The 57,067-nt window shown below is 42.8% G+C and overlaps 5 protein-coding genes, 1 non-coding gene and 1 pseudogene across 11 annotated transcripts in view; 2 read left to right on the forward strand and 5 right to left on the reverse strand.

The window, feature by feature from the left end:
- Window positions 1-8,787, reverse strand: part of LOC114792450 (nuclear cap-binding protein subunit 3-like) — a 9,313-nt gene extending 526 nt beyond the window's left edge. Inside the window, exons 1-12 of the mRNA XM_028983575.1 lie at window positions 8,614-8,787; window positions 8,196-8,261; window positions 8,001-8,106; window positions 5,245-5,370; window positions 4,613-4,735; window positions 3,556-3,656; window positions 2,949-3,039; window positions 2,685-2,784; window positions 2,480-2,589; window positions 1,624-1,909; window positions 1,380-1,534; window positions 160-339 (exon numbers count right to left, since the gene is read on the reverse strand). Of these exons, the coding sequence (XP_028839408.1) occupies window positions 160-339; window positions 1,380-1,534; window positions 1,624-1,909; window positions 2,480-2,589; window positions 2,685-2,784; window positions 2,949-3,039; window positions 3,556-3,656; window positions 4,613-4,735; window positions 5,245-5,370; window positions 8,001-8,106; window positions 8,196-8,261; window positions 8,614-8,787 (1,618 nt within the window). The remainder of the gene's footprint in view (window positions 1-159; window positions 340-1,379; window positions 1,535-1,623; window positions 1,910-2,479; window positions 2,590-2,684; window positions 2,785-2,948; window positions 3,040-3,555; window positions 3,657-4,612; window positions 4,736-5,244; window positions 5,371-8,000; window positions 8,107-8,195; window positions 8,262-8,613) is intronic.
- Window positions 8,788-12,700: 3,913 nt separating this feature from the next.
- LOC114792700 (hydroperoxide isomerase ALOXE3-like) lies at window positions 12,701-21,549 on the reverse strand (annotated as a pseudogene).
- Window positions 21,550-21,574: 25 nt separating this feature from the next.
- trnaw-cca (transfer RNA tryptophan (anticodon CCA)) lies at window positions 21,575-21,648 on the forward strand. The gene has a single exon. It is a non-coding gene; the product is annotated as a tRNA-Trp (tRNA).
- Window positions 21,602-27,400, forward strand: LOC114792698 (argininosuccinate lyase-like). Of its 6 annotated transcripts, none has more exons than XR_003750147.1 (16): window positions 21,602-22,567; window positions 22,656-22,850; window positions 22,956-23,039; window positions 23,562-23,618; window positions 23,705-23,802; window positions 23,893-23,970; window positions 24,050-24,127; window positions 24,216-24,268; window positions 24,376-24,438; window positions 24,720-24,834; window positions 25,657-25,741; window positions 25,853-25,912; window positions 26,090-26,173; window positions 26,426-26,537; window positions 26,741-26,847; window positions 26,941-27,081. XR_003750147.1 is itself a non-coding variant. In XM_028984054.1 (16 exons), exons 1-16 carry the CDS (start codon window positions 22,550-22,552, stop codon window positions 27,083-27,085), a joined length of 1,401 nt encoding a protein of 466 aa, XP_028839887.1. In that variant the 5' UTR covers window positions 21,602-22,549; the 3' UTR covers window positions 27,086-27,400. The 6 variants fall into 6 exon arrangements, 5 of the variants coding, with proteins under 5 accessions (XP_028839887.1, XP_028839886.1, XP_028839884.1 ...); XM_028984054.1 differs by having other exon boundaries at window positions 26,426-26,506; window positions 26,941-27,400; XM_028984053.1 differs by having other exon boundaries at window positions 21,602-22,400; window positions 22,495-22,567; window positions 26,426-26,847; window positions 26,941-27,400.
- A 1,380-nt stretch (window positions 27,401-28,780) lies between these two features.
- LOC114792121 (carbonic anhydrase 4-like) lies at window positions 28,781-33,611 on the reverse strand. The gene is made up of 8 exons (XM_028983004.1): window positions 33,515-33,611; window positions 31,914-31,958; window positions 31,669-31,833; window positions 31,412-31,557; window positions 30,862-30,942; window positions 29,276-29,342; window positions 29,031-29,191; window positions 28,781-28,951 (listed from the first exon to the last, which is right to left on the reverse strand). The coding sequence occupies exons 1-8, from the start codon at window positions 33,567-33,569 to the stop codon at window positions 28,781-28,783; spliced, it is 891 nt and encodes a 296-aa protein (XP_028838837.1). The 5' UTR covers window positions 33,570-33,611.
- A 3,159-nt stretch (window positions 33,612-36,770) lies between these two features.
- LOC114793012 (fatty aldehyde dehydrogenase-like) lies at window positions 36,771-45,033 on the reverse strand. The gene is made up of 11 exons (XM_028984597.1): window positions 44,873-45,033; window positions 44,348-44,510; window positions 44,029-44,260; window positions 42,896-42,981; window positions 39,885-40,093; window positions 39,631-39,748; window positions 39,128-39,269; window positions 38,347-38,513; window positions 38,119-38,218; window positions 37,803-38,041; window positions 36,771-37,202 (listed from the first exon to the last, which is right to left on the reverse strand). The coding sequence occupies exons 2-11, from the start codon at window positions 44,507-44,509 to the stop codon at window positions 37,188-37,190; spliced, it is 1,470 nt and encodes a 489-aa protein (XP_028840430.1). The 5' UTR covers window position 44,510; window positions 44,873-45,033; the 3' UTR covers window positions 36,771-37,187.
- A 2,702-nt stretch (window positions 45,034-47,735) lies between these two features.
- LOC114792834 (vitronectin-like) lies at window positions 47,736-50,453 on the reverse strand. The gene is made up of 9 exons (XM_028984306.1): window positions 50,305-50,453; window positions 50,114-50,233; window positions 49,804-50,022; window positions 49,461-49,600; window positions 49,189-49,345; window positions 48,967-49,122; window positions 48,261-48,495; window positions 48,009-48,112; window positions 47,736-47,885 (listed from the first exon to the last, which is right to left on the reverse strand). Exons 1-9 carry the CDS (start codon window positions 50,354-50,356, stop codon window positions 47,773-47,775), a joined length of 1,296 nt encoding a protein of 431 aa, XP_028840139.1. The 5' UTR covers window positions 50,357-50,453; the 3' UTR covers window positions 47,736-47,772.
- Between the last annotated feature and the right edge of the window lie 6,614 nt (window positions 50,454-57,067).

Genomic DNA, 57,067 nt, shown 5'->3' on the forward strand with positions numbered 1-57,067 from the left:
ATCGCTATGTTTGGAAATCACACTTTGATTTTAAGGGTCAAGGTAAGTCATTAGTAAAAGTGACATGAGCAACTGGTGTGTGTGTGTGTGTGTGTGTGTGTGTGTGTGAGAAGGGGGGGGGGGCGGCAGAGAAGGGGATTAGCTGTGAGAGAATCTTACTTTTTTTATCCTTGTCAGTATCTGAGTAAAGAGCACAGGCATCGGGTTTGGACATGCCCAGCCTGCTGTGGACTCCAGTGACTGGCTCATGGCGATGGGCGGGGCTTCTACGAGTATGGGGAGAGGAAGAGCGGCGGGACTCTGGGGAGTGAGGCCTTTTTCCCAGCCTCTGCCTCACACCTACACAATAAGAAAATGTATACATCCAGAATTTCAGTTATGCTCATTTCTCTGATCATAAACCAAGATATTTCAGTTTCTGAGATTATCTTGCTACAAGGTCAACTGAAGAACTCTCAGGATGAAACTGGGGTGATCATAACTAAAAACCAAATCTGCTCTGTGTCAGACTTAAGTTCTACATGAGCCTTTTTAGATTTTATGAAAAGTGTGTGATCATGGTTCTAAGGGATAAATAACATTTTATGCATGTTATATAAACCCAAAGTAAAATGTGTACAACTATACAGAAAAAAAAATTACATTAATTTTCTGTCTGTTGTGCACACCATGGGAAAGAAACATTACAACCCAGAATTTCTTTTGCTTCGTAGGGTGAATTTCGGATCATTAAAGGTCCCCTATCATGAAAATGTCACTTCACCTAGCCTGTCTATGGTCCTGCAGTGTAATGACTGTTTTGGCCATTCTGCTTCACCATTCGGAGAGTGGCAGCTAAGACAGTCAGATCTGGAATTTGTCCCCTTATGTTGTCATAAAGTTACCTCCCCTTTCTCATGCTATGTCCGCCCAGAGAATTTCCCACTCCTCCCCTAAAACATTATCTGCACCAACCGCCACGGCTTCCAAAAGTGAGAAGCACTGCAGTTGCTCACTGATTGGATGTAAAAATGAGCAGAAACATAATGTATTTTAACGTTAAGTTCAGTCACGCGAGACTCTGAAGAACCAGTAGGTTCATTATATTTTTTTCTTGATAACGTCAATTAGACTTCTATAGGCCGCTCTCCTAGTCGTCCATCCTCCTCAATACCATTTAAAGCTACAGACACTGAAATGGTGTGTCCTGCGGAAATCTCATTGTGGGACTGGATAAAAGTGGCTGTAATTCCGTATTAGGGGACCACTAAGACCTATAACAATGCAACCTCTGTGGCACCATGGCGGTTTGGGATTCGAACCCACAACCCAGCAGTTATGAGTCTACTTCCTTACCCGCTAGGCCACCACTGCGCTATAATCAGACAGTAACAGGCTACCTGTCTTTCCACTTGTAGAAGTCAAAGGACTTGTACTCTGAGACGGTCCATGTCTCTTCTCCTCCAGCAGCTGCCTGACATCTACCATTTTTTCTGGTTTGGTCCCATCTCCGATCCTGTTCCATACTGAAGCATCTTCACTTCTGCTGGCATTACTATAGAGAGACAACATTTCACAGGTCACGAGTGTCCGATTTACATGTGCATTTTCCAGTAAAATGCTATTTATGCATTGTACTCTCACCGTAGGTTTCGGAGCTGAGTCTCCACCTCATCAGCATACATGCTCATTTTCATGCTCTTCTTGGGTGAAGGCGCAGAGATCATCTTCAGTTCTAGGTCATAGTCCATTTCATCAGAGTCAGAAGAAGCAGAGGACGACCTGGTGGGGTGACTGCGCAGACTTCCCACCCCTCCATGACCACGGTCCCCCTCTGACTGGTACTCCACCACACGCTCATCAGCATCCATCTCTTCACCCTCCTCCTCCTCTTCCTCAATGGGCTCCTCTGGCAGATTCACTAGGTCAGCTACAACAGAAAGCAACTTCAAAGCCGTGTGCTGACAACACAGCCATACTCGGCCTGACCAACAAAGATGAAGATGAGGGTGGTACTGCCAGTCTCTGAAACACAACTGATTGTGGACTAGAATGGCAAAGTGCAGAAAACCTTTACCAAGCTGGAAGAGGAAATTCAAGGTCTAACCAATGATACTAAAAAGATAAAAGCAATGGTCCAGAAAGCTCTTTTTTCCGGACACTTAAGTTACAGGACAGGGCAACAAGCTAAAATAAAATAATAAACAGACTCCAGGTCAAGACCCAGAAGAAGAGCTTTAACCAACAAGCCTTTAAGATCCGGAACTGTAAGGTATTCTACACTCTCTCGTTCCTTGCTTACACTTTATACTCACAAGGAAGCTTGGCCTATATATTTCTGCACAGCTCTTTTTTGGTCTGTGTTCTCACGTGCACAAGCACGGGAACAAAAGGCAGATTTCTGGCAGAAGTGACTGTGCTCAATGTCTGACCAGAGACACCAGAAATTAATAAGGCTGATGATCTTCTGGCACGTGGCAGCAGATGAAAATAATCTTACCCGAGTGCCTGTGTGAGTATGGTGGCGTGAGACCCATACTGTCTCCTATTAGAGACTTTTTGGTCTTCAGAACATCTCGCTGGATTCTGCGTGTGTGATACCGACGCTTCCTGCAGCAACACAACAGAACTCAGGCCTGAACCCCGGTACAACTTAGTCACACAAGAACATTTGGATAAAAATAGCATCTCTTCTCTGTATTTACCAGGAGTTAGAGAGGATTCCCTTCATGCCCCCATAATTCGGGTTGCCATATTTCATATAGTAGCGACTCCTCCTGGCAGCACCCAGCTCCTTCTTATCATCTGAACAAATGCCACATACAAACCATATTATTCCACTGATGAAATAAGCAATTCATACCTACACTGCATAAGAGCGTGCACACACACACACACACACACACACACACACACACACACACACACACACACACACACAGACCCACACACCACAGGTCAACGCCCACCTTGAGTGGAAAAACGCAGAAACAGCTTGTTGCCCTTGAATGATTTGGCAGCAGGTCGAAAGTCATTCCTCAGAAGAGACTCCCTCTCCACCTAAGACCCAAAAAATAAATTCACAAAAACATAATACATTTTTTTTAGAAGAGCACACAGGATGATACATTTTTAATGAAACTATTGTTCTCATACACAAAATCAAAACCACAACATTAAAACCCACAGAAAGTGAATAACAAGTCGATAACAACCATAATCCAGTCACACACGTGTCGTTACAGGACATAAAAACTAACTAGGGTTGGATTACAAAAGGAGGAAACTTAACACTAATCTGACTACGTGATTGATTCAACATGGTTACAGCTTTCCATTTAAAACCTTATTTCACTGCAGTTCATACTTAAATAAACATTATAAAACTTCAATACATTATGGTGGGAGGAACCCGGAGAGCCCAGAGAAAACCCACAGCAACAAGGTGAGAACATGCAAACTCTTCACAAGGTCATGACCTTGGAGTTATGAGGCCATGCGGTGTACCGCTGTGCCAACATGCATCCGGAGTTTAATGTGGCTGGTGTGGATAAATATTTACACACAGACACACACCTCAGTCATCTCCGGTTTGTCCTCCTCGTTATTCTTCTTGTCCTTCTCATCCACCTCCCCCTCTTCTTCCTCGTAGTCAGACCTATGGCTTTCCTGGGCTTCTGTCAGGTGAAAAGCAGTTACCATGAGGAATTAATTGACTGTTGAGATTCTTTGTTGATCATTTGGAATTTGAATACCAACATTACCCAGAAGCAACGGACCATGTGACAGCAAAATGTACCTTCCGATAGCTCAAGTGGTATAACTCCCCCCTCCAGGGGGAGAAATGTTCATTAAAATAAATGAGCAGTAATTATATGATTACTTAATGGAACTGCAATAAAAATTATATTAATTCTAAAAATCGAATAAAAGATGAGGATCCTATTTATCCCAGGGTGTTTCTTTTCCCTCCACCCCAACCTTTCATCTGTCCATCTGTCCATCTGTCCAAACTGTGACCTTTTCTGGGATATGCTGCCATCCAATGCAACTCAATACCGCCACCTACCACATGCAATAAATGCTGTTTATATAAACCCCAGGGGCAGTGGTGGCCTAGTGCGTAAGAAAGCGGACCCGTAGTCGAAAGGTTGTGGGTTCAAGTTCCAAACCTCCAAGGTGCCACTGAGCTCTTCTGGATCAAGGTACAGTCCCCACACACTGCTCCCCACTGCTCACTAAAGGCAGAAATATACAGGCTGCGAGCTATGTATGCATAACCGTACACAGTGTACTTGCGGAAGGTTGTGGGTTCAACCTCCGAACCGGTTGTGGGTTCAAATTCCAAACCGCCAAGGTGCCACTGAGCAAAGTATCGTCCCCACACACTGCTCCCCAAATGCCTTTCATGGCTGCCCACTGCTCACTAAGGGTGATGGGTTAAATGAAAAGTGAACAATGCAGAGTTTCATCAATTTCTGTGTAAGTTTGCAAAAAATGATGCAAAGAATGCAGGACACAGACTGCGGTTGTACCTACGTACATAGTCAACCGTGGGTATATTTGTGCCTTAAGCAGCCTGGGTTAGGACACATTTTGTTCATTGTACATGTTGAAGTGCTACTCAACAAACCTTTTTCCTCTTGTACAAGTTGGGTGTCCTTGCTGCTGTCACCAGCGGCGGTCTCCTCTGGCATTGTGCTCATGTTGAGGAGGGCACGGGCAGAAGTGACATCGTCCAGCCACACAACGTTGCCTGAACGGAGAGGCGAGACAGTGGCTGTTTACAGGTCAAGCTTATCTACTGAACAGCTGTATAACACTGCATGGTCCTGATACCTGAGTTTGATTTTAATATCATTACATCAGATGTGGAAACTGCTATCCAACACTACAGCTGGTACTTTTCTGGGGAGTAGGGGTGACCTTGGCAGGGATGGTAACAACATGTTGATTAGGTTACAGTATTTGATTAAATTACAGTATAATTTGCGAAATGAGTAGTCACTTCTTCCTTATTTGCAACATTAATATTGTATTCAGGACAGACCTGTTGCAGTGCAGTTTAACATTTTTGAGAGCCAAATAAGAAAGTTTCTAAAAAGGGGGATTAACACCTACAAATGGGGGGTTCCTTCCTATCATCTCAAAGTCAGCCCCATCCTTAGATTGTTCAATCTCTACTCTAACATGTCAGAGTGGAGTAACCTGAAATAAATATTGCGATATAAAACTTTGCTTGCATCACTGCTTAACTGCACTCACAGGAAGCGTCGTCGATCCACTCAATGTGGGCAGGGGGGTAGTCCTTAAAATACCCAAATACCTCCTGGGTGCTCATGTCATCCACCCCGCTGAGATGTAGAGCCTCCAGACGCACCTTTGGAATGGCTACAAGGAACAGACACACAAAGGCAGAAATGAAGAATCGATTTCACAGCACCTCACACTGGGAGGGGAGAAGAGGAAAAAGAGACATGGCTGCCAGTGAGAGTGTCCAACACATGCATTTATTAAAATGGGGTGTGACAGATGAATACTCTGTAAATGTGCTATTATTTATTCAATACAGGATACTATGAAGGGAAGAGTCAAACCTATGGCGTACACATTCTCAGAAAAAAAACGTCTGGACATAATTATAGAGTTATGAACCATCACTTTTATCACGATTCGATTACGATTATCAGTGCCTTGGTATCAATGCATCCCATACATTTTCTACATTGCCACATGATGATTTCAAGCGCAAGAGGTCTCGTACACCTGTGTGGATTCTTTGGTTTGCTACAATAAGCAGAAAAACTGGCACCGTTCAGTTCCAGCTCACCTCGTAACAGTCATAAATACTGGTAGTTCTCCTTTAAATGCACTATGCTGTGGACGGAGTTAGTCGTCTGCCCTGGTCCTGCTGCAGATCTTGTCCAATCTCCTGTTGTCCCTTTTTATTAAATTTCATTTTGTAGTACATAATAGCTGTAACATTTGCTACATGTAATGTCCCTGTTTCATGTAAGATGATAATGTCGTGTTGTAGTTCTCTGGACACCCAGCTTTTCCTCCATTACCTTCATGTGTTTCAAAGTGGCAGAAAGAACACCAGCCCACTTTGAATCTACTGGTCCATTAATCGGAAGTTTGCCGAATCCTGAACCAGGATTTCCATTTATATGCTATAATGGAAATGTCTAACCAAACAACAGACAATCTCTGTGTGATTGCTGCTATATATATGTAATATTTTCTTATATTGCTCTGTGTGTGTGTGTGTGTGTGTATATATATATATATATATATCTCACCTTGTGTTTTGCTACTAGAACTACATTTCCCGTAGGGACCTTCCTGAGGGATTCATCAAGTTCTACCTACCTACACCTGTTAACTACATTAAAATGACCAGATTAATACTATATTGAAGCTTCTCTAATCTCTCCCTACATGACCTTCACAGGACCTTTGTCCCTCTGAACTGATGATATAATAGCATTTGAGATGATATAATGGCAGCTGTATGTTAACTGATTGATCTTAAAGGACACAGCGCCTTCTGACTTTTGTATAGACCATTTCTTACCAGCATGAGGTACTTGTTTGTGTGTGCAAACCAACTGGACGATCAACAACTTTTACAGCCGGGATCAGACTTTTAAGGATTAGCTGTAAACATGGGCACTTTCAGATAAGCAGATTTATTCTTATTACCATTCCGTGCATTGCAAATGCTCATAAATTTACACAACCACTCAAATATATGAAAATACATACACTGCTCAAGAAAATAAAGGGGACACACTTAAACAACACAACGCAAGTCCAAGTCAGTCATACTTGTGTGAAAGGCGTGGTCCTGCAGGTGGTGACCACAGACCATTTCTCACTTCCTATGCTTTCTGGCTGATGTTTTGGTCACTTTTGAATGCTGGTGGTTCTTTCACTCTACTTATCATGAGACAGAGTCTACAACGCACACAAGTGGCTCAGGTAATGCAGCTCATCCAGGATGGAACATCAACGCAAGCTGTAGTAAGAAGGTTTGCTGTGTCTGTCATCGTGGTGTCCACAGCATGGAGGCACTACCAGGAGACAGGCCAGTACATCAGGAGATGTGGAGGAGGAGGCCATAGGCTCCACTTTTGTGCAAGGAAGAACTGGAGGAGAACACCATGCAGCACTTATGTCACAGTACAACAAAGTTGGCAAATTCACCACTGGCACCCTGTACTCTTCACAGATGAAAGCAGGTTCACACTGAGCACATGTGACAGATGTGGCAGTCTGAAGATGCCGTGGAGAGTGTTCTCCAGCATGACCAGTTTGACAGTGGGTCAGTAATGGTGTGGGGTGGCATTTCTCCATGTGCTCGCCAGAGGTAGACTGACTGCCATTAGGTACCAAGATGAGATCCTCAAGACCCCTTGTGAGACCACATGCTGGTGCGGTTGGCTCTGGGTTCCTCCTAATGCAAGACAATGCTAGATGTGGCCGGCATGTGTCATCACTTCCTCTTAAGCGAAGGCATTGATGCTATGGACTGGCCGCCCGTTCCCCAAACCTGAATCCAACTGAGCCCATCATGTCATGCTCCATCCACCAACGCCACGTTGCACCACAGACTGTCTAGTCGTTGGTGGATTCTTTTGTCCAGGTCCCTCAGGAGACCATCTGCCACCTCATCAGGAGCATGTCCAGGCGTTGTAGGGAGGTCATACAAGCACGTGGAGGCCACACACACTACTGAGCTTCATTTTGACTTGTTTTAAGGACATTACATCAAAGTTGGATCGGACTGTAGTGTGCTTTTCCACTTTCATTTTGAATGTGACTCCAAATTCAGACCTCCATGGCCTGATTCATTTGATTTCCATCAATCATTTTTGTGATTTTGTGATTGTGCCATCAGTACATTCAACAACGCAAAAAAAATTAAATAAAAATACATTTATTCACTCAGATCTAGGATGTCTTTTTGTGCGCCCTTTATGTTTTCGAGCAGTGTGTGTGTCAAAACCCAGACCCACCTTTCCTTATCAGGTCCCTGTCCAGCACCACATTCCTCTTGACCAGGTCTGCTTCTGCACGAAAGTGGAAGCGCCTTGCTCGCTTCTCCTTTTTCTCCAGAGCCTCCTAAAAACAGCACAGAATTAACACTGTGATGTTACAGGTTTCGTGTAAAACACTCAGACTCTAGGCCTGCACTGGCAACAATGACCCACCTTGGAAGTAACATCAATTCCAGTGATGAACGTACCAGCCTTGTTTTCATATCTACGGCGCGTGTCCTGCATAAATAAGTCAAAAATACATTTTTTACATTTTTAAAACTCGAGATGCTAATCTGACGCAAACAGAAGTCCTTCCAGCTTTCAGCCAAACACAAGGAACCCCGGCCCACAAGAAAGCACCACAGCCGCCTTCACCACCCACAGCCCCCGGGTGTGTGTACGCGTTAGCCGAGCAAGCGAGTCCGAGATTAAAACCGTGCGTGTGAGTATCAGTTTGTTGAATTGAGGCGCCACAGCACCCAGCATCGGCCCGGGTGAAGCGGAAGCTCCCGCCGTGACGTCCCATCCGCGGAATCGGGGCTCCGACGAGGCCTGAGCTTCGTGCTATGCGTCTTTAGCAGTTACGCACCGGCAACAGTTCCTTCAGGGAGCGCCGCACTGTGATGTCCTCAAGCTCCAACTCCCCTTCCTCGACCTCCATAGGCTCCGAGCGGGGATCGACATCGGAATCAGCATCGGAATCCGAGCGGTCTGAGGCGCTATCAGATTTGACGGACACCCGTATGCTTCGGACCGCCGCCATGCTAATTCAGCGACCGCCGGAGCGCAGAGCGTGTGGAAAGACTAGCTGGGACACTTCCGGGTAGTCACGTGATGTACATGGCATCTCTGATTTGATGAGAGGGTAATCGCTGCAGAAAATGGGCGTTTCTTATCCAGTAACGGGAACGCCTACCATCCAAAATGGGCGTTTCTTAGCCACCAGCGGTCCAATCACGGTTACCGTAGCCGCCGTTGGTGGATTATAGGAAAAGCAACCTGGAAGACGCCACAAATATTTGTGCGAAAGCCTTTTGTTTCGTAATGCTTTCAGCCTGCGAGATGACAAGATGATAAGATGAAAAATGATAAGATGTGAAGAAATGACCGTAACAAGTGCAACAGCAATAAGCAAACTTCTTGATACACTACTCACAATAAATCAGGGATGTTGTTATTACATGAGTTCTTATCCTAATTGCTCTGAATTGTAATGAAGTAAGTAAAAATTCCCTTTGATATTACTAATAATGTATAAGAAGAAACACCATTTTCATTACTTTAATATTTATAACTCCAAAAATGTAGACAATAACATGGATAGCCCCAAATAGCAAAAATTGTCAATGTCAGTTGCGGGTGTTTTCACCATTTGCTGCAATGACAGCTTGACAGCGACGTCTCATGCTCCTCACTCGCCTCATGATGTTGTTCTGAGGCAATGCGTTCCATTCTTCCACAAGTGCTATGCGCTGTTCTGCCAGGTCACGTGGGGTACGATCATTCAGTCTCTGCTTCAACTAGTCCCAGACATGCTGTATGGGGTCTATGGGGTCTCTATGGGGTCAGGGGACATTCCAACTTCCTGAAGTCGAGCTGTGACAATTCTGCCATGATGTGGTGGAGCATTATCATCCATGAACAGAAAGTTGGGGGTGTGCTAGCGGAATGGGGGGATGATGATGATGATGATGGGTTCTATGATGTCTCTGAGGTAAGAATGTGCAGTGACTGAGCCATGTACAATAACCAAATATGTTTTGCGCTGACTGGTGATTCCTGCCCAGACTGTTGAACCTCCTCCACCAAAGCAAACCCTGGTGACCATGTTGACCTCAGAGTATCGCTCACCTCACCTTCTCCTGCAATGCTGACGTGACACTCATCAGTGAACAGGACGATCTTGGTGTCAGTGGAGTCACCTGCATGGGTCGTCTGGCATTCAAACCAAAGCAGTGGAGTTGCTTGCTAATGGTTTGTCTGGAAACCCTAGTACCCCTTGCATCTCGTAAAAATAATCATAAAATAATCAAATGACTCCACATCGCGTGACACAACAAATCGATTATGAAATCAGTCTGAAACAGATTTAAAAGTTAGTAGATTTCCCCATGATGCTGACACAAACACATACTCAACACCAGAAATTCAACTGCCTCAATCCTACACAGCAAAAAGGGCAGGAAGGCCATTTTTTCATAGTTGGTCCTTCTGCTGTACAGTGATGCTCTGTAGAAATGAAATGGCTCGCTACTGTTAATACCCACGGCGTCTGCAAAAAGCCTTGGAGTTTGGATTGTCTGGAGTCTGAACCATCATGTTGCTGCAATCTCCAGATCCTGCAGGTTCACTCTCTACAACATTCGCAAGATTAGGCCTTTTCTCTCGCAACAGGCTACGCAGCTCCTCGTCCAGGCAATGGTCATCTCCAAACTCGACTTGTGTAACTCTCTCCTGGCTGGAGCCTCTGCAGTCACCATAAAACCACTCCAGATGATCCAAAATATGGCAGCCCGTCTCATCTTAAATCAGCCGAAACACACCCGTGTTACACCGGAGTTCAATGGTTACACTAGATTTATAAGTAGTTTTAGTTTCTTTTTTTCTTTTAGTTTCTTATTTCCTAAAGACTTTTTTGTTTTTGAGACCCGGTTCAGGTCTCTTGGACACATGGCGTGAGCTGTGAGAGGTGCGTGGGGTTTGTGTGCAAAAAGTTATTTCTTTCATTTCAATTTATGTACATATTAGGAATATTTTGCATGTGTGTTATTTTGTGAATATTTTTTTATGTTCTTTTAATACTGTATATTGTAGAGAGAGGTTCAGAAAGACGCAATGTGTGACGCGATGTTCTGACGCCACCTTGCTTTTTGTACAGGAATGCAGTATTGTAAATTGTGAATGCTTTATGTTGATGTTCAGTTCTCTTGGACACATGGCGTGAGTTGTGAGAGTAGAGAGGTGCAGAAAGACGCGATGTGTGACGCGATGATGCTTTTTGTACAGAATACACTTTGCACAGAAAATCTCTTGGGTGTCAGCTCATCATTTGTGGTTCAAGAAACGAAATTAAAAAAATTACACAATGCATAAGAAGAACCGCTACACTATGATGACTTTCACCTTGATATTTTAGCACGGATGTATACCTAGCCGAATTGCACTGTAGTGGGCAAGAACGAGTCTTCGAACTGTGAAATTACCACATCACACGTGACGTGGTAACATGAATGCAGTTATTTAACTGAATAAACAGTTGGTAAACACAAGTACATCTTATTGAACAAAAACCCGTTCTCAAAGACTTACTTTTAGTCATTATTTGGGTAGCACACATATTCTGAATGCCTTCAGCAGAATTCAAATGAGCCATTTTAATCTAGATTAATGTAGATTCATGTAGATTAGTCTAGAATCTAGATTAATTTAGTTTAATCTAGATTAATTCCAAGATTACAGTGAGATTAATCTAGATTAAGAAAATTAATCTATGCCCACCGCTAATAAATATATATATAAATTTTTTCTTCGTCTAGCACTAAACAATCTCCGAGCATGCTCTTTGCTGACAAGATAGGCCTTATCAGGGCTCTTAGTTTAGTAAACTCAAAATTATATAGAAATCAAACGAGAATTGCTGGTGTCTTCCTCCTGTAAATCGCTTTGGATAAAAGCGTCTGCAAAATAAATTAAAGTAAATATCCACTAGTCATTATTAGCATAACAAATATACTATAAATATGTAGCATTACAAAAACAAGCATTGCACACAAAGTTGAAGTCTCTGGCTCAAACAACTAAGCCTTTAGGGGATAAAGTGAAAAGTGTGAAACACTGCAGCACAGAACACGGCACATAGTATGAACTTTGAATCTCACAGTAATAAGTAATATTACTGAAACGCAACCATTCCTTTCACAGGCAGACACTGAGAAGATGATTCAGGCCTTGATGACTAGCAGGCTTGATTACTGCACTGCTGTTACTGGTCTAACTAAGAAGTCACCCAAGTTAAGGATCAGTTAACCTGCTGCAGCACCAGATCTGACCAAGTACAGAAAAGGGTTCACATTTTACCTGTTCTGAAGTCACTTCACTTGTGATAAAACTCTTCACCTTATTATTTTCTTAACTTGTTTATTTTCTTACATTATTTAACTTATTTAAATACGCCTATTAGGTAACACACGAAATACATCCATTTTATCTGGTTAAAACATGCCCACTGTAATTGATGTCCAGTATTAACTCCGGATAAATAATGCCCACTGGCCCTTTGGTGTTCACTTGTCACTATACTTTATAGTGACAAGTGATTTAAAAATATCCGTGGCCCCCAATACTAATCAAACACATTCCCATAACATCACACCTGTAAATTGCTGTAAATAATATGTAGAGAGAAATTCCACAACAATCAGTCTTCAGTTCCAAAGCAATGTTCATCCACTCAAAAGTGTGCCACTTTAAAAGCTTAAGTGATCATAAGAAAATTATTGTCTGGTCACCAACTTCAGGGTCAGCAATTGCACTTGCTGTCTTTCTCTGATCTATCAAGATGTGTGTAGTACAGGTCACCAAACGCCACTGATTTCTGAAGGATGCGCCACATGCCTTGAATCTCAAAGGTATCAAGGTCAACGTTCCCTTAACATAATAAAGCAAAACAAGAATGGTATTTTTTTCCTGGTTTTATTGGACTTAAATTTTTAACCATAACATCACATAATGTTCTATTTATTTTGGCTTCTATTATATTCTTGTGTCTGAATGTGCTGATCAAGTAAAAGAGAATAAGAACAAAAGAAAAGCACAATAATCTTCGATACTGTTTCTATTTGATATTTTCACATACAGGTGCTTATGATAAGCAGTACTTTTGCAGCCATGAAAACTGTGCATTACTGTAGTCATATTGCAACACTGTTTTCAATGTGGTTGGGGGAGAGGTAGGGGTAGGGCAGGGCTATTATTCTGTTCCGCTCTTCTATCATTGCTGTCAGAGACTTCAGTTCTTTCTGTACTTTCTCCACCAGACCACGGTGAGCACCAGTATAGAAGAACGGCTCCTGGTACTGACACAGGGGCACCTATATGCAGAATGAAAAATCTATATATTAATTTATTGTAATTAGTATATATTAATTCATTGTGTGTCAAGTCTCATATAAATGACTGAATCCATAACTAACTCACATAGCTAGCCGTGGGCTGTGACAGCAGAGCCAGGATAGTCAGCACGCTGCAAGTCGCGTTGATATCTGGGAGGTAGACCAGAAGCTCCTTTTCCTCCCTCACAGAGCCCTTGGACTGAGGTGGCGGCTGACTCATGGATGCTGGGCAGTTGGGCATCCAGAGGTTAAAGTCCAGCTGCGTATATAATATTGCATATTGGTTTTTCTGTTATGGGATGATTTTTAACCAAAAGCCAACATAAAACGACTTACACACCTGAGTGAAGTTTACTGCAGAATGCTGAGCTGAACAGGAGAAAATCACCATGGTGATAAACTTGCTCAGCTCCGCCTTGGATTCAAATGACTGAGGCAGCTCTGCAGACAGAAACAGAATATTAAATCCCAAAAGACCCTTTTCTGAGAATTTAATCAAAATTATTCACTTTTCCCACATTTTGTTGTGTTACAGCCTTATTCAAAAATTGATTAAATTCATGTTTCCCCTCAGAATTCTACACACAACACACACAAGGTGCCGCAAAGTGATATCGGCAAAACTGGTCAAGGATCGGTGTGCCAAGCTTGTGGCATCATATTCAAACAGACTTGTGAAGTGAAGATTTTTTGAGAATGGACTTTCCTTTTTTTTCATCTTTTTTGATGATATATGCAAGTGTCATGATCCGGACCGGCAGGGGTTACTCCGGATCCGGAGTTCTGACTGGAGTTTCATGTTCGTCCTGTGTAATGTTCCCTGATCGTGTTCACCTGGTGTCTATTTATATAATTGTATAAAACTATCCTGTTCGTGTCTGTTCGTCGTCGGGTCATTGTGTGTGTAGATGTTCCTCTGTCTCGTGTATTTTGTATTAAAACCCTGTCCTGTGAAATCGTGCGAATGCATCCTCCTTCATGCCATGTCCAGCCCACCCGTGACAGCAAGGTTATTTGTCCACTCAACAGAATTCATAGAATTGCACATATTGTAAGTGTATGACGTATATAGCTCAAATCCAAGTGGATTTCACTAATGAAGGCGGTAGAAGGTTCATTTCAACTAGTGCTCATTTAGGATCAAGTGATTATTAACAGCTTAATTAAGTGATTAACAGCTTAAAAACAAAGCAAGTCCCTCCTATGTGTTAAACATAAAGAAGGATTCTAGTCCTGCTCTTGGCTGATCAAAGGCTATCTGCAATGTAAATGTAAAACTTTAGCATGTGCTTGTTGGTGGTGTTGTATTTGATGGTGTAACCTTGGCTATTTCTGTGAATGGACAGCCCCTGGGTACAATGTGTGGTGCACGAATGGTTTCCAAATTGGGCTCCAGCAAATTTGGTCTTGAGTCACTCGAAAGGAGAGAGACAGAGACCATCTCACCTCCAGCAGAAGCATATGGGGATTTCTGGTACAATGTGGGTTCTTTTTAAGGAAGCATGGGATGAAGCACCCCAGGAAATTGACACTCTTCACCGGATATGTTTGCAGTTCAAGCAGAATAAACCGTAGAGCATTAAGAGCAGAGAACGATAAAATGCCAGATCCATACCCATTTCTGTCAGGCCCTGAAATCCTTCAGCAAAAATGTCACTGATCCAGTGCTGCACCTCATTGTCCAGTTGAACGTCTGTGTCGGAGTGGTAGTATAAATCCACCCATCCAGAGACAAACCTGAAAGGTAAAAATAAGAAGTCATGTTTCTGGGAAGGTCCAGAAAAGAATGTGTCTTAACTTATATCAAGCACAAATTGGATGCAACATATCAGATGATAAAGCCACTTACAGGCCATGACAGGCACCCAGGGAGCAGTGTGTGGGGACGGTGCTTTGCTCAGTGGCACCTTGGCAGATCGGCATTCAAACCGGCAACGTTCTGATTACGGGGCCGCTTCCTTAACCGCTAGGCCACCACTGCCCCACTATGGTTGTCTCTACTGAGAGTTCTGCTGGAGGTGTTTTATTGTAGTATGTAGTAGGGAGTAGTGTAATCAGAGCATGATTGTTCTGTTCTAAGGTGATGCAGGCAGCAGTTAGACATGAAGTGTTTAAAAAGTGTCTCTACTTGCCTTTATTTTAAAAGAGGACTTTTATTCTGAAACAATGTGTGCCCCTTATGAGCTTGCTTGTCCATGGGAATAGTTTTCCTTTTTGTTTTGGTCTTAAAAACACTGTAAGTTTGTTTAATTGGTGTTATTAATGAGTAAATTTAGGACATTGTTTCTGACTTTTTTCTGGACTGTTTTCTCATAGCTTTCTATGATTTATCAGTTACATTTTTTAACATAAGCGAGTTAAGTTTTTGTACGGTTTTCACTCCAGTTCACTGGGTCAGCTGATGACGGGAACAGTCATTAAAGGAGCTAGAGGTTCACATCCTGACTCATGAAAGGAGTTTGGCTTGCTGTTTATCTGCATTTATAGTACATTTCACTGTACCTGAACAGAATGGTCCACACCCGCTGGGCATCTTGAGCATAGTAGCAGGTGGGAAGCGTGGCCACACCCCTGTCTCTCAGGTCATCAGGAACACACAGAGAGCTGTATCGTAATCGAGAAGCACCACGAGCCAAGATGGCGAATGCTCCCGTCAGACCACATCCTATGGACTGCACACAAATACAAGAATACATCACAAAAGCATTATACACACTATGGTGGATATCCACCTCTGCAAACATCTTGCTTGCAGATTCCACGGGACAAGTACACTTGGTCTAATAAAATAGCATAGAGAAAAGGCCAGTCTTACCTGGTCAAAAACGCCATTAGGAGCGAGAAGTGATGCTCTGGCCTGGATATTAATCTGCATTGTGGTTCTGATATGTGTCATGAGCAACTAGAGACAACAGAAATTGTTACAATCAGTCCCATCTAAGCGAAAAAGGCATCATCATTTCACGCCCTGACCTGGTGAAGGGGGTGTACTTCTGGCAGCTGTCGGAGCGTCGCCACGCAAAACACCTCTCCCAGCAGGTGCGTTCGCAGGAAGTGGGAGATGAGCTGGTGGTACTGGAAGTCTGAGCTGCGAACCCACATCTTGGCCAGCAACCAGTCAGCTTTGGAGTCTGAGGGCAGGAACACTGGGTTCTGAGGGCCAGGCGTCTGCTGCAGCTAATCGGAAAGTAAGTGGTAAAGCTCTCTCAGTTGTCTGAAACGTATGATCTTCACCGCACTCCAGTTTTCTCAGGCACATTCCAGTGATTCTCAATTAATTTCATGTCAGGATGCAGTGGAGGTGAATCTGGCCGTGGCCATTTAGCATATTATGTCAAATGATTTTATTGCCACACAAGGATGCTGAGCCACACTGAACCAACCCCAGATCGCAGGCTTGTGGGTGCATCACTTCCCATGTGCTTCCCTTGCCATTCTCACTCACTTCCAATTATTCCTTATCAGGGTCACACACTATTCACTCACACCTTAGGACAACTTAGAGTTGCCAGTTCACCTAGTGTTCACCTAGTGTTTCCCATTGAGATGCCATAAACTCAACCTGGATGGCGATAGGCTTCAGTGTCCCTTCCTGGTCAACATGCAGAAGGCACAGTGGAGCTGCAAGGTACTGCTGTTTCCCATTGATAATGTTGGCAGAGACTCCCTCCAGCACCTCGTAATCCAGAAGGAAAACCCTTCCGCTCTTCAAGAGAAAGCATGACATGATTTCACATATGAGATATTTACTTTTGTCAGATCTGATGACAGAAGCTTCCTCATATGATCTATTCTCTCCTACACCAGGAAACAATATTATCACAAAGGCAGGCACCTTCAGCTCCTCCTCAAGTGATGATTCCTGGGGCAGGAAAGGGTGAAGCAAATCCGCATTGACAGCCATGTTGGATGGGATGTTGTATATCTGACGAACCAGAGCTGGATTGCACCCATTCAGGCACTGATAGCCAAAAAAGTTATCTTCCATCCAATGAGATCGGACATACACTGAATTGGAAAGAGAGATTTACTGTCAACAAATATATAAATCATCATAATTAATCACTTTGAAACCAACAGGGAGCGGCAGAACAGATAACATACAGGCGGTGGCGTTGTTCCTGGCATTGTGAAAGAAAAGCCTGTCCAACTCCTCAAAACTTCCCCAGGACTCCTGTCTGTCAGCAAATCCTTGAAAATAGCTCAGGTTGGTCCCTGGACTGAGTCAGACAAAGAGTGCAGTGTGTACTGAATAATATCAAACCACACAAAACCAATAATGCAATTCGATTCTTTTCACATGGTTACGTTACAGGTTTGTTTTACATAGCAGCAGCGACCCTGCTTAGGAATAAGAGATTCTGGGAGGCCGCGACAGGCCCGCAGGGGAAATCTCTATGAGTGATTTCCAAAGTGAACCCATAAGTTTGGACCCGTAATTCTAACCGATCTCCTGTGGTGGGCTACAGTTTTCCAGACCCGGCAACATGGAGTAGTTTCTTGTGGAGATGTTTCTCATGCAAGATAGTCTGGTTGGGGAAAAGGTTTTTTTTCCCGTTGTTTTAGGTTCTTGCCCCAGCCCTGGGATGATGATGCCCCAGAGCAGGAATGAATGAATGCTCTGAACCAGGAGATGGTGGCGACTGGCATGTCTGCTGTTATGTGGCTTTATTCGTTTTAGTTTAGGCTGTGCATTCTGTTTATTATAATTATTATCAGTGGTGGTGGTAATAGTCTCCTTTCGTTTCTTCTGTACATTTGTTCCAGCAAACATCCCCAGCACCCAAAGTATTCGAGGAGCAAAGGTACTCGGAGTTGTACCCCTGTACTTTTTATAGGGAAAGGTAGTCAGTTTGTGCATTCCGGTGCCAGTTAGACTGTATGGTGAGAATTGTTCATTTATTTCTCCTCTTTAGCACTGCCCTTTATCCTCGCTGTTAATATTGTAAATAAAATATTGCTCCCAGTACTGAGGTTCTGGAACTACTGCTACCACATACTTGTTAATCCTAGACCAGATGGTATGCAAGACAAAGATCTGTCCAAGCATCAAAGGGATCTCACTGTTCCACCTAGTGAAAACCTACTGTGTAGTCAGAAATCCAATTCATGTGGGTGATATGAGGAGACCAGAGTAGGTATCACCCCCGAGATTGGACCTTACCCCTTACGGGTGAAAGTCAGGTTGGGTCCCAGCAGCTTCAGGACTCGACATGTCCACACAGCGTGGAATCCCTGCAGCATAACTGCTCCACCTGCAGATCGACGATTAAACCCAGTTCATTATCTTAGTTACCTATTAGAGCATTTAAATGAATGGTACACCACTGATGTATAAATCTGAGAAAGTAAAAAACAGTAAAAACTTCTAAAAACTTCATTCTAATACCTCATAGTGGTGTGTGGGTAGGGTTGGGTAGAGTAGAAGGTTAGGGTAAGATTAAGGCAGGATAAATATAGGGTAAAGGTAAATTAGGTGATGGTAAAGTCAGTGCCTGGTGATTAGCTGTCTGTCCTGCAGCTCCCGACTGCGGTGGTCTTCAGCTGTTGTAGTTTCTCCAGGTTCACCAGTCTCACTGAAGAAACAGATCTCAGACCAGCGGGCATTGAAATTGAAATTGACTCGCTTGTATGACTTTAGCGAGGAGGTGCTGTCATTAAATTGCCTCAGTTATGCAATTAATAATAAAGTGAAGTGATTGTCAAGAATGTGGGCACGACAGAAGAAAAACACAATTCAACAAATCTAAAGTGGGGACAGATGGACGCTGGTGATGTATAGAAAGGAGTGGATTTAAATAGTTCAGAATGAGGATGTAGCTGTCAATCATCTCTACAGGTTGCTCCCATTCTAAACTTTGTGTTCATCATTAAAATCTCACCAGGCATGTGTGTACCTTGCTGCATGCACCAGTGTGTAATAGAGTTCACATATTTTTTTCCTGTACAGCAGCATATAATTATTTCAAACATTTCAGATTTTTCATATAATGCTAAATAACAGAGAATAAAATGTCTGTTTTCTGGTGATGCTCTTGATTGAATTTCTGCCTGGATTCTGTGTCGCAACTCAAATTGAACAACACATGCTGTGACCATATTTAGTCACTCAGACACTGTGACACAGTTTTAGACACCTCACTCTTAAACTTACCATCACCATTACGCAACTCAACAGGACCATCTGCTGAGCGCAGCCATTTGTTAAAGGGGAAGACCTCAGCATCGTGCAGATTACACCGCCTCACCTCGACCTGCTGGCAATGCCAGTCAAGGTCAGGGAACCCGGGGAACGCTTCAAGCCGCAAGCGCACCAGAAGCACTTTGCCCAGTTTTTCAGTAGTTCTAACAACGAGTGAATGTGCCTGGTGGAAGAAGATATATACATATATACATGCATATATATATATATGTGTGTGTGTGTGTGTGTATGTTTGTACACACACACACTGCTCAAAAAATAAAGGGAACACTTAAACAACACAATGTATCTCCAAGTCAATCACACTTCTGTGAAGTCAAACTGTCAACTTAGGATGCAACACTGATTGACAAGCAATGTCACATGCTGTTGTGAAAATGGAAAAGACAACAGGTGGAAATCAAAGGCAATTAGCAAGATGTCCCCAATAAAGGCGTGGTCCTGCAGACCACTTCTCAGTTCCTATGCCTGCTGGCTGATGTTTTGGTCACCTTTGAATGCTGGTGCTGCTTTCACTCTGGTTGTAGCATGAGACGGAGTCGGCACCCCACACAAGTGGCTCAGGTAGTGCAGCTTATCCAGGATGGAACAACAATGTGAGCTGTGGCAACAAGATTTGCCGTTTCTGTCAGTGTGGTGCCCAGAGCATGGAGGCCAGTACATCAGGAGAAAATGGAGGAGGCCGTAGGAGGGCAACAACCCAGCACCAGGACCACTACCTCCACCTTTGTGAAAGGAGGAATAGGAGGAGCACTGCCAGAGCCTGCAAATTGACCTCCAGCCGGCCACAAATATGCATGTGTCTGCTCAAACAGAAACAGACTGCGCAACTGGCGCCCTGTACTCTTCACAGAGAGCACATGTGAAAGACATGACAGTCTGGAGACGCTGTGGAGAACGTTCTGCTGCCTGCAACATCCTACAGCATTACCGGTTTGGCAGTGGGTCAGTAATGGTGTGGGGTGGAACTTCTCTGGGGGGGCCGCACAGCCCTCCATGTGCTCACCAGAGGTAGCCTGACTGCCATTAGGTACCAAGATGAGATCCTCAGACCCCTTGTGAGACCATTTGCTGGTGCAGTTGGCCCTGGATTCCTCCTAATGCCAAACAATGCTAGACCTCATGTGGCTGGAGTGTGTCAGCAGTTGCTGCAAGATGAAGGCATTGATGCTATGGACTGGCCGTCCGTTCCCCAGACCTGAATCCAATTGAGCAATCTGAAACATCAATTTTGACTCCAAATCCAGTCCGCCATGGGTTGATATGTTTGATTTACATCAATAATATGTGTGATTTTTGTTGTCAGAACATTCAACTATCTAAAGAAGTAGAAGTTTTAATAAGAATATTTCATTAATTCAGATCTAGGATGTCTTATTTTAGTGTTCACTTTATTTTTTTGAGCATGAATAACTGACCAAATCTGTCAGGAGATGGTGTTCTACTTGCACAGCTGGACTCTCCCCTTGGCTACCAATCAAACTCAAGTACAAAGTGGAGAAAGATCCGGCCAACTGCATCGCAGAAGTCCGGATGGTCACTTCAAACTCCTCCATTTCAACTTACACATGCAAAAAGAAAGACAAAAAGGCTTTTGCAAAAAGTTGAAGTTCGTGAAATGATGCATTTCTTAGGAAAAGAAAGAAATAATAAGAAAACCGATCTTACCTGGTCCGGAGTTAGACATTTTCCTGGAACTGTATTTTAATTTTAATTTGCATAACCTGCGCACTGCCTTCGTTATTTGAATTGGAAATATTTGACCTTCTTTGAAAACACTCTTTACTAACAGTTATTCTAAAGCAATGGCATATTTTGCTTGAGTTAAAACTGCCCGTGTGCAACTAATAATTTTTTTAACTGACCAGAAGAGGAAAAGTAATAATGCTAAATTAATAATAATAATAAAACTCTGAGAAATCTCAGTAAAATGAAATAAACTCGTTTAAATAATTTTTAGGGAATATTAATAATCATGTAAATCTTTGATGAGCTGTATTTACCTGATGTAGAGGGAAAGCGCGTCCTGCGTGCGTGCGTGCGTGCGTGCGTGCGATCAGCAGGCGTGTGTCCGTTCGCGCAGGCGGGACTGAGATCCGCTTCCTCAATACATCGCTGACAACAGATCAGCAGGAACGTACAAATGCATTTTTCCGCCTCGCGTTCTATAACCTGTGATCGTAATTATTTGATCCTTTGCTGCTAAGTGAGCATACAGAAAGCTGCACTTCACGGCGGACCTCGTGGCGCAAACGGTTAGCGCGTCTGACTCCAGATCAGAAGGTTGCGTGTTCAAATCACGTCGGGGTCAGTTGCTCATGTTTTGTCTTTACGAATTTCGCCGTTTTTTACACATTCGGTCCACTTATATCTTAAAACGACTCCCTTGTGTCCACCGTCTCTCGGGCCTGTTCACCGATGTTGTTTTCTTCTTCGTCCTTTGTTGTCGTAGTTGCGTTCAAAAGGAATTTGCATGTGGTCTTGCTATTTTTCACACATACGCACACATAGATAGATCCGCTTTTTGTACCATTAGTGTTAGCTGATTTCTTCTCTTTATTGATCCTGACGGTTGATAGCCTGCTGCAACCAGAACAGGATGTGGTATGTTAATAAGGCTGCTCTTATGCATCTATATTTATATATCTTCTTGTTCATTTGCTGATCATTGTGTTGATGCCATTTCATTTAGAATTAATTATCTGTTTTTTATTTATTTTACATATTAGGCTGCAGCTGCTTTTAACTATGTTACGTTACAGTTTGGATTTCCATCCCTATATGTAACTTTTTGCGTGTTCACGTTTCACTACGAGTGAAAATGATTGAATTAATGATTGAATTAATCATTAATCATTAATGATTGAATTTTCGAAAAACACGACCTAGCTCTCACGCAGCATGCCACAGTAGGAGCGGAGTAAAACCCGGTTAACAACAAAGGCGGTGATTGGCTGCGCCGGGCTAACAGTGATTGGCTGCCTGGCGTTGTGGGCGGGGCGTTTTCCAGTTGCGAGGCTCGTGTCAGCGGGAGCGCGGCGCTTTGCTTTTCCCAAATCTGAGGTAAAAAAACTCCAGCATCGATACCGTAGTGCTGTAATGTTATAATTACACGAACGTCGAGTAGTATTTTGAACTGCTGTGCGCGTCTTTCGAGGAGCGGTCCAGTAAAAAGTTTGGTGACACCGCAGTTGACAGTTGTCGGGAGGAACATGGCCAGCAGCGCTGAGGTAATATGGACGTGACAGAAATGAACCAGAAAGCGGTCTGCCCGGGCTTCCTTCTCGGTCGAGCGGTCGTCTGTGTCATGTTCTCCAGGGAACCAAGCTGTGGGGAGGGAGGTTCGTGGGAGACACCGACCCCATCATGGAAAAGTTCAACGCCTCCATCACTTATGACCGGCGGCTGTGGGCTGCGGACGTCCGCGGCAGCCAGGCGTACGCGAAAGCGCTCCAGACGGCCGGCCTGGTCACCGGGGATGAGATGAAGCGGCTCCTCGGCGGTCTGGACACAGTGAGTCGTTTTAGGGCAGATGGGACTCTTCGTTGTTAATGGAGGGAAAGGAGGGATTCATTAGAGCTGTTAGGCAAATTTTTATTATTTTTTTTAAACACTCAGGTGTATGAAGAGTGGTCCAGTGGACACTTCCAGATCAAGGCTGGAGATGAAGACGTTCACACAGCAAATGAGCGTCGACTGAAGGTGTGTGATTTGCTGAGCCTTGCTTGTTAGCAGAGGGTTTTTTCAGCCTGATGAAAAGTAAAGTGATTTGTCATGATGCACAGCACACGATGACACAACAAAATGTGTCCTCTGCACCCTTGGCGGGCAGTGGAGCCATGACATGCATCTGGATTTGGGTCCGCTTCGTTACCTACTAATCCAGTACTGAACCCCCCCCCCCCCCCCCCCCTCTCTCTCTTTCTCTCTGTCTCTCTCTATCTATCTATAAAATACTAAAAATATCTAAAAAAAAAATGCTGTGCATTGGTGTTATGTTACTTTATGTCTAGTGTCTACCAGATATACTACATTTTTATTCTGTGTAGCATCCTGTCTATCCAGTGCAATGACAATAAAGGCATAAGTAATTGATAACTAGCTGAACCTGTGGTTGGGGGGTGGTCTGAGAGTGGACTGAAAGTGTCTGACTTGTTTTGGTTGACCAAATGTAGGAATTATGGTCTGATAGGCAGACATCCCTGTCTCTGTTTCTTTATTAAGGAGCTGATTGGGGAGGTGGCAGGAAAGCTTCACACCGGTAGGAGCAGGAATGATCAGGTACAGTGCCACCTGCAGCTGTTTCATGTTTGAGGATGGAGGATTCAAGTCATGATCTCTTCCCAGAATGTCTATCTTCCCAACAGGTTGTCACTGATATGCGCCTGTGGCTGCGGGATGCCATCAACACCCTGAAAGGAAACTCTTTACAGCTGATAAGCACCATGGTGGACAGAGCTGCTGCGTGAGCTGCCCCCCAAATCAGGAATATACGTCTTTGTATTTGTCAGTCGTGATATTTTTTTATTCAAATGTATAATTTGTGCTGATCTAGCGAGATAGACATTCTGTTTCCTGGATACACCCACATGCAGAGGGCTCAGCCAATTAGATGGAGCCACTGGATTCTCAGGTAGTTCCTTGATCTGCAGGTTTTAACGTGTAGTTTACAAGGTTGCATATAAGTGAAACTGAATCTGTTTGCCCTGCAGCCATGCTGTGGCTCTGAGAAGAGATGTAGAAAAATTGGACGAGACTCTGCGGCGAGTGAATGTGCTTCCGCTTGGAAGGTCTTTCTTTATTGACCGTAAAAGCCCTGAAATGTTCTCGTTTAATTTTTCAGTGAACTGCTAAGGACCTTTCTTTCTGTGTCTGCAGTGGGGCCATTGCTGGGAACCCACTGGCCATCGACAGAGAGCTGCTTCGTAAAGGTCAGTGTCACTGCGGTGATGAGAACTGTTCTCCACATTCATAATGAGATTCTGGAGAACAGAGCAGGATGCTGTTTGTATGAACTGGCTGCTGTGCTTCTGTTCAGAACTGGACTTTGATACAATCAGTATCAACAGCATGGATGCTACTGGACAGAGAGATTTTGTTGGTACGTTTCATGATTCCTTTTGTTTTTACAGGTAATCAAATGGTAAATATTTGATAGGGCAACACACTCTTCAAATCAGTAAATGGTAACTAAAACGAATATAGCTTGTTATGGCATATTCAACTAATTGAGAATCTTTCTATATGACCTATCATTCCACCAGCACCATTCACATGAAAAACAAGCCCAGGATTCACCAGATTAAATATGGTACCTTGTTCAGATTTTACAAACCACACTGATGTAGTTAGATGGCCTTTGTCATGCTTCAATTTTGCTAGTTGAGTTCCTCTTCTGGGCATCGATGTGTCTGACACACCTCAGTAAGATGGCTGAGGACTTGATACTCTACAGTACCAAGGAGTTCTCCTTCATTCAACTGTCGGATGCATACAGGTACAGCAGCACTACACATGGCAGAAAGTAAATTCAATTTACTAAAGTTTCTCAAAGCCAATTACTTCATTATTTTATTTATTTAGTTATTTATTTTGTAAAGATGCAATGTGAAATTGAGCACGACAACACGCATAGTTCAGAACACACAATGAGACTATGAGAGTCCACACATTGAGGTCATTGTAAGAGGCCATGTGCACAGTGTAAGTGCAACATCATTCATGGTCAGCACACTGCAAAGTACATTAGTGTAGCTGCACAATCAAGATGGGGGATAAAACTGCATCGCTATTTATGCTGATCCATGTCTAGATTTCTAGACGTGGAACATTCTCACTCAACTGGCAATTAAAAGGGAATTAAATTAGTTCTACTGTGTTATACAACTCTCAATTTAGATGTGGCTTAATGTTGGAGCAATGTAAACAATAAATAGATGTGGTCTGACTGGATTTGACTGCAACAACATATGCAGGTCTGGGCTTAACCCACTCTACCACTGACCAAAATTACAATAATACTGTTTACCTAAGGAAAATATTTTTCAATGCCGACCTGTTTATCTGTTGTTTAAAGTCTATGAGAATATGCCCATGTTAAATTGAAAAATTCTGTTAAAATGCATGTATAATTAAAAAAAATTTTGTTAGTATATAAAGTCTCAGAAAATTCAGATGTAATTGTTTGCCAATATAGCACAGTGCTGCTGCTGTTTACACGCTCATAATTTTCACTAGAGGTCACACTCTGTTCTGTGTATGTTGTAGCAGCAATAGTAGATAGACGTGTGTGTGTGTGTGTGTGTGTGTGTGTGAACAGTACTGGCAGCAGTCTGATGCCCCAGAAGAAGAATGCAGACAGTCTGGAACTCATCCGAAGTAAAGCAGGAAGAGTCTTTGGAAGAGTAAGAAAGTCCCAGTGGATTTTATGAATACAACAAATGTTAGCTGTCAGTTTGTTAGGGGTTTAAGGATATATGATAATTCATGATAATACATTTTTCTTGACTTCTCAGTGTGCAGGATTTTTAATGATCCTGAAGGGCCTGCCCAGCACTTACAACAAAGATCTCCAGGTAACACTCAGCTAACTAATCACATAGATAACATGCAACAAGCAGTAAGTGCAGAGGTCAAACAGAGCTGATTATCACAGTAAAAAGTTACAAATCGGGTTTAATCTCCTGCATTCTGTCACACTCGTCCTGTGTCTCTGACTGGTGCAGCCGTCAGCTCACTTTCTGTCTCCACAGGAGGATAAGGAGGCCATGTTTGACACCTATGACACTGTGGATGCTGTGCTGCAGGTGGCAACGGGGGTTGTCTCTACTCTGCAGGTCTGTACTGCCAGGCTGGAGCAGAACTGCAATCATGCAACCATGTAATAATCTAAGTCAGGTTCTACAGAGACAGCAGTTAAAAAACTGATAACATACTGATACTACCCTTCTGCAGTGTTGGAATTGTTATCACACAAGGCAATGTAATGAGCAGTCAGCATGTTGAGCATTCAACTGCTCAATTGAACAAGCTTTAATTAGAAATTGAGCTAATCTAACTAGTCAACGGTTTCATTTTGCCTGTTTCAGGTGAATCGCATTGCCATGGAGGCTGCCCTGAGTCCAGACATGTTAGCCACCGACCTCGCCTACTACCTTGTCAGGAAAGGAGTATGGAGCTCTTTTCTTTCTATGAACCATGGCCAGTGTTCACTCATGCTATATTCACGCTCACACATCGACATACCCTGTGTACAAGATATTTTAAAACCAGAAGGATGTCTTACACACCAATACACAAGATACAGAAGCGGTCGTTTCTTGTTTATATCTATCATGTGCTACCAGGAAAATATGTCTCTCTCTCTCGCTCTCTCACCTATATCATTTATTTATGTCTGTCAGATGCCATTCCGAGAGGCTCATAGTTGTTCTGGCAAAGTTGTGTTTCTGGCCGAGTCCAAAAACATCCCTCTGAACCAGATCACTCTAGAACACCTTCAGACAGTCAGGTATACATGCTCACACACACACATACAAAAAACATGCCCAAACGCTGACGCTTTTTCCGTTTGTGTTCATAAAATCTTCGCTTTGCCCTCCAGCCCTCTCTTTGATGCTGATGTCTCCTCTGTGTGGGACTACGGCAGCAGTGTGGAACAGTACAGTGCCCCTGGTGGCACTGCCCGGAGTAGCATCAACGCACAGATAGAAAACATGAGGGCCTGGCTTAAAACCCACAAGCAGTAACTTTTTCATGCTCAATACACACATGCGCTCTCCTCTGGGTATTTAGCTGTAGCATGATTGCTGTTCTGTAGATGTTATGTTAATATTTAAAAACAGAAAATATACAACATTAATGGTTGCATGATATGTGTTCATTAAGCATTCACTGTATTGGATAAGATTCACATGTTTGGGTATGTTATATTTACAATTTGCTTGAAACTGGGACTGACCTCATACAATATCGTTCTGATGCATCTGTTTTTCTTGGCATCCTATAACATTCTTCAAAATCTTTATTGACCCTACAGCCACAAATAAATATTAACTGGTTAACCATGGCATCTTCACAATAATTTTCTCAAGGTGCTGCTGTACCATCAGACATCAGCACTAGTGATACTGAGCACAGGTCATACATCACAACATCTGACCATGCCAATATTTCTACATTAATCATACATTCATAAATGATGAATTAATGTGAGGCTTGGTTTGCCTTTCATTTCTGGTTCTTTTCTCTTTCCTTTAACACTGACCAGTGACAGCAGACATTTTGTCACATAACCCTTAATGTGCACTATGCAAATCCCACTAAAGATAATGAGTATTATTTGAACATGGATTAGATGAATAAATATTGATTCTATAAGGAAGAAGAGAAAAGCTGAAATGGTCCTCCTGAGAGGAACAGAAATAATGAAATACCTCAGTGATCGTCTATACACTTATCTCTAAATAGATGAAAACAGAGGAACCATGAATGAGAACAGTCTGTGTTCTGTGGGATGGCAGAGCCAATGATGCTCTATATAGGAACAGAGATAATTATTAGGAACAACAAGCCTGGATGCAGGAGCAAAAACTAGACATGTAGACTATATATAATAATAGTTGTGTGTTATTAAATAGGATTATTTGCAGGTCGGGTCCTAGTGAACCAAACGAGGGATTGCATTTTAAAGCACTTATGTAAGTCGCTATGGATAAGAGTGTCTGCCAAATGCTGTAAATGTAAAATGAAGAGTTGGGGTCACAGTACAGAGCCTTGGGGCAACCCAGTGGGAATGTGATGGCTTGATGACCTTTGTCCTGGCCAAGGTACAATGCAAGAGTGCCCAGAGCTAAGATTTGAACCAAAAATTTGGACAGGCCTTGTGTTGTCTGAAGAGCTACTTTAGCTCAACAGGACCATGGGGCATTTTCCTTTACATCGTGTGGAGTGACATCTGACCAGAATACACTACGGGGAGAAGACAAGTCAGAAGATGGCAGCATGATGGTTTGGACAATGTTCCGCTATAAAACCTACGGCCTTGTATTTATGTGGATGTTACTTTGGCACATTCTGACCAAGTACAACCCTTCGTGGAGACAGTTTTCCACGGTGGCAGTGACCTCTTTCAGGAAAACATGCCCTGCCACATTCCAAAAAAAAAAAAAAAAGGGTCAAGGATGCCCTCAGGTCTTAAAGGATATAACAGTCTACCATAAGAGATGAAGTTCATGCAGCAAAAGAGACCTACTCAACCTTAGGTCGTAATGTTATGTCTGATCTGTGCACATTGCTACAGTGAGAGGTAAAGATTTGAACTGAAATATACTTTAAAAAGACCAATGAGATAAAAACCGAGCTAGCTGGTGCTAATAGCATTTCTAATCTTTAAATCCAGAGCAGTGAACTGTGGATGGTGTTCAGACTGCAAGTAACAGAGGTCACAGCAGGTCCCAGCAGGGTGTGGTGCTCAGCCACACCAGCGCGGTCCACGGCACAAACAGGGCAGAGGTGGAACAAGACACGGTCCTGCCGTTGAGGCGCTGAGTCGGCCGGAAGGTCCTGGAGGAATTCCTGCCAGCTGCGGCCCAGAGCCGAGACACCGAGTTCAGCTGCAAGAAGAGCAGGAGAGCGGATGTGGCAGTGTTACATCATGGTCCAGGCGTGTCCCCTCAGGCCTGAGATTCCTACCTGAGAGCGGCTGACCGGGATTGTCCTGAAGAACACCGTCCACACGACGTTCTGCTCGCAGCTGGGTGTGGTCCGGGAGCCGGAGTAGCGGTAATATCCAGACAGGTCACTTGCTGCAGGGATGATGTCATTCAGTCTGAAGTCTATTGAGGTCTGGTTTCCTTCAAGCAGAAATAAGAACTAAGACCGGATGAAAGCATCAAACGGCATGGAGGCCGGCTGCCTAGCCGGTAACGAAAACTCACCTGAGTAAAGTACACTATTCATGGCGTTCAGCAGGTAGTCGAGGGCTTCATTCCTCTCTCCAGACTCCTGCACAGTAGAAAGACTTGTATGGCGTGCCGAGTCTCAGTTGCTTGTGTCCATGCACAAAATACAATCTGAGAAATACGCTTGGCGCCCCATGTACAGTAATACAGGAATTCTTGTCCTTCAGGGTCATACTGTTTCAGCATGCAACAAATTGTAGATCTCTCACTATCCACTACCACTAATTCCCAATCAGGATCACAGCGGCTGTACGTTCAGTACTGAACTTTACACAACTCACGTTTTTTATCAGGATTTTAAGTGGAAGTGAAGTGATTGCCATTGTGATGCACAGCAATCGCAATGTGTCCTCTGCATTTAATCTATCACCCTTGGTGAGCAGTGGGCAGCCATGACAACAGTCTGTGGGGGTGGTACCTTGATCAAAGGGACTTCATTGTTACCTTGGCGATTTTGGATTTAAAACCCCAACCATACGATTACGAGGCTGCTTACTTTTGCTGCAAGTCTCTACCGGCATTGCAGTGCTCATTCAGACTGGATGAATTTTCAAGTCTTGCCGCAATAGCATTTATGTCTGTTTAGGGTCGTTGTCCTTCTGGAAGGTGAACCTCCAACAGGTTTTCGGCCAGGATTGCACTGTATTTAGCTTCTGACTTGCTTCACCACAGCACAATGCTGTGTACACAGACCAAAAAGTTACATTTTGTCCTCATCTGACCAAAGCACCATCTTTCACATGTTTGCTGTGCTCCCCGGGTGCATTTCTTATATCTTTGTTTCAACAATGTATTCTCCTTGCCAGTCTTCCATATAGACCATCATTGTATTATGGGGAGGTGGGTAGATTCTCCCACCCGACCTGTGGACTTCCGCAGCTTCTCCAGAGTTTCCACCAGCCTCTTGGCTGCTTTTCTGATTAAGACATGGATGACCATGTCTTGGTAGGTTTGAAGTTGTGAAATATTCGTTCCATTCTTGGATAATTCTTCGATTGAGCACTGATCTGTGAGCTTGAGAGACATTTTATTACCTTCTCCACAACTTTATCGCTGACCTCTCTGGTATGTTCCTTGGTTTTCATTATGCTGTTTGTTCGCTAACAATTGCTGGTAGATTACTTGTAGAAATTGAACAGCATGTAATTTAACTTCCACCTCGCATCACACATAAAATCCCATTAAAATACATGTATTTGTTAGTTGTAACATGACGAAATCAAGGTACTGTATGTGGTTTAGCATGGTCTTGTTTAAATATACAAGAAAGGTGAGTGACTGAGAGACTTTGCCTCAATAAGCTACTCCGTTTGTACCTATGAAGTGGACCTTCTTAGTTGCAAAATGTTCCTCTGGCTGTTCCCGTTCAGTACCACTTACTTCTCGAGGCTTTTGTTGCCCTGTTCCAACTTTGAGACAATATGCTGCCATCAGATTTTTGACTTTCAGTATTTTATGTTTTCTATTGTAAATAAAATGTTATTGTCACAACTGAGCATATAGCTGAGAAGTAACCAGAAAACTAGTGGGTGACCCCCGGTCAGCACTGGTTAGTGACGCACCTCTATGAAAAAAGCAAGGACGGCGTGTTCATTGTCGTCCTCCTCTGATTTGGGCTGCTCTTTTTCATGTGCGATGTGGAGCTTTCAAGAGAAAAGAGAAAGAAGACGGTCTGGAATCCATTCTCTAACTAGATCCTACTATCACAACAGAGGCACATATTCCCACTGGCCTACTCTGGATATCAGTATATATTTATTTAGTCTTTTACACTGCATTAAGTTCATTTTTAGGAAATGTTGAATTGATGGTAACAGATATTATTTGGTACTTAGTGTTGGGACCTAATGCCATTTCTATAGCAACCAGTGTGATTTTGACTAAAAAAATACAGGTTTATAGAGTCACTCTGTCTCATCGATACCCAATTTGGACAGAAGATTGATGGAAGATCGGGTCAGATCTTCATTGTTCATATTTCTTTCTGTTAGTGATATTATAATGCTGGCACTTGTGCTCATCACCCTTAACAGACCTCAGCCTGGTCAAAATTCACCAGCCAGGATCCATTCAGGCTGCCTGTGCAAACTTTTTATCTAGAGATAAATTCACCTCCATTGCATACTGCTCCCCATCCACTCTGTGTTCCGATCCAGGCTGACCATCTATACCCCAGTGCAAGTGCAACTGGGTGGCCTTATATCGACCAGACAGCCCACCACCCTGGACCCCCACTTCGGGGGGAAGGACGAAATGCACTGCAGGAACAGAGTAGCTGGTTTTACAAGTAGGAATAGAACAGGATTTGTTTTTTAGGATCTAGTCTCTGTGAGGTCTCGTTTTTGTCAAAAGAAGAGGTTAAAACCCACCATTGTTTTCATGCTTCTGCACTGTAATGCTGCTGACAGTGTCATATCCCTCAAAAACAAATGGGGTGAGGGTGGGGTCATACTGCACACGCCGAGTGACAATGTTAATGGGTGACTGACTCTGGCCTCCACATGTTGGGAACAGAGAGGTCCATTCATCTGGACCTGAAGAAACAGAAGGTGACCAACGAATCTCCACCAGAACAAAATCCCACTATCACAAGTTCAGGAGGCAGGATTCTTACCCTTGCATGTGTCACATGGAAACTGGCTGTGGTAACACCAGTCACCTGGAGAAAAAAGGACGTCACACAGACACACACACACACACACACACACACACACACACACACAGATTCATGAACCCTGTGACTTTTGTCTTGAGGCCCATATGTCATAAACACATGTTGGTTATTAACTACAACATATTTGTTTTCCAGTTGTTCAGTGAACATGGTCATGGTCTGTTTCCACAGACCTCCACCCAACTCACAAGTTGTTTTGGAAGAAAGGTACCACCCCCACCAGCACTCTCTCGAGTCCCTGCCAATCATTGCGAGTAGAGACACCTCATTACTCTGCTGCTAATGAGAATCTAATGTGCACGACGGCTCTGATTGTACTCATGTGTGCTTCCCTAAGCAGATATGTTCTGTAATGGGAAAGCGTTGGGAAGCCTTCCATGATCTTGGTCTGAAAAAGCTAATTGGACTAATTGGGTTTGTGAGGAAGTGATTTAGACACCTTCAAGACGAGTGAGTACAAATGCTGCTTCTGTGATTGATTCGTTAGTGCAGCACGCAGATGTATCCTGAAACTCCTGAACAATTTACCCCCACTGCAGCACACTTACACTGTACTCAAAAACACAACTGTCCTGTTCCATCTGGAATTTTGGAGAATTGTTCTTTTTTAAAATGTTGGTCTTATGCCAACTAAACATTTTCATCTGTGTGTTTTATAGTGAGTAGTATATATAGTGTGTGTATATATATATATATATACACACACACACGCACACACACATATGAACATACATACATACATACATACACACACACACGCTATACCACTCTCTCTCTCTCTCTCTCTCTCTCTCTCTCTCTCTCTATATATATATATATATATGTGTGTGTGTGTGTGTGTGTGTGTGTGTGTGTGCATATCTGTATATGTATATCTACTTTGTATAGCTGACATAACTGTCTTAAAGTGCCTGCTCTGCCATGCATATACAGATCATCATGTTGTGTTGTGTCACCTACTTGCAAGCAACTCTAAACTTGAGATGGGTTCCCCTGCTTAGCTAAATAGTTAACAGTTCTTTCCGTGATTGAAAGACTGACAAAGTTGTTTCAATTCTCTGACTAAGTAGAAGAGACAAAACAATCAGCACAGATCTGAAGAACATTTACCCGACACCCTTATCCAGAGCGACTTACAATCAGTAGTTACAGGGACAGTCCCCCTGGAGACACTCAGCGTCTTGCTCAGGGTAGTCAGTGGGGTTTGAACCCGGGTCTTCTGATTTATAGACAAGTGTTACCCACTAGGCTACTAGCACCCTGATGAACTCTGATGGAGTGCTGAAATCCAGTTTCTTTATACTGAAAAAGTCGTTTACAATCCCTGTCCCAGCTAAAAACATCTACCGTAACGTGGACCTACACACACTACAGTCATACTCTGTACACCCTGTATTTCACAGTATTCTTTCCATGGGAATACTGCATATTCTGTACTCAGCCTCCGCCATCTGTACAGTATGAACTCACACTGCATTTACACAGTGCTAATGCTGTACTGAACCTGCGGCCCTTCTACTTACACGCTTGCACGCTCTTACCTGAGCAGAGACGGGTGGGCCACAGCAGAGCGGCCAGGAAGAAGATGGACGTCATGGCTGAACGGCACAGAAGTCAGTGCGGCCGAGTGCTGAGACTCTTACCTGGGTGGCGGGTGGGGGAGGGCCAGTCCCAATCAGAGCATTCAAACTAATGGCTGACTGGAGAGACGCACAAACACAGGGGATCGACGCAAATGAATTTAGACTGACGCAGCCCTTGTGTTAACCAGCGTTGGGAAGATTACTTTGGAAATGTAATTTATGATTCATTTTATAAATTAGGAATGAATTTTCTTCCCCGTTAAACATTTAATTATAACAGTATTAAACACTCACTACGGTCCTTTCAATACATGAGTAAACTTCATTATATTTCATCAATTTATGATCATATAACATAAGATAAGGATTCTTTATTAGTTGGAAATTAATGGGAAATTTGCATAGTCAAACAATTGACATACAAAAGAAACATAAAATGCAGAAGCATCAGAACAGAATCAAACTTTCAGCTGTGGAGGGTGTAACGTGTTGGTTATGTTACAGGAAATAACACAACTAAATCAATAAATGTATTCTTGTCCCTTAGTACAGTATATAATATATAATAATAGTTATTATAACATTAAAAAGGACCCACAACATATCAGTTACTGTAACTGAAACATGCTGATCAGCATTATTCCTCTCGACTGCATGATCTCCCACGCTTCAAATATCCGGCCAGTTCACATGAAACATAAAACCTGTGCAAAACAAATTCCCAATGCAACTGGTCAACAAGGTCGTTCTGCGACATTATTGTTTAAAACCCCCCTCCCCCCAAATTTTCCTTCTGCTCCTGACTCACATCACATGCTTTTCCGCAAGTAATAACACATTCGCCATTCCTAACATTTCATTCTTTTTGCTAAAACATCTTGTCCTCAGTAGGCCAGTGGAACTTTCTATTTTATTTGTGGTTTTATTGTGGCCGTTATTATTTTATTGTTTTATTCGCTGTCGCTCTTTTCTTTCTGTCTGAGTATAGCACTTTGGTCAACTGCGTTGTTTTAGTCCTTTATAAATAAATTGGAACTTGAACTTAGTTACAAGAATAATTAGACTGGAGACAACATATAAATAAATTAACTATTATTAAAACCATTCTTGCGCCTCGTAATTTTTAAGTCCGCTTCGCTACAGAGGGAAATAATTAATATCGGCATACAGTATTAACATGTAACTACAGCTGGAATCCTGAATTTCACAATAGGATTTTAATGACATTATTTCTGTTGCTTGCATATTATTGTTGTGCAAAAATCGCTGGCATATCTCTCAGAAGTCTTTCTCAACTGGTGAATTCAGGACTAATAAGACTAATCTGTTTTAAAATGTTGTGTTTTTGTGTCACATGAAAGTGATTGTGACACACTGCACACAACGGAATGTGTTACGAGTCCACTTCCCCACCCGCTAGGCCACCACTGCCCATACAGTGCATCCAGACAGTATTATGTTATGTTACAGCCTTATTCCAACATGGAATCATCATTTTCCCTCAGAATTATACACACAACACCCAATAATGACAATGTGAAAATGTGTGAAAGAACATGTACATAAGTATTCACAGACTTTGCAATGAAGCTGTACTTTACTTTACTTTACTTTATTTAGCAGACGCTTTTATCCAAAGCGACTTACAAGAGGAAGACACAAGCAATTCTTGTTCGGTTTCTATAGAATATTGAGTTTACAAACTAAGAGCCCTGATAAGGCTTAGACTTGTCAGTGAAGAGCATGCTCGGCGATTGTAAGGTGCTAGACTAAGAAAAATTATAATGTATTTATACATTTTTGTATTGTTTGTGCAATGTGTACGCATGTGTGTGTGTAAGTGTTAGATTTGTCTGTAATATTAACAACTAGCTGTAAATGAAGCTCAGGTGACTGTTTCCTGTTTCCCCTGATCTTCCTCGAGATGTTTCTGCAGCTTAATTGGAATCCAGCTGTGGAAAAAAACAGTTGATGGAGATGGTTTGGAAAGGCACACATCTGTCTATATAAGGTCATACAGTTAACAGTTCATGTCAAGAGCACAAACAAAGCATGAAGTCAAATGAATTGTCTGTAGACCTCCGAGACAGGATTGTCTCCAGACACCAATCTGGGGAATTGTACAGAAAATTTTCTGCTGCTTTGAAGGTCCCAATGAGCACAGTGGCCTCCATCATCTGTAAGAGGAAGTTCAAAACCACCAGGACTCTTGTTAGAGCTGGCCGGCCACCTAAACTGAGCGAATGGGGGAGAAGGACCGTAGTTAGCTAGGTGACCAAGAACCCAATGGTCACTCTATTAGAGCTCCAGAGGTCCTCTGTGGACAGAGGAGACCTTTTTAGAAGGACAACTATCTCTGCAGCATCAGGCCAATACCATCTCTACAGTGAAGCATGGTGTTGGCAGCATCATGCTGTGTGGATGTTTTTCAGCTGCAGGAACTTGAAGACTAGTCAGGATCGAGGGAAAGATGACTACAGAGACATCCTGGATGAAAACTGGGGTGATGGCTTTATCTTATAGAAGGACAATGACATTAAGGACAACTCTGTAAATGTCCCAGCCAGACCCCAGATTTAAATCTGATCGAACATCTCTGGAGAGATTTTAAAATGGCTGTATACTGATGCTTCCCATTCTCATGAAGCTTGGGAGGTGTTGAAAAGAGGAATGGGCCAAACTGGCCAAGGATAGGTGTGCCAAGCTTGTGGCATCATATTCAAAAAGACTTGAGACAATACTTAAGAAGGCTGTGAATACTTATGCACATGTGATTTCTCCTTTTTTTTTTATTCTTAGTAAATTTGTCAAAACCTCAAGTAAAGTTTTTTTCATGTTGTCATGATGGGGTGACGTGTGTAGAAAAATGCATTTAATCCATTTTGGAATAAGGCTGTAACATAAACAAATGTGGAAAAAGTGAGGTGCTGTATGTATGTTGTCGTGAAGTGTTGGTTTGTGGTGTATGAACCACTGCCTGCAAATATCTGCACTTCAGGGAAGTTGGGAAAATTAAGTTGGTTAAGGTGATCTTGAGAAGCCAGAGTTCTTGTGCAGAATTAGTGTAAAATCTACAGTCCTTCTTGTACAAGATTAAAAGCTTTCTATTATTAATCAGAATAGATACAAAACCATTTATTCCAACAAGGAACAATAAAGCTACGGCCCGCCAGACGCACTTACGATTCATCTGACGCAGAAAGAATAACACAGATTTTTTAAGGCTCTGAAAAATATTATTTATTTTCTTTTAATATAAATTAATCAAGTTTGAATCATATGAATAAAAAGCTTCAGCCAAGTTTAAAACCAGTAAAAAAACAGTCTCTGGTAAGCGACACTAGATGGGAATGTTAATTGCTGTGTGCATGATCTTTCATATGACACAATAAATGACAAAGGACCACATTGACAGTGACGGTAAAAGTTCCTTCATGTAGAGAATACTTCATAAGAGACATACATTCATAAGTAAGCATGTGATTACTTCATAAATACCTAAACAACTGTTTAAGATTGTACGGCTTTGTAATATAAAATGGGTGTGAGTTTGGATGGTCCAGTAAACCGGTAAAGGCCACAGTGTTCTGCTGTGATATGTATTGTGGATGACTGTATCCTTTCAGCAATGTCACTGGAGAAACCTCTGCAAAAAAAACAGAGACAGGATATGTGACGTTCACAGTTTCCTCACATTAAAATGTATAGTTTCAACGTATTATTGAAAAGGTTGTGCCAAAGAGTTAAATTCACTTGATCACCGATCAGAATAAAACCAGATATTATATAATTATAGTTGTGGCAGTAAGACACTTTCAGGATTTTCTGGAGTGTGTTTTGGCGCATTGCAGCTTTGGCAAGTGACATATTGACAGGCTTGTGTTGAAGACAGAACAAGAAAGTAGGGTATCAGAGCTGTCAATCATTCATATATAAACTCTTTTTTTTAGATTTTAAATCATTAAACATTGTTTTCTGCCAGACAAAAATAACTATACACCAACAAAAATCTTCTTCAAATACAAATACTTTCTTGATTCAATCCTGATTCAAAGCTGATTGTCCATTTCTACCCTCACGGCTCCATGCTATGTTCTCTGAATCTTGCTGTGCCTCTGACGGTCCCTCCCCTTTCTTTTTTCTGGCAGATGTTTGCTACAGCTGGTGACGCAGCTGTTGACGCAGCTTTACATGAAGCTTTTTCTTTTGATAGCACCATTTAAAGAAGATGGTATCTCTCTCTGACCTGATACACAGCGGCCGCGATGACAGCGAAGATGGCCAGCATGGCCAGGCGTTTCATCTGGCCCAGGTCCACCTGTTTGAGGATGAGGAAACGTGCCCAGCCTAGCTTTTTTGCCGTATGGGGTGGGTAGCGCAGTTTGTTCACCCCCTCCATCTTCAGCTGCTTGATAAGGCAGCCACGCAGGTGGCTGAGCTGGTCGAAGGTGTGTTTGCCGTGGTAGGCGCCCATCCCGCTGTTGCCTGCAGAAGGCAGAAGACCGTTGGTCTTTAAGGCCTCAGAAAAAGGTGACCTTTTCAGCTCTGAAAGAAGGACTCACCCACACCACCAAAAGGCAGAGCGCTGACAGAAAACTGCACCAGGCAGTCGTTGGCCACGACCCCACCACTAGACGTCTCAGATATGAAACGCTTAATCAGCTACAGACACACAGAAAGGTGAAACATGGTCATTCTCAAGAAAAATACTTTTTTAGATTAAAATTAGTCAAAATAATAATTTCAACTATCTTGTGTTCTGCTGAATGGTATGTAATAAAGGTCCCTACTTTGCTGTCATGTGAGTAGATGTAGAGAGCCAGGGGCTTCTCTCTCTGGTTTATGAAATCAATGGCTTTGTCCACACTTCCAACAGTCAGGATGGGGAGTAATGGCCCAAAGATCTCCTCTTGCATGACCTTTGCATCTGGCTTCACATCACAAAGAACTGTGGGAGCTGGGAGAAGAACCACAGGTATCAATAGGCCTGTCACAATTATACAGAAATGTCTATTTGCAATTATTTTAGCTTACTGGCTATTTTTACATAACCTTTTCATACCTGAACCTGTCACTTTGTGGTCTACTGATTCATCAGTGAGAGTGTTACCCACTAGGCTACAGCTACCCCCACCGAAGCATCGCTTGGTTTTATTCCAAATGAGAAGTGTGAGTTAAAAAAAGTGATCGGTCCAGTTTGTGATAGAAAAGTGTCGGTCAAAAGCACTAATACAGCAAATCTATAAAAGCACCAGCCAATATTCTGAACCTGGAAAGACAACCACAGCTGCACTTCCGTTCCAGCAATGAACTACGACTAAATATAAATCCTGCTCCCTGATACCCATAAATTTTACAATATCACAGATGTTTTACTTTTAGACACATGCATGTGACAGAGACAATGCAAGAAGACAAGCACATGTTTATGTCAACAAAGTGTAATATACAGTATGTTTTCAATTAATTGTCATAAAAAATTCCATGATTGGTACAGGCATAGGTATGAAAAAAAAAGCACATTAATCACAGATGAAGGAACCACAGATAATCAAAGATTGCAATACACACCAATGTAGCAGTCAGACTCATCACCATCACCCCCCACTGCCACCGTGCAGCCATCGAGCATCGACATGACACGCCTGTAATGGCGCTGGTTGACAATGCGTCCATAATCTGGGCAGGTTTTGGGATTTTCAGTGTAGAATTCCTGAGAGGATCAAAAGAAACCCAACAATTCCATCCATGTAGATCAGCACACATGTTCATATGAACTCATGTTCTTTATTTATGTTGTAATTATATATATATTCACTAAATGCATGTTCTTTATGGCTCCATTATAAAATTTTTTGAGGGAAATATAATTGAAACATTAGGAACTAAATAAAGAACAGGAATCAACAATGGTACTGAAGAATATGCTCGTCTTCACATATGACAATGTTTTATCTATATTACATTATTTTCTTCCTTGAACTCAGCTCTACACTCTACATACTATCTTTCTTCTAAATGTGTAATCAGGCCAAAGTCAGTATGTTCATGTGATTTAACAATTATTCTCAGACCTTCACGTTCTGGCGTATCTCCTCCACAACAAGGTCCTGGATGCTGGGGTCACAGAGAATGTAGTCTGGGGCAATGCACGTCTGTCCGCAGTTAGTGAACTTTCCCCAAGCAATACGGCTGCAGAAACACACAGACACAAGTCCATATAATGATGGTACACTAAACCCGACACAGCACAACACAAGCATTTTACATTAGTTAGAATTATATCTCTTTTTAATTTTCATGAGTGAGAGTTGCTGGACGTTCTGACCGGCAGGCGATGCTGATGTTGCAGTTCTTGTCGATGTAACAGGGGCTTTTGCCCCCCAGCTCCAGAGTGACGGGGGTCAGGTGGCGTGAGGCAGCTTCCATCACCACTTTGCCCACAACGCTGTTGCCCGTGTAAAAGATGTGATCAAAGCGTTGCTTCAGCAGCTCCTGAGTCTCTGCGACACCTCCCGTCACCACAGGGTAGAGTTCCTGAAAATGACACTCATGGTCATTTCTCGCGTTTTCTCCTCCTTGACCTCACCACAACTTTCTGAACTCTGCCTGGACTTCACAACACAACTGCCGAACCCCGGAACGATGCCCCCTTCCTGAATCCAGCGTCTCTACAGCCCAAGCCCCTGACAGGGAATATACCATGTTTGGCTGCAAGCATGAGTTTATTTGTGCTGTATGAATAAATGCAAAACATGCATTTCACCACAGGCCCATACATACATACATATATACAAACAAATACAAATGTATGAGCTTAACATGGAATCTACACAGACTGTATTTTTCCACACGCTGCGGAGTTTTCCACAGAAAAAATGTCTCCTCATCTGCCACTCACACCCTTCGTAACCCAGACAGAACCCAGGCCTAAACTCTAGCTAGGTAAACTGCAGGTCTACCCATGTGCTCCCATACCAGAAGGGAGATCTGATTTTGTGCCCTGGTCCCAGCTTCAGTGACAGCATCCTCTGAAGACCTCAGTCAGCTCTGAAGGAGAAGTGATTACTTGCTTGGATTACAGAGCTGAGAGAAATCAGACACTCTTCATATGAATACTCTTCATATTCACTATTTTTTTTATCTGTGATGAAGGCTGCTGTTTATAACCAGCCTCCTAGTGGAATGTGATTTGTCTCACAGGTCTCTAAATCCATCAACCCCAACTTGGAGAGGACAGAAAAGGTTACACTATATGGACATATGACCATTACACCAGGACTGGTGGAGGTAACCCCTTCTGTCCTCTCCAAGTTGGAAAGCCCATGTCCTGGCACATGACTTCGGTCCGAATGCGGAACTGGGTGTCCCGCCTCGTATCTAACTGGGTGGTGCCCGTAAATCAGCGCTCTGTCGTTGTTGCTTCCATGCACACGACTCGGCTCACCTACTCACCCGGCGTCAAAGTACGAACTATCCTTGTTTGTTTCTCCTCCAACCCCTTGTTCCCAAATTGTATTGGCTAATCTTTTGTGTCCGTATCAATGAGCAATGACACTGGTGGGTGCACAGCGCAAGCTGACTCAGGCTTGGGGATTAAAATGGAAGTTACTCATCAACCTTGTTGTGCCTAATCCACAACTGGGTTTGTCGTTACCTACAACACACACTCTCTCTCTGTCTCCCCGATCAATCGTGACATCTCACACAACCCATCCTCAGCACCTTCAAAGAGCGACAACTGAGAGCATTCTGACCAGCTGCATCACTGTCTGGTTTGGGAACTGCACCATGTCGAACCCCAACACCCTAGAGTCGAGATTGAGAACAGCTGAGAAGATCGTCGGAGTCTCTCTTCCCTCCATAACGGACATTTACCACACACACTGCACCAGGAAAGCCACCAGCATTCTGAAGGACTCTACACACCCCTCACATGCACTCTTCACCCTCCTACCATCTGGAAAAGGGTACTGAAGCATTCTGGCCCTTACGGCCAGACTGTGCAACAGTTTCATCCCACAGGCCACTCGAGTACTTTCCCTTTTTGGACTGACGTGCATTTTATGTCAGTATGTAACTTTGTTTAAATGTTACATGAAGCTCCGGGTTCCAGAGAAACGTTGTTTCTGTTCACTATGTACTGTCTAACATGTATATATCTGAAATGACAATAAAGCTCAACTTCAACACCAGGAGTTTGCAACTACAGGGTGGGCCATTTATATATATAATAAAATGGGAATGGTTGGGGATATTAAACTTTTCAAGTCGGTCATCTTGGACATTGCAGTCAAACCTTGATATGGAGTTATCGTTAAAATTCTGCAGTTACAACAGCTTCCACTCTTCATGGAAGGCTAACCCCAGAATTTGTTGGTGGGAATCTGTGCCCATTCATTCTGTAGAGAATTTAAGAGGCCAGGCACTGATATTGAATGAGCAGGCCCAGCTCGCAATCTCTGCTCCAGTTCATCGTAAAGGTTGAGGTCAATTCTGAACTTGTTGACCCCGGCTCTGCCGTGTTATTATTACTGGCTTCCACGAACTAATAATAACATGTACATTTGATTGGATGAAATCTCCCAAACCAGACTTGGTATCCTATCACAGCATGATTCTTGATGTCACTGAGGTCTTCAGAACGACCCATTGTGCTTCTAAAATGTTTGTAAATGGAGACTGCATGCCAATGGGTCTGGCTGAAAAACCTTCAGTGATTAAGAGGTGTGTCCCATGCTTTTCTCCATACAGTGTATATCATTCAAGGGTCCTGGAGGTCATAGTCAGGCTCTCCACTGTTCATTCTCATGTATGGCAGTTGGAACCTCCACTAGATGTCACCCCAACCTCAGATTTGTACATACAGCGTCTGCTCACACTCCCAAATAGTGAAACCTACTGCATCTACATACAGCGCTTGATTCCTGTATTATTTGCACTGCTGATGCTGTTCTGATATGTTGATTACTGTTGAATCAATAAAGACTTCAGAACATATGCTGAGAAATGCAGATTTACCCTCTGCAATAAAACAATTGTGATTGTGAGCCATGAATCAAACTATATACACTGAATCATAGTTAGTTCCTTCACACAAGACTCTGGAGATCCAGTGGGTTCATTAAATGATTTTTCTGGAAAAACGCAGACACAACTTATCGAATTGGAAAGACAGAATCTACAGCTACACATGCAAAACTTTAAGATATATTATTTGTATTTCTTTTTATTATTTTAAATATTTTTTTAAATAATTAAATGCTATTTCAGTTGCATTTTTGCTATTTATTTTGAGTGCATCCCTTAACATATAATACTGGCACATGAGTCACGTACCTTGTCCACGTAAAGTGGGAGCAGCTCCTCCATAACCTTAGCTGTGTGGGCACTGACCTCTGAAGGCTTCACCACTGCAGCATTTCCTATGGAGCAAAAGGCAAAAAACTTACGTTATACGCTTGCTATATATATTGTTTAATAAACAACACAGCATGAGCATTTTTTTACCAGTTATCTAATAATTTATTCACTGAAGAAAACTTCAACAAATACACTGAAACTCCTCACAACATCAGAAATTATTTTCACTTGTGTATGCATGTGTAATACATTATAAAAATGATACTTTAGTCTTGTAATAGTCTTGTGATAAATAGTCTTGTAAGGGCGTCTGCCAAATGCCGTAAATGTAAATGATGTAAATGTAATTCTGAGTGTTATTACATTTATGTTGGTTAAATCTACACTAATAATCTACACTAATAATCAAACTCATATATCCCATGTATAATGAGTTCTAATTGATCTGTCATGAGTGAGATGATAAGACCAGGGATGCACAGTGGCCTAGACCACTAGCCAGATTAGATGAAATCTGCAGTTTTTGAAAAAGGAGCATTTAGAAAAGTAGTGCACTAAGCAATAAGATATACTGCCTAGCTGTGTAGTACTGCTGTCATTGTTGTTGCTCACCCTGCAAATTCAAAATGACGTCTTATTTAAACATTATGGATTTAAACAAAATGTCATTGTGTTTTCAATAAATTAAGAAAAAAAAAAACATCTACATAAAAATCTTTTCAAAAACTGGAAGGCTACCATATGACTCCTGAAGGGCTGGTGGTTCAAAATATGTGCATGTATATTAAGGGAGGTTTTAGTTTTCATAAGGATCAGATCGAATCCTTTCTTCTCATAGATTAACATTATTTATCATAATCATTATCATATTGGGTTTGTCTGATGTAAAACAATAAAAATGCTTTGGCATCAGCATACTTCTGTATGGTTGATAAACAGGTTGCACTTTGACCTCTTTCTTCAGAGCCATTGCTCCTGCCAAACGTACTAATGAACCAACCCAAGAGGTGGAATTTGTCCCGTCTCATATCTCTGGAATGTAATTACACCATTGCATGAACGAGTCTGAACGGAGACCGGGAACTGGACAATGCAGAGAAGGTCGATACCTGCAGCCATGGCTCCAATGAGGGGCTGAATGGTGACGGCCCACGGGTAATTCCAGGCCCCGATGATCAGGACCACACCCAGAGGTTCCGGCTGGACGTACACCTGGTCTGAGATGGTCATCAGGTTCTTGGCGACAGGCCGGGGGGCAGCCCACTCTTTTAGATGACTAACTGCCAGGTCAATCTCGCCCTCCAGTCCCATCGTTTCATACAGAGGGGTGCTGAACTCACTCTGAGACACACATTCCAGCATAAATTCATCATTTAACTCCTGTGTTGACTTCTGATGTCTGACCATAGATGACTGTGGCACACTGACCTTCCTCAGGTCCTTCATCATGGCATCGGCGATGTCCTTCTGCCTCTCCACAAACAGGCGGCGGAGGCTCTTCAGCTGCTGCAGCCTGTACTCCAGCGGCTTGGACCGGCCTGTGCTGAACGCCTTCCGGGCTCGATCCACGGCCTTCTGCTCCCGAGACATGCTACAATGCAGAGCATTCACGTTATAATGGGTTACATAACATTCAGCGGACTTATACACACACTGACTCTGCCCAAAGTGAAATGTTTATTTCTGTCTGATGTAGGAGGACCGAGTCACGTGACACACCATTCCAAAAGCTAATAACTGGAGTGTAGCGGTCCTGCCGTGTAGTAGCAAGGCTTTATAATAACTTTATAACAGAACAAGACAACTGCTCTCGACTTTATACGAGACGGCAGCAGACGTGGACGTAAAACAGACACAAAACAGACACACGCAAGTAAAGTGCGTGTTTATTTTTTTTTTTAAGTAAGACGGTCTTCGTGAACAAAGTAATTTAGTACGCAGCAAAGCCCTCACCTTGGAATTATATTCGACTCGGCCTCTGTACGCCCACAGAACGAACGGTCCGGACCGTCCCTCACGGTCAAGCGCTCCAAGTGCCCCGGTAACCGGGATCGAGCCGGAGCGCAGTTCCGTTAAGACAAGACCCGCCCTGGCGCGCTTCGATTGGACAGCAGCCCGTGGCTGCCGCCATTTTGTTTGGGGGCGCCGGTTTGATTGGTCAGTTCTATTCCAATGCGAGCAGTGACAAAGAGGTGCGTATGGTCAGCGGGGCGTGACCTCTCACCTCGATGTGACGTAATGTTCGCGGGCCCCACGCCGGGCGACGAGCCTTTCTGTGCCAGGCGTGGAACACTCCACGGTGTTTGTCAAGGTGACTCAGCAGATGTAACTCGGTAGCGACACGTTTACGCAGGCTGGAGTGAAATGTCATGTTATAACTGTGTAACAAGGAATTAGAACGAAAAAGTAGAACGAAATAAGATTATAGCGCTCCTATAATTTTATCAAGATTTTGAATGATTAAAAAGATGATAAAGTCTTATTTGTCGCACTGTCACATCAAACAATCTTCACACGACACACCTGATTTTCAGTCTCACTCTAAGTGTTAGAAAATGTGGACCCTTTGAAAGAATAAAATACTGTAAATCCTGTTGATAAACCTAAAATAAATAAAGGCCCCATCAGTGCAAGTTCCCTGGAGTTATCCTGCAGTTATCCTGCTGGAATCCTCCTGTTCTGCTGCACATCAGTTGCGTTGCCAGCTACGAAAGGCCAAGTGTGCATTTATTCCATACCCTTGATATCAGATATGGCTGCATGTTGCTGCATATCAAGGATATGGAATAAATCTCCCCTGATAATCCAGATTTCACTTTCCCTGCAGCACCGGCAACTTTTCTACCAAAAACACAAAGCGCAGCCAGCTCACGTGACAGCATAAGCGGCCTCCAGGAGAGCCAACTGCCGCCTCCTTTTGTTCCTGTGTGGACCTCCTGCAGCTCTGTTTACATGCTAACCGAGGCGTCTCAACTACTCCATGTGTGTGTATGCGTCTATGTCACTGTCTTATTTACATAACAATGCTTTATTGTACTTGCTTTAATCCATAATTATAATGTAAAACCCACCAGGAATTGTTCAGATGAAATTGATGGCTGACACATATCGTTACTTCTGTGTATTTAGGTAATGAGATGCAAACCATCAACTTATTAATAAGCATTCATGAATTGAGGTCTTGAGTGAAAGCTTTGTATTCATCTTGTTTCTCTATTCCCCATATTGCTCTTGGTTTTTGGCTCTGACCTGTTGTTAAGTGGTTATGCACAGAACACAGTAAATCAGTAAAAAATGTAGAAATCTGTTTTAGTTGAACAAAAATGAATATAAATGTATATGATGCATTAAGTGTCTTACAACAAACGTTTTGTTGTGCACATGAAACTACACACACACATATTTACGGTTGAAGTGAGGCAGGGAAGGGAGAATCTGTCACTCCCTTGAGGTAGATTTTAAAACTGACCATTTTTCCCAGCAGAACCCAAAGCATCCCAATGCCTCTGCTGGATTGTTTTCTTCCCATAGTGCATCCTGGGGTCCCGTCCTGTTACTTGGGGTTCCCCAAGTAATGCACGCAGTCATCCACAAGTTGTAAAAGAACAGAGAACAGAGAAGATGCTGGGAGGTCACCAAACATACAACTTATTTAAGTCAAAGTCAACTTTATTGACTCACTCACTATTGACTTACTCAATATATCACACCATATCCAAACACACAGATAGAATAGATTGCAAAGCTTTGGAGATTCAAAAAAGGCCCTGTGTAAATGGAATAACACCCAAGTTTGACAGGTCTTAGGGTAGAGATGTGACTAAATGCAATTCAATAAAATGACAACAGTTTTCCAGAACACACACCTATTTCCCGCCTCTGTTGCCACCATGTGCCCAGTCAAATATGCCTGTCTAGAATGTGCCCTGGATACAAATATGAGGACACACAGAACCCTGTTCACTTTGCCAACAGCTATCTTGGCAAAGAAAAGTGAACATTCGTTCCAAGTATGTTAACCTTCGTAAGTTAGGCAATGGTTATAAAAACAGCTTCTAACCGCGTGGTCTTCAATTGAGATAAATTTGCAGGGAAGAGCATCCAGGTATATTTCTTGGGTTATTAAAAAAAATATATCCAATGATCATTGTTAAAAGAATTGCAAGAAAAAAAAATTTGAAAAGTATGCCAGAATTTTTTTAAACTGAAAATAGGTGGTGATTTAACTTATCTAAATATGGGTGGTGATTTGAATCTTCCAACATGGTAATGATGTTCAGATCAATAGATAACTGGCCACAAGGTTGTGCCAACACCACCCTGTAACCTACATCTGTGCACTGTAAAAAAAGACAAGTTGGGAAATCTTAAAGAAACATGTAACACTACCTTCTCTGAGGTCTCCAGAGTGACCAGAAGTTGTGCCGGATAGATGAGCCAGGGAGGCTAGCTGTAGTATTTTCTCCCCTCCCGACATGCAGTTAAATAGTTCCTCACCCATCCTCCCTTGAACCCATGTCCCTTGTCATTTGTGCAGATTGACAGCTGCTTAGAAATCTCAGATCAAACCATGATGTGTGGAATAGATCATTGTTCTTTGCCCTGGTTCACTACATTGAAAAACTGTGATAAACGTGAGCACAGATTCCAGAGAAGGCAAATCATCACATATTGCTGTTGCTGGAGAATAATCTAACCATGAGGGTTACATATTATACTTCCTGAACATAGAGTTGGAGAAAGAACTATGGATGAAGAGAAAAGAAGATGATGTCGAGGTTGGCATTTATTAGATCAGGAAGAGGAACAAGAGTAATCTGTCACTTTAACATGTCACCAGTGTTATGACATCATCATTTCTCTGCCAGGTCTTTGCATCCTAGCCAGTATTTTGCTATGGGTCTTGGATATGGAGGGGTTACATAGTCAATCTGTTTGGTTTGAAGGTCCACTCTGTAATATTTATCTGAAAAGAAAAAATACAGTACTGTATTATTTCTAATACAACACCCATGCAGTAGTGAGGATGATGTGTGATGCTAAATAAGTGCAGGGTGTGGAAGCAGAGATCAGTTGGGTCTCCATCTACCTTTCTTAAAGAAGAAGACGTTCTGGACCGGCATGCTGTTCTCCTGCGTCAGCTCGTAGTCTGTGTATTCCAGCTCAGAACTGAGCTTCCTGGCATCATCGTACCTACATCCAAATGACAGTTGCTTGCTGTTAACCAAGGTCTTTACCGTGACATTCAGCTGCGTTTCTGTCACAACTGAGATGCTGCTCTAGATTGCTCTAGCACTATGGGCCTATAGGTCGGTGATGTCTGATGGCTGAATAAAATCACCTTTCCTCATAGTCCAGAAAAAAATCTTCCCAGAAGAGCGAACGGGAGCGTCTGGATTTCTGACCCCGTCTGCCTTTTCTTTTCCTCCAGCCCTTGCGTCGGCCTTTTCCAGCAGCAGGAGCTGAGGTGGGCGGGACACTGATGTACAGGCGACCAACCATGGCTGCATCTATTGGTGGCTTGATCCCCACCCAGTCCTTTGAAATAAAACGTGGGCCTTTGTGATGCCCTTCAACTGTAAAAGCAGATTTGTGTTGGGTTAGTTGGTTTATTTGTACACTGTTGAAACAAATTGTTGGCCAAAAGGCTTTAGAGTAAAAGCAATATGCAGACAGCGTTGTGAATGAGTGAATTATCACCCATGCAAGGCTGAGGCACAGTTGCATGTGAGACTTACTGCTTTAAAATGGTTTTGCACAACAGTTTCTAACAGCTGCTTTTGAGACAATGCATCTTTTTTCAGGTGTACAGAGTGGAACTCAAAATATTTCAGCACACACAGTACTATGTGACCTAGGGTTCACAGAGGCCTCACCCTCAGAGGTTAAATTTGCTGCACACATTCCTGTTCTGTTCAGTTATGAATCGTCCCGGCACCAAAATAAACGTTTCAGTAACTCCAGACGGGAATTTCAACCAGTCGAACTTTCGCCTCTTCTCCACCCAGTGATCCACACAGGCAACAAACAAAGTGCGAGATGCTTACGGCCCTGGAAGAGTAGTGTGAAGAGGCTGTCCCAGCCGTCATTGCAGTACATGTCTGTGTATCGGCTGAAGAGCAGGGATGGTGAGGATTTGGTGAGGCGGACACACTCCTCATGTGAGGGCTGGTGCTGGAACTCATACTGGTAGTACTGGTCACCTGCATACAGACGTCAGTTCACTTTTTGTTGCAGAGAAAATGCTCCGCATGCATAACACTACTCACCTTTAAAGAAATACACCTTTTCTTTCCCATGATGCCCTGGGGCCGGGATGGCAAATGCAGCATCCACATCATCAGGAATCTTGTTAAAGCCCACGGATATATCTCGAGGATAATCTTCTTCCAGAATGCCATCATCGAAGCGCCAGTACTTATTGCCCTGCAGTTCGGTACAAAACATCTCCTTATTTCAATATGATGTGACAAGACAGGGCAAGAGGTTCAGAGGGCCGATTTTTAAGTTATACACAGAATATTTCATTTCAATTTTGTACCTTGAAGATGTAAGTCTTTCCTTGACAGTTGATTCTGGTGAAAGCTGCATCTATAGGACCAGCTATACCCCACACATCTTTAATGAGTTTAGGGTAACCAGGTTTCACTGACCGGTCATCCAGCTCAAAAAAATATTCACCTGAAACACACACACGCATGCAGAAATTGAACATACACACACACACACACACACACACACACACTCTCTCTCTCTCAATTATTGAAGAGGTAATTGCATGGAACCTCACATACTGCATTTCTATGAGTAATTATACTCACAGAGAGTGTGTGAGAGAGAGAGAGAGAGAGAGAGAGAGAGGGGTGGTGCTGAATAAATCTCACCCCTGAATGCATAGATGGAGCCATTCTTAAGCTGCATAAATGCATCGAAGGGCCGCCCACTGCAGGTGACTGCATCAGGGTCGGGGTGAGGAGTGGGAGGTTGGGTGGTGGTTGGCACTGGTGTGGTTGGGGCACGGCTGGTCATTGGAGGAAGGGTGGTGTAATTAATGTTGCTCATCTGTTCATCTTCACTGTCCACAAACGTGTCCCCACGAGTGACTGAAAAAAATCCAAACTGAAAAGATCAGCTGACACCTAAAACACTGACAATTGCAAAGCAGAGCAATGCTTTTGAAGGTCCTGCTCTTACCTTTATGGCGACATGACGTGTCAAAGTCAATGCAGCAGCTTCCATGGTACCTGCACATGTTGTCACACTGGCACTTTCTAAGAGGGTCAAAGCCATTCTGGCAGCGGCCAACACATGACTCTGAAATGAGACACAGAGGAGTCACAAAGCAGGCGAGAGGGCCACATTCTTGAGACAAGTTGAATGCTTACCATCGGCAGCATACGAATGCGACAAGAACAGCAACAGCAGTGGGAACCACATGTTGTTCCCGGGTCTGGTTCCACATCTGCTTAGAGAATAAACCCCTCACTGCCTTTTAATCAATAGTTCCAAAAGTCGCCCTCATCACTCTGTTTGTTTTGGGTGTTTTCCCAGAATGGTCAATGTTTGCAACCCATTCCTTTGTAAATGAATCTTCCACCAGCAAAAACACACCATACATAAAAAAACAGCAAGGAGTATCATATAAATTCAGTATTTGTCCTCCTCCTCTCATTTTGTCACATACAAATCATACGAATCATACAAATGACTGCTTGAGATCAACACAGGAGAGACAAAATTAGAAACCCTGATCAACGCATATGAACAGTCAAATAAAGATCTGTAAGTCAGTTTTAGGGACACTGGGATCCTTTTTGGTCCAGGTACTACATGCAGCACGGGGGCCTTGCAAGGGAGGAGGGGACATTTAATAAAAAGTTGCTTATTTCGGTCCCGTTGCACTTACCAAATAAGATTTTTGGAAACCGCGTCTAAACACACAGGGGCAGTGGTGGCCTAGCGGTTAAGGAAACGGCCCCTTAATCAGAAGGTTGCCGGTTCGAATCCTGATCTGCCAAAGTGCCACTGAGGTGCCACTGACCAAAGCACACTGCTCCCCGGGCGCTCCCTCACATGGCTGCCCACTGTTCACTCAGGGTGATGGGTTAAATGAAGAGGACATATTTCACTGTGTGCAACGTATGCTGTGCTGCTGTGTATCACATGTGACAATCACTTCACTTCACTCTTTACGAGGCTTGCAAAGTGTGTCCGTTACAAACGTTGAACACAAGATGGCGCCAGAACCCACGTTTCACTAAGGCGCCAACAGGAAACATTGACAAAAGGAGAAAAATAAAAAAAAGGATAATACAGCATTTTTTTTTTTTTTGAGTTTAAAGACTTAATTTTCATTGAAAAATGCCCACCACACCCCAGGGCAAAATAAAACCCATATAAATACAAATCTGTACAAATACAAATAAATACAAACAAAATCTATACCAGAGTGTGCAAAACAAGTCGAACGAATGAGGTAGCGTATAATAATATAGTATGAGTGTTATTGCCTGGTTGAAAAAACTGTCCTTCGTTCTAATTGTTCTTGACCTCAGCACCCTGAATCTGAATCATCTGAAACATCCTCTGTCCCGGGTGTGTGCAGTCTCTAGCGATGCTGCGTGTCTTCTTGAGACAGCGGGTGTTGTAGAGGTCCTTCAGGGAAGGAGGAGTGTGACCAATGATAATCCCTGCAGTGTGGATGACCCTCTGTAGTGACGTCTTGCCAGCCATCGTGCAGCTCGAGTGCCACACAGAGATGCAATACGTCAGCACACTCTCAACGGAGCGGCGGTAGAAGGCGGTCAGCAGCTTCCTCCTCAGGTTAACTCTCCAGAAGTTCCTCAGAAAATGGTGGTCATTTACCATTGCCACTTACAGTGTTTCAGATCTGCATCCGTATACACACCCAGGAACATAAAACTGGTCACCTTCTCCACACCCTCCCCATTGATGTAGATGGGTTGCAGGTCGGCATTTTTTGTGTTTCAGGGACAAGTTAATCCCACCGGTCTCTGGACCTCCATCCTGTACACTGTCTCATCGTCACTGGAGATAAGCTCCACCACAGTGGTGGTCATCTACAAACTTGATGATAGCGTTATTTGGTTGGGTGCTGCTGACACGGTTGTATGTGTACAGCGTGTACAGACCCTGTGGAGGTCCAGTGTTAATGCTGAGGACTAAAGAAAATCTCTAATCCAGCACAGGATCTGTCCAGAAGGATTGTATTAAAAGTTGAGCTTAGCGCAGAGCCCCTGCTGTCCCCTGCTGTTGAGGTCATTATGACTGGTGTCAGTGCGACTGGCCTGTGGTCGTTGAGGCAGCTGATAGTGGTCCTTTTGGGCAGTGGGACGATTATGGCCAATTTCAGGCATGGTGGAATAGAGGACTGGGACAATGAAGTGTTGAAAATCCTGGTGATTGCCCAAACAGCGGTGATTGCCCAAACACAGACACACACACACACACTTTCCCAATACCAATAGATATGTAGACACTCACTGGATAAACAGTTACACATTCATTCAGAATATGAACTCATGAAATAATTAAGAATTTCTGCTGACTGGGTTTAGACTAAATCAGTGAGTCATTTGTTTAGGTTAAATATTTGTTCATTCTCATTTTTATATATTAAAGGGTCACCATAAATTGTGATAATACAAGAAAATGTAGTAAATGTAGTAAAAGGTGCCAGTTGTTTTTTAAGTTTTAGAGAACAGTTCAGAACAAAGCGGTGTGTCATATACAATTTCAAATCTGAATCGGAATCATGTTTGTTATGTTCGCACATACACAAGGAATTTGGTTCTAGCAAAATATACAATATACCATCAGGATCTACAGTCATGCACAAAATACAGATGATAAACAGACAACACAATATGCATGAAGTGCAATAACAACAGTGCAAGTATTCAGTGAAGACCAAAGCTGTGCACAGAAGATGTCACATTTTACTGGGTACATGTTTATGACTCAGTGAGGCCTTGGACAAAGTCATGCCAGCGAGGTGAGGGTTCAATCTAACTTTATTAGACTGGTGTCTACGTCTTTTTATGCTTCAGAAAATTCATAATTCAAATTCTTATAAGCCAATGTTAGTTGTCTTAATCAGGTATTATTAGGGCTATGGCCTGAAAAGTGCTAAATTGAAAACACATTTTCAGTTCAGTACAATTTCATTCAGGTCGAAAAGCCAACAGCAGTTACATTCACCGAGAATAAAAAGAATTCCTTATGAATGGCTGTAATCCCGGTTCTCTGAGCTGAGGGAGATGGTTGAGACATCTCACTATGGGACATGCTCTTTGCGTGATTAAACCTTGCCGCACACATCCACTCCCTCATTCCAAAAACCAGCTCATCCTTGCGGCATCCTAGAGGAGCATTCTGATTAGATGTTTCCCTCATGTCCCTCAGAGAACTAGCCTTAGAAATGAAACCTATTATTCTCTTTCAGTTGACTCCCTTGACAAGGATGGGGCAAAAGTGAGGTCACACAAAACTCATCCACCACAGGTCACACACACACACACACACACACACACACACACACACACACACACACACACACACACACACACACACACACACCTATAGTCAGTTTAGAGTCGCCAACTCACTTTCTTTGCATGTGTTTGAATAGTGTGAGGAAACCGGGAAGCAACAGGGAGAGCAGGCAAACTCCGCAACCTTTCAGGTGTGAGGCGGCGGCCATGCCACATTGAGGGCGCTTCATCAAACTGCCTGTTGCCTGTCCGCACTCCCAACCCTCGGGTGGGCCCAGACAGTAGTAGGTACCCCGTAGCAGCACTCTGAAACAGTAAAAAAAACTCTAGCTTATTATAATATTATCAGTGTATGTAATCAGCCACATCTTTCCTCAGATCTTTCCGGATATCCTCCAAAGGCCACCCTGTAAAGCTGCTTCATGTATATGTGTTGTTGGTGGACTGGTTGAACAAGGTTTGACAGGCTGGCTTGCCTGGTGTAAGATAAGATAAGATAAGACAAGATAAGATAAGATGATCCTTTATTAGTCCCACAAGTACGAAATTTACATTGTCACGGCAGGAAGTGGACAGTACAAGATAAGAGCAGCAAAAAACCAAACATTGACTGCATAATATAAAAGCTCAGTGTACAAATAAGCAAGTAATAGTCCTAGAATAGAAAAATAAAACTGTGAATGTGAGTTGTAAAATGTGAGTTGTAGAGCTGGGCGGCGGTTGGCAGGAAGGACCTTCTAAATCTCTGTCCCACATTGTGGTGCCACAGTCCACTGAAGGAGCTGCACAGTCCTGATAGGGTCTCCTGCAGGGGGTGAGAGATGTTGTCCACCATTCTCCTGTCACTCACCACCTCCACTGGGACCAGAGGGCATCCTAGAACCAAGCTGGCCCTCCGGACCAGCCTGTTCAGTCTCTTCCTGTCCCCAGCAGAGATGTTACCTCCCCAGCAGACCATAAAAGATGGCTGAGGCCACCACAGAGTCATGAAAGGTCTTCAAGAGACCTGAGCATCCGCAGAAAGTACAGCCTGCTCTGCCCCTGTTGTGAGTCCAAGAGAATTTCTCAAAATTCTGTGACGTTGATGGTTATTGTTATGGTTTTGAATTTCTCTATACCTTCCTCACTGAAAATGTAATTCCTTGCACCACATACATACTTAGTAACCAAACGCATGAGCATGTGCCAGGTGAACACATGAGCGTTCAGCGTTTGGTATGTTGCTTACGTAGCATCAGATGCTAATATGATGTACCCAGAAGTTAGTTTAAAACTGCTGGCCTTTGTTGTCCACGTCCAGCTGATTCTCACTCTTCCGCCACGTCTCACTGTTCTCCATCATTTTATTGTACTATTCCAACGCATACTATAAAGTCAAAACGGAAAGTTCCACTTGGATTTGCACTTGAACCTTGTCCTTTGCTGTTAACCCAGGAGACGCGCTTGTAGCACCCAGAATCACAAACTTATTCCACTATCCCCTGCAGCTTTCTCATCTTGTGCGAACCTTAAATATTTTTCCGGTGGGTCAGCTGGTGCGAACGTAAAGAAAATGTTATTGAGAAAAGTTAAAATTCGAATGATTGAACTATTAATAGAATCAGGCTGCTTATCAGCAGTGCTTATCAGCGGTGCTGAATTATGAACTCTTCAAGCAGATGCATGAGTTCCATGTGTAGATTAGTTCCAGTTATCTCACTTTTAAAGGTCTATTGTAGTTCATAATAATGAGTAAGCACTAATTCAACAATAAATGATCAAAGCGGTGGACTTTATGACTTCAGTCAAGGAAGAGAACATTCTTATCTTAAAGATGTCAGAGTGTTCAGATCAGATAGCTGTTAGGTAATGTTATGTTATTAATCATGTGAAGAGAAAGTGTTGCATTTTTACTTGATTCACAATTTCCAGTATAATGGAGTTTTTCATAAATTCATAAATTTATGAATAACTCGAGACTAATCATTACAGATAATTCCAGATGACATTTCCTTCAGTAACAGCCATTTCCAGGTGCCATTTACATTTAGTTTACAGCTGTCACAACGCTTGGATGGTATTTCTAAATAAACTTTTCAACTGTAGTGTGCGCTGAAACAAGCATAGCTCAATTTATGAGCAACTAGCCATGAGAATAAAATATATCCTGTCCAGTGTCACATACATCATGTTCATTCCCCTCATTATGAATTTATTGTCTATCTGTACAAAGTAGGCAAAGAAATAATCAAACTTGAAGCAGTCCAGATCTACAGCACAGGTTTGTATGGGCCACACTGCGAGGAAGTACATGTTCACTGAACTACTTCTGAGTAAAGAGTGTGAAAAAAGGCTCAAGTAAGTAGAAGGTATGGTGACAGGTCAAACCCAGTTTAGACGGAGTGAGAATAATAAAGACATGTACCACAATTAAAAAAAAACAACAAGACAAAAAAAGGAATCCTAGGAATGGGGAAAAATCGAATATATTCTCACAGTATCAAAAGGAAATGGAAATTACTAACAAAATCTTTACTTGTTTAACTTGTGATAATAGAGAATGAAATGGGTATTCACATTGTATTCACATAATAAATGAAGCCATTCTTTTTTTTTGTAACTGCTGGCTTCACCACACTTTTGACTTTTGGACCCAGTAATGCAGAGACATTCTTGGATTTCAGATTTAGCCTATTGGCCGTATTTTGATTTTTAAATTTTGGTTAGTGAACTATCCTCATGTTCAGAGTTTATTTGCCTCTCGAAGGCCTGAAGACAGGGATCGGAGTTACAGTAAGGTTCCTCAATGAAAAGAAATAAAAGCAGATACTTATTCATCATGCAATACCATCAGGTAGGCAAATGATTGGCCCCTAATTTATTCTGCAGCATAACCACGACCAATCTGTGCAGTGGATTGAAATAAGTAAGCAGGATGTGCAATAAAAGTTCTCAAAATGTGAAGCATGACATGACAATAAAGGTGTGCAAAAATTCAGAATAGATGCATTTGTGTTATAGAGTGGGAGCTAAGGCTCACCGGGACCTCTGGCCATATTGGCCTGTTGCGGTGTTCGGGTTTCAACAGACAGAAGCCTGCTAACCAACTACATAGGAGTGTAGGTTCATTAAAGATGTACGATTGCAGTGACTTGTCCTCTCGGAAGAGCACACGATGCACAGCAGTTTGCAGTTGCTGGAGGAGGTGTGGGAGGAGATGATGGAGGAGGTGAGGTTGTCAACATTAACTGCTGTGCATTCTTGGTGAGAGAGTAGAAGTCATGGACTCTCATGGATCAGTGCTTACTGGTTGAACTTATTACTGAAGTAATCCTGTGACAGTGTACAGCTAGTAAACACTTTTTATGTCAAAACGCTATAAAATGTTATAATTTAAAATCGGTTTGAAAGAACATGGCAACGATTATAAACACCTGCTGGTGAATCCTGCCATATTTACACCAGACATCTAGATTTGGTGTCCTTGCTTCTTTTGAAGTATATTGTGTCATCATGTGTCATCAAACTTTTCAAGTATGTTGTGTTAGAATATTTGTCATATTGAGGCATTAGTGCCGTCAAACGGTCAGATATGAAATACTTTTTTCATAATTTAGTTTAAACCTGCCTACAATTTTAGAGGACATATATTTGC

The sequence above is a fragment of the Denticeps clupeoides genome, chromosome 6, assembly GCF_900700375.1.
Source record: "Denticeps clupeoides chromosome 6, fDenClu1.1, whole genome shotgun sequence".
Taxonomy (NCBI): Eukaryota; Metazoa; Chordata; class Actinopteri; order Clupeiformes; family Denticipitidae; genus Denticeps; species Denticeps clupeoides.

Coding starts and splice junctions, on each gene's coding strand:
- LOC114792698 (XM_028984050.1), top strand. Junction 24,835..25,656: donor CAACTGTCGGATGCATACAG/GTACAGCAGCAC, acceptor GTGTGTGAACAG/TACTGGCAGCAGTCTGATGC. Junction 25,913..26,089: donor CTTACAACAAAGATCTCCAG/GTAACACTCAGC, acceptor CTGTCTCCACAG/GAGGATAAGGAGGCCATGTT.
- LOC114792121 (XM_028983004.1), bottom strand. CDS start 33,569: ATGACGTCCATCTTCTTCCTGGCCGCTCTGCTGTGGCCCACCCGTCTC. Junction 29,343..30,861: donor TCCTTGCTTTTTTCATAGAG/GTGCGTCACTAA, acceptor TCTACTGTGCAG/GAGTCTGGAGAGAGGAATGA. Junction 29,192..29,275: donor GAATAGTGTACTTTACTCAG/GTGAGTTTTCGT, acceptor TTCTGCTTGAAG/GAAACCAGACCTCAATAGAC.
- LOC114793012 (XM_028984597.1), bottom strand. CDS start 44,509: ATGTCTCGGGAGCAGAAGGCCGTGGATCGAGCCCGGAAGGCGTTCAGC. Junction 38,514..39,127: donor TGAGTCTGACTGCTACATTG/GTGTGTATTGCA, acceptor TTCTTCTCCCAG/CTCCCACAGTTCTTTGTGAT. Junction 38,042..38,118: donor TCTGCCTTTTGGTGGTGTGG/GTGAGTCCTTCT, acceptor TGCCTTCTGCAG/GCAACAGCGGGATGGGCGCC.
- LOC114792834 (XM_028984306.1), bottom strand. CDS start 50,356: ATGTGGTTCCCACTGCTGTTGCTGTTCTTGTCGCATTCGTATGCTGCC. Junction 50,023..50,113: donor CACGTCATGTCGCCATAAAG/GTAAGAGCAGGA, acceptor GATTTTTTTCAG/TCACTCGTGGGGACACGTTT. Junction 47,886..48,008: donor CGTCTTCTTCTTTAAGAAAG/GTAGATGGAGAC, acceptor TTTTCTTTTCAG/ATAAATATTACAGAGTGGAC.